The 72,089-nt window shown below is 38.7% G+C and overlaps 1 long non-coding RNA gene across 1 annotated transcript; it reads right to left on the bottom strand.

The window, feature by feature from the left end:
* Positions 1–31,586: 31,586 nt before the first annotated feature.
* On the bottom strand, positions 31,587–49,085 carry LOC137361649 (uncharacterized). The gene is made up of 4 exons (XR_010972316.1): positions 49,004–49,085; positions 43,568–43,716; positions 35,461–35,558; positions 31,587–31,675 (listed from the first exon to the last, which is right to left on the bottom strand). It is a non-coding gene; the product is annotated as an uncharacterized lncRNA (long non-coding RNA).
* Between the last annotated feature and the right edge of the window lie 23,004 nt (positions 49,086–72,089).

The following is a 72,089-nucleotide window of genomic DNA, read 5'->3' on the forward strand; positions in this document are numbered from 1 at the left end:
GTCAGAAGCTTTTTCCCAGGGTGGAAGAGTCAGTTACTAGGGGACATAGGTTTAAGATGTGAGGGCAAAGTTTAGAGGGGATGTGCGAGGCAAGTTATTTACACAGAGGGTGGTGAGTGCCTGGAACGTGTTGCCGGGGGAGGTGGTGGAAGCAGGTACGATAGCGACGTTTAAGAGGCATCTTGACAAATACATGAATAGGATGGGAATAGAGGGATACGGTCCACGGAAGTGAAGAAGGTTTTAGTTTAAACAGAGATCAAGATCGGCGCAGGCTTGGAAGGCCGAATGGCCCGTTTCTGTGCTGTACAGTTCTTTGTTGTTTGTTTTGGACAAGAGATGCAGGAGGAATATGTGGAAACTTCTTTTACACAGCGGGTGTTAATGATCTGGAACTCACTGATCACAAGTGTGGTGGAAGCAGAGACAATCAATGATTTCAAGAGAGAGTTCATGGACACTTGACACAGTGGCGCAGTGGTTAGCACCGCAGCCTCACAGCTCCAGCAACCCGGGTTCAATTCTGGGTACTGCCTGTGTGGAGTTTGCAAGTTCTCCCTGTGTCAGTGTGGGTTTCCTCCGGGTGCTCCGGTTTCCTCCCACATACCAAAGACTTGCAGGTTGGTAGGTAAATTGGCCATTGTAAATTGCCACGAGTATAGGTAGGTGGTAGGGAAATATAGGGACAGGTGGGGATGTTTGGTAGGAATATGGGATTAGTGCAGGATTAGTATAAATGGGTGGTTGATGGTCGGCACAGACTTGGTGGGCCGAAGGGCCTGTTTCAGTGCTGTATCTCTAAACTAAACTAAATGAATTTACTACAGTGATTTAGAGGGGGAGTGGGACTGACTGGATTGCTCCATGGAGAGCCAGTATGGACTCGATGGGACAAATGGCCTCCTTCTGTTTCATAAATGACTCTATCACTCTCTGTGAATCTATGTTTGATATGTCTCATCCTCCTGCCTGGAAAGATCCAGATACATACAATTTCAATGAAACTGTGACCTTAACAGCCACTGACAACTCCGTCCTCACCCTGCTGTGAGGCTCCAGGTCGTGTTACAGGAGGTGACACAGCTCTGTGACCATCTCCTTATTGAATCAGAGTCACTTCACACACTGCTCCTGGGTTAGGTTCCGGTAGGAATAGTGCTCTTGGAAAACCCGGGGTGGGTAGCGTAGAGCCCCCTCCTCCTCCCTCTTTACAGAGCTTCCCCTGGATGCCTGGTCCTTTTAAATAACACTGGAGGGGGTTCCTCGTGCTGCTGAATGTATGTTCAGCTGTGAGTGACTAATACAGACGGTCAGTGGACATGCACAGACCAAGTTTCAAAGATGTATATCAAGGCTGCTGGAATGGCTGATAGACACCATACTCAGGCCCCTCTTCACACTACCTGCACATGCTTGGTGAACCAGGGCTAGACCCCTGCCCAGCATGGAGCACTGGAAGTGACTGGCAGCTCTGCTGTTAACATTTTATGGATCCAAGCTTTTATGGCGTTGGGCCTAGTGGTGCTCGACAGCTGAAAAGCATGGCTAGGGGTAGATACAGCGAGAACGACCAAAGGATTGTATGTATTAGGAGCAGAAGTAGGCCATTCAGCCCATTTATTAAGATCATGGCTGATATGTTTGTGTTTCCATCTACCCCTGATAACCTTTGATTCTCTTGCCTAACAAGAATCCATCTACCACAACCTTAAAATTATTCAATGAACCCGCCTTCACCACCTTCAGAGGCAGAATGTTCCAAAGTCACCTGACCCTCTGAGAGAGAAAAATAAATCTCCTCATCTCTGCCCAAAAAGTGCGACCCTTAATTTTCAAACCGTGCCTTTTCAAGCAGTTATTTAAAAGGGGAAATGGAGAAATGACTTTCAGGCAAAAGACTTGTAGGAATGTAGGAATGTGTAGGGGAATGGGACTAATTGGAAGGGTGAGGCCATGGAGAGATTCAAACACAAGAATGAGAATATTAAACTTAAGGTGCTGCCAGCGTGGCAAAAAGGCAGGGCTGAAAGGAGTTTCTTAAAGGATAAAAGCGAGGTGGAGAGGTGGAGCTGTAAAGGGAGGATATTCCAGAGCTGGGGCCGAGGCAACTGAAGGTGTGGCCACCAATGGTGGAGTAATTAAAATCAGGGATGCACAAGAGGCCAGAATTAGAGGAGCAGAGATATCTCGCAGGACTGTGGGGCTGGAGGAGACTTCAGAGTTAGTAGGGAGCAAGGCCATGAAGGGATTTGAAAACATGGTTGAGAATTTTAAAATCAAGACTGACTGCTTGACTGTGAACTGATGTAGGTCAGTGATTGGGGAATGGGACTTGTTTTGAGTTAAAACACAGGCAGCAGAGATTTAAATGACCTCAAGTTTACAGATAGTAGAATGTGGTAGAATGAATAGGAACAGTCTAGTCTACAGGTAATGAAAGAATGTGTGAGAGCTTCAGCAGCAGATGAGTTGAGAAAGGGGTGAAGTCGGGAAATGTTATTGAGGTGGAAGTAGGTGGTCATAGTGATGGCACGAATATAAGGTTGGAAGCTCATTTTGTGGTCGAATGTCACAGAATCACAGAATTGTTACAGCACAGAAGGTGGCCATTCAGTCCATCGTGTCTGCACTAGCTCTCTAAAAGAGCAATTCATCTAGTGTCGCTCCCTTGCCTTCTCCCTGTAACTCTGTACAATCTTCCTTTTCAGACAGCTATCCAATTTCTTCCTGAATGCCTCGATTGAATCTGCCTCCACCACACTCTCAGGCAGTGCATTCCAGACCTTAACCACTCGCTGTGTGAAAAAGTTTTCCTCATGTCAACTTCTGCTTCTTTTATCAATTACCTTCATTCTTTGCCTTCTCGTTGTCGATCCTTTCAGGAATGGGAACAGTTTTCCCTATCCACTCTGTCCAGACAGCTCATAATTTTGAATAGTTTTTCCAAATCTCCTCTCAGCCTTCTCTTCTCTAAGGAAAATGTTCCAACTTCTCCAGTCTATCTTCATAACTGATATTCTTCATCCCTGGAACCATTCTTCTGAATGTCTTTTCACACTCTCCAATGTCTTCACGTTCTCTGAAGTGTGGCGCCCAGAACTAGACGTAATACTGCAGCTGAGGCTGAACTAGTGTCTTATACAAGTTCAAAATAACCTCCTTGCTCTTGTATTCCATGCCGCTGTTAATAAAGCCCAGGATTCTGTATGCTTTATTAACCGCTCTCTCTGAACCTGTTCTGCTACCTTCAATGACCTACGCACATATGCACCCAGGTCCCTCTCCTCCTGCACCGCCTTTAGAATTGTACCCTTTATTCTGTATTGTCTCTCCATGTTCTTCCTACCAAGATGAATCACTTCACATTTCTCCACATTGAACTTCATCTGCCACCTGTCTGCCCATTCAACCAGCTTGTCTATGTCTTTTTGAAGTTATACACTATCCTCCTTTCAGTTCACAATGCTTCCAAGTTTCGTATTATTTGCAAAATTTAAAAATGTTCCCTGTACACCAAGGTCTAGGTCATTAATATATATCAGGAAGAGAAAGAGTCCCAACACTGATTCCTGGGGAACTCCACTACAAATCTTAAATAAAAACAAAAAGTGCTGGAAATACTCTGCAGGTCTGGCAGCATCTGGGGAGAGAGAAAAGCAGAGGTAATGTTTCACGTCTGTGACGGTTCATCAGAACTGCCAAGGTTAGAAATGTAATAGTTTTTAATTAAATAAAGCAGGGGTGGGGAAAAAGAGAACTAAAGGGGTGTTGATGGAACAGAGGGTCTGAGAGATTTACTGACGTGGAGGTCATGGAGCGAAGGCAAAGAGAGTGTGCTTGTGGTGTGGTGAAAGACAAAGCGTTAGTGCAGAGAGGGTGTTAAATGATAGAATAATGAACAGCCCTAGCTAAAAGCACCAACATAAAAAATCCCAGTTTAAGACTGGGACATGGTAAAAAAACTGATCAAACATTTAACAATAAAATGGGCCAGTCATGCTCTGAAATTATCGAACTCAATATTCAGTCCGGAAGTCTGTAGAGTGCCTAATCGGACAACGAGGTGCTGTTCCTCGAGCTGGCGTTGATGTTCACTGGAACACCACAGCAGGTCAAACACAGATTGGGTGAGCGCTTTGTGGAACACCTCCGCTCAGTCCCAAAGCATGATCCCGAGCTTCCACTCGCTTGTCATTTCAACACCCTCCATCCCCACCACTGCTCTAATGCCCACATTTATGTCCTCGTGTTTACAGCCCCACACCTGCTTTACTTGCTTAAAACCTATTACATTTCTAACCTTTTCCAGTTCTGATGAAAAATCACAAACCTGGAACATTAACTCTGCTTCTCTCTCCATACATACTTCCTGACCTGCTGAGTATTTCCAGCACGTGCTGTTTTTATTAACTCTGCTTCTCTCTCCACAGATGCTGCCAGACTTGCTGAGTATTTCCAGTACTTTTTGTTTTTATTTCAGATTTCCAGCATCGGCAGCATTTTGTTTTGATTCCACTACAAACACTTCTCCAGCCCGAAAAGCATCCATTAATCACTTCTCTCTGTTCCCTGTCAGTCAACCAATTTAGTTTCATGTTGCTACTGTCCTTTCTATTTGATGAGCCATAACTTTGCTCACAAGTCTGTTGTGTGACACTTTATCAAATGTCTTTTGGAATTCCATTTACACCGCATTAACAACATTGCCCTCATCAAGCTTCCTTTATACCTCTTCAAATAACTCCAGCAAGTTTGTTAAACACCATTTTCAGTGAACAAATCCATGCTGATTTTCCTTAATTAACCCACATTTGTGCATCTGCCTATTACTGTTGTCCCAAACATGACACTAAGGTTGTAAACAGACTGTCTGAATCTCAGACTGTTACCAGGGAGAGAGATGGAAGTAAAAGCAAGGGAACAGAGTTGGAGTGGGGCAGTAAAAACAATAGTTTCAGTCTTCCTAATATTTAATTGGAGGAAATTTCTGCTCATCCAGTACTGGATGTCAGATAATCAGTCTGATAATTTAACAACAGTGGAGGAATGGAGCGAGATGGTGGTGAGGTAAACTTGATGGAGTTCGTTGATAAAACAATGGAGATGGTTGATGAGGGTGGTGTGATTGAAGTTATATATATGGACTTTCACAAGGTGTTTGTTCAAGTGGAATTCAATAGACAGATTAGGAAAACTGAACCCATGGATTAATGGGACAGTGACTGTGTGGATATAACATTAGCTAATGAACAGTAAACAGAGAGAAGTGGTGAATGGTTGTTGTGCAGACTGGATGGGAGTATACAGTGGTGTTCCCCAGGGCTTGGTATTAGGACCACTGCTCTTTTTGCTCTTGGAAAACCCGGGTTGGGTAGGACAGAGCCTTCTCCTCCTCCCTCTTTACAGAGCTTCCCCTCTCTGCAGCCTCTGCTCCATTTGTTGGTCATGTTACAGGCCCAGAGACACTGTAACTACAGTCCCCATACCTCATCCAGAGTTGGGTCACCAAATCCTCTGTCCTCCCTGAATGTGTGCAGCAGCTCACAACACAACCTCCAGAAAACCATCCACAGCACCTCCACTAATTTTACAATAGCAGAAGTAAGTCAAAAGCCCCTCACCTGTAGGTTGGATGCCTGGTCTTTTTCAATAACAGTGGAGGGTTGCTGAATGTACGTGCAGCTCAGAGTGACTAACACAGGTGGACATGTGGACATGCACAGACCAAGTTTCAAAGACGTACATCAAAGCTACCGGAATGGCTGATTGGCACCATATTCAGACCCCTCCTCACACTACAGAGACACAAACGTTACACCCAAACTAGCACCACGGTCAGCCTGGGTGTCCTGTACAATGTGCTGGATGTGACCGGCTGTGCAGCTCACACCATTTTATGGATCCTAATTTCCACAGCACAAGTGGAGCAGGAGAGATGAAATGTGTGGGCAGGGAGAGAGACAGAAGGAAAGCAAGTCACTTTAAAAAGGGAATTAGAAGGAGACTTTAAGATGAACAAGTTTCAGGAATATTGGAAATGGACAGGGGATTGAGATACTCAGAGGGGTGAGGGCATGAGGGATTTGATCATACGAGTGAGAATATTCAAATTGAGGTTTTACTGGACATAGGAACATGGGACGCAGGAGCACGTTTAGGCCATTCGGCCCTTTGAGCCTGCTCCACCATTCGATAAGATCATGGCTTAATATGGCTGAACTCTTATTGTTGTACTGTATCCCATAGTTCCAGTCTCCTCCACAAGAGGAAACAAGTCCACTATCAAGTCCGCTCAGGATATTCCATGTTTCACTCAGATCACCTCTTATTATTTCATAATCCAATAGCACAACCTGTTCAACCTTTTTTCATAAAATAAACCCTTCAATCGCTCAATGAATCAAGTGAACTTTGTCTTACCGGCTTCTAACGCAATTGTATCATGTTTATCAAATAAAAAGACCCAAAACTGTACACAGTACACCTGATGAGTTCTCACTAAAGCCCTGCACAGCTGCAGTAAAACGTCCCCACTTTTATACATGATTCCCTTTGCAATAAACACTAACATTCCATTTGCCTTCCTAATCACTTGCTGTCCATGTATACTAACTCTTTCTGATTCATGTACCAGGACACTCAGATCCCACTGTACCACCGAGTTCTGCATTCTCTCGACATTTAAATAGTATATTGCTTTTCTAGTCTTCCTGCCAAAGTAGACAAGGTCACATTTTATCACATTATACCCCATCTGCCAAATTTTTGCCAATCTCACTTAACCTATTTATATGCATTTGTAAACTCTTTGCCTCCTCTTGACGACTTATTTTCCTTCCCATCTTGCTGTCATCGGCACATTTAGCTACCACACATCCTGTCCCTGCACCCAGGTCATTGATATGGATTGTAAATAGTTGATGCCCCAGCACTGATTCCTGTAGTTACTGATTTCCCACGCAGAAAAGACCCATTTATCCCTAGTCTCTGTTTCCTGTTAGCTATCCGATCCTTTATCCATGCCAATATGTAACCCCCTATACGTGCCTTTTGGAAATCCACGTACACCACATCTACAGGTGCCCCTTTATCCACCTTGCTTGTAACTTCCTCAAAGAGCTCTAATAAATAATTTACATATGATTTCCCTTTCACAAAACCATGTTGATTCTGTCTGGTCCCATAATGATTTTCTAGGTATGCTGTTATAACCTCCTTATTCATGGATTCCAGCAACTCCCTCTGACAAATATTAGGCTAACTGCCCTATAGGTTCCTGTTTTCTGTCTCCCTCCTTTGTTGAATAAATGTGTTACATTTTCTCCTTTCCAATCCGCTGGGATCCATCCAGAATCTAAGGAATTTTGGAAGATTATAATCAATGCCTCCACTATCTCTGCAGCCACATACTTTAAGGCCCTTGGATGCAGGCCATCTGATCCTGGGGACTTGTCATACGAGCATACAAACATACGAATTAGGAGCAGGAGTAAGCCACTTGGCCCCTCGAGCCTGCTCCGCCATTCAATAACTTCATGGCTGATCTGATTGTAACCTCAATCCACATTCCCGCCTTCCCCCAATAACCAATCACCCACTTGCTTATCAAGAATCTATCTACCTCTGCTTTAAAAATATTCAAAGACTCTGTTTCCACTGCCTTTTGAGGAAACGAGTTTCAAAGACTCACGACCCACTGAAAAAAAAAGTTCTCCTCATTTCTGTCTTAAATGGGCGACCCCTTACTTTTCAACAGTGGCCCATAGTTCTGGATTCTCCCACAAGGGGAAACATCCTTTCCACATCCACCCTGTCAAGAACCCTCAGTATCATATATGTTTCAATCAAGTCGCCTCTTGCTCTTCTAAACTCCAGTGGATACAAGCCTAGCCTTTCCGACCTTTTCTCATAAGACAACCTGCCCATTCAAGGAATTGGTCTGGACAACCTTCTCTGAATGCTTCCAATACATTTACATCCTTCCTTAAATAAGGAAACCAATACTTTACACAGTACTACATATATTGTCTCACCAATGTCCTGTATAACTGTAGCATAACCTCCCTACTTTTATGTTCAATTCCCATTCCAATAAATGATATCATTCTATTAGCTTTCCTAATTACTTGCTGAAACTGCATACTAACCTTTTGTTATTCATGCACTAGGGCACCCTGATCGCTCTGCATCTCAGAGCTCTGCAATCTCTCACGATAGAAATATGCTTCTTTTCTACCTGCCAAAACGGACAGTTTCACATTTTCCCACATTATACTCCATTTATCAGATCTTTTCCCACTTACTTAACCGATCTATATCCCTTTGCAGCCTCCTTATGTCTTATTCACAAGTTACCTTCCTGTCTATCGTTGTGTCATCAGCAAATTTAGCAACCATACCTTCAATCCCTTCATCCAAGTCATTTATATAAATTGTAAAAAGTTGAGACCCCAGCACATCTTTCCAAGCAGAAAATGGCCCATTTATGCCTACTCTCCGTTTCCTGTTAGCTAGTCAATCCTCTATCCATGCCAATATTATTCTCCCTGCACCATGAGCTTTTATTTTGTGCAATAACCTTTGACGTGGCACCTTATTAATGGCCTTCTGAAAATCTAAGTACATTACATCCATCAATTGCCCCTTATCCACAGCACATGTTACTTCTTCAAAGACCTGCAATAAATTGTTTAAACATGATTTTCCTTTCACAAACTCATGTTGATTCTGCCGGATTACCTTGATCTTTTTAAATGCCCTGCTACATCATCTTTAATAATAGATTCTAACATTTTACCTAAGAGAGATGTTAAACTAACTGGCCTGTCGTTTCCTGCTTTCTGTCTCCCTTACTTTTTGAATAAAGGAGTTACATTCACTATATTCAATCTAACAGAACCTTCCCCGAATCTAGAGAATTTTGGAAAATTAAAACTAATGCATCAACTATCTCACTCGCCACTATCTTTTAACACCCTACAATCAAGTCCATCGGGACCTGGGAACTTGTCAGCCCGCAGCTCCATCTACTTGCTCAGTACCACTTCCCTGGTTATTGGAATTTTCTTGAGTTCCTCCCTCCCTTCCATTTCCTGGCTTATTGCTAATACTGGGATGTTACTTGTGTTCTCTATAGTGAAGACTGAAGCAAAATTCATGTTCAATTCACCTGTTATCTCCTTATTATTCATTATTAATTCCCCAGACTCACATTCTATAGGACCAACGCTCACGTTGTTAACTCTTCTTTAAATATTTGGAACCTCTGACTATCTGTCTTTTTCATTTCTTGCCTGTTTTCTCTCGTATTCTAATTTTTACCTCCTTATTAATCTTTAACTGTTCTTTGCTGCTGTTTATAATCTGCCCAATCTTCTGACCTGCCACTGATTTTTGCATAATTATATGCTTTTTCTTTAGTTTAATACGATCTTTAACAATTTCAGTTCACCAAGGATGGCGGGTCCTGTCAGACTTTAGGTGTAATAGCTTTCCAAGTACCTTTTCCCTGGTGAGGGTGATTATTTGAAGTTCCTATCTCCCTTTTTGCCTCTTGATTTAGTATCTTTGGAAGGTTTTCTAAGTTTTCTAAAGTGAAAACAGACACAGAATATCTGTTCAACCCCTCCTCCATGTCCTTGTTTCTTATGATTAATTCCCCAAACTCACTCTCTAGAAGACTAACACTAACTTTAGTTACTCTTTTCCTTTTTAAATACTTGTAGAAACTCTTACTCTCTGTTTATATTGCAAGGTAGCTTTCTTCCACACTATACTTTTACACTCTTATTTTCTTTTGTCATTCGTTGCTGGTTCTTAAAATCTGTCCAATCTTCTCACCTACCACTAATATTTGCAGAAATGTACAGTGTTTCTTTCAATTTAATATTGTCCTTTAACTTCCCTATTTAATCACGTATGATGCAACCTCCTCCAAGAGGCTTTCTTTCTCACTGAGATATATCTTTGCTGAGAGTTTTTAAGCATCTCCTTAAAAGTCAGCCACTGCATCTGTACTGTTCTAACTTTTACTCTAGTTTCCCAGTTTACTTTAGTTGAATATGCCTTCATATCCTTATAATTACCTTAATTTGGGTAAAGAAACACAGTCTTAGACCACAGTTTTCCCTTCAATCTGAACGTTGAAATTCTATCATGTTATGATCATTGTCGCCTAGAAGCTCCTTTACCATGAGGTTCTTGATTAATACTGTCTCACTGCACATTATCAGTTCCAGAACAGTCTGCTCCCGGTTGACTCTAGAACGTGTTGCTCGAAGGAATTTTCTCGAATAAACTCTATCAACTAATTTTCCAGGCTACCTTTGCCAATCTGATTTGCCCAATCTACGTGTAGATTAACGTGACCCATGATTATTGTGGCACCTTTCTTACACACCCCATTTATTTCTTCCATTATACTTTATTCTACAGAAACCAATGTAGGTCACTGAGCACAGGGATGTTGGGTAAATGAGACTTTGTGCGATTTTGGATATGGATAGCAGAGTTTTGGATAGACTGTTGTTTATGGCAGTTTCTAACAGGGATGGTAACCAGGACAGCATTGGTATAGTAGATTTGACAAAGGCACAGATCAGAGTTTATGCAGCAAATGGGCTTACATGGAGGACGATATTATGGAGATGTTCGTTCTTAAGAACAGTAAAACAGTTAATCATAGAAGTAATAGCTGGATAGAGAGACTTACCAGGGACACCAATAGCAGCGAGGATGGGATAATAAATGCATTGAGTCATCTTCAGTGCGAAATAGATCCGATCTGCTAATGTCATCCAAGAATAACCCGCAGTAACATAGCCAAACCAAAAGGATAAACTCCTGCCCATTGTTGCAACATTCCAATTTATTGTTCTCAGATTCTGACCCACGGTTGTAACATTCCAATTTATTGTTCTCAGATTCTGACCCACGGTTGTAACATTCCAATCTATTGTTCTCAGATTCTCATCTATCCTCTCCCTCGCTCTCGCTGGAGCTGCTTTTCCCTGTTACTGCCGGCGGTGATGCTGCTGCTGACACTCTGGGATAACACATTGAAAGCAGCCTCTTATCAATAGAAGCGGGAAGCCCTCCAGTGACACAATTAAGGTCCATAGAGAACGACATTAATTACAGTCACTGAACAAACAGGTTCAATTAACCCCTTTCAATCCAACACCTTTTGTACCACAATAAAGTAGAGTATTTACCCGGTCTGGATGGGATGCATAAGACTTGCTGAGAGAAGGAATGGTGGAAACAGCAGAGGCACTGGCCAGAATCTTCCAATCCTCCTTGGATATGGGAGTGGCGACAAGGGACTGGAGGGTTGTATGTATCACACTGAGCCATATATGGAGATATTGGGTCAGATGACCAACAGTTTGGTGAAAGAGGTAGGTTTAAGGAGTATCTTAAATAAGGAAAGTGAGTGGCGAGGCAGAGAGGCAGAGAGGTGGAGCTCTGTAGGGAGAGTATTCCAGAGCTTGGCACCTAAACAACTGAAGGTGCAGCCTCCAATGGTGGAGTAATTCAAATCAGGTACACACAAGAGGCCAGAAAGAGAGGAATGCAGATATCTTTAAGGGTTGTGGGGTTGGAGGATATTACATATATAGGATGGAGGGCGATGCCATGGAGGGAAAACAAGGTGGAGAATTTTAAAATAAAGACATTGCTTAATCAGCAGTCAATGTCTGTCAGTGATAGGTGAACAGGGAGTTAGGACATGGGCAGCAGAATTTGTGGAGCACCTCAAGTTTACAGAGAGTAGATGTGGGAGATCAGCCAGGAGTGAGTTGGAATAATCACATTGAGAGGTGATGAGGCATGAATGAGGTTTCAGCAGCAGATGGGCTGAGACAGGGTGAAGTCGGGCGATGTCACTGAGGTGAAAATATGTGGTTGTAATGATATCCTGAAAATGAGGTTAAATCTCATTTAGTGGTCAAATATGACACCAAGTTTGCAAACAAACTGTCTGAATCTTAGACTGTTACCAGGGAGAGGCATGGGATCAATAGCAAGGGAACAGACTTGGAGTGGGGAGTCAAAACAATGGCTTCAGTCTTCCCAATATTTAATTGGAGGAAATTTCTGCTCATGCAGTACTGGGTGTCGGATAATCAGTCTGATAATTTAACAACAGTGAAGGAGTGGAGAGAGGTGGTGGTGAGGTAAACTTGATGGAGTTCTGTGATAAAACAATGGAGAGGGTTGATGAGGGTGGTGTGATTGAAGTTATATATATATGGACTTTCAAAAGGTGTTTGATCAAGTGACCTTCAATAGACAGCCTAGGAAAACTGAACCCTATGGATTAAAGGTACAGTGACTGTGTGAATATAGCCTTCACTAAGGAACAGTAAACAGAGAGAAGTGGTGAAAGGTTGCTGTTCAGACTAGATGTGAGTATACAGTGGTTTTCCCCAGGGCTCGGTATTAGGCCCAATGCTCTTTTTGCACTTGGAAAACCCAGGGTGGGTAGGGCAGTGCCCCTTCCTCCTCATTCTGTACAAAGCTTTCCCGATTTGCAGACTCTGCTCCATTTGTTGATCATGTTACAGACACAGAGACACTGTAACTACCGTCCCCATACCTCGTCCAGAGTTGGGTCACCAAATCCTCTGTCGTCCCTGAATGTCTGCAGTAGCTCACAACACAACCTCCAGAAAACCATCTGCAGCACCTCCACTAACTTTACAATAGCAGAAGTAAGTCAAAACCCCCTCACCTGCAAGTTGGATGCCTGGTCCTTTTAAATAACACTAGAATGGGTTCCGTGTGTTGCTGAATGTATGTTCAGCTGAGAGTGACTAACACAGGCGGTCAGTGGACATGCACAGACCAAGTTTCAAAGACGTACATCAAAGCTGCTGGAATGGCTGATTGACACCAGATTCAGACCCTCCTCACACTACAGACACACACACGTTATACCCACACTAGCACCCCGGTCAGCCTCGGTGTCCTGTGCAATGTGCTGGATGTGACCGACAGTGCAGCTCACACTATTTTATGAATCCAAACTTCCACAGCACCAGGAATATTGGAAATTCACAGAGTATTGGGATAATCAGACGGATGAGGCCATGGAGGGATTTGATCACAGGAGGGAGAATAATAAAAATGAGGCGTTACTGGACCAAGAGCCAATGTAGGTCAGTGAGCACAGGGATGTTGGGTGAACAGAATCTTGTGTAAATTAGAAGATGGCAGCAGTGTTTTGGATGACCACAAGGTTGCAGTTAGTAGAATGTGGGAGACCAGCCAGGAGTGTGTTAGAATAGTCAAGTCTCGAGGTAACAAAGGTATGGATGAGGGTTTCAGCAGCAGATGAGCTGAGCTCTATCTCTATCTCTCTCTTTCTCTCCCTCTACTTCTCTCTTTGTCGCCCTCACTTGCTCCGTCCCGCACTCAGAATCTTATATGTTTCGAACAGGCCGCCTCTTACTCATCCAAGCGCCAGTGAATATAAGCCTCGCCTGTCCGACCTTTCCTAATATGACGGCCCGCCCATATTAGTCCAGTAAACATTCTCTAAACTGCTTCCAACGCATTTACATCCTTCCTTAAATAAGAAGACAGCATGCACACAGCATGCCAGAAATGGTTTCAACAATGCCCTCCCTACTTCTGTATTCAATTCCGCTCACAATAAGTGATAACATTATATTAACTTTCCTAATTACTTGTTGAACCTGCAGAGTAACCTTATGTAATTCATGCACCAGGAGATCCAGATCCCTCTGCATCTCAGAGCTCTGCAATCGCTCACCATTCAGACAATATGCTTTTTTTATTATTCCTGCCATATGGACAATTTCATATTTTCCCACATTATACTCCATTTGCCAGATCTTTGCCCTCTCACTCAACCTATCTATGTCCCTTTGTAGCCTCCTTATGTCCTCTTCACAACGTTGTGTCATTAACAGATTTATTCAACAGACCTTCGGTCCCTTCATCCAAGTCATTTATTAAAATTGCAAAACTTTGAGGCCCCTGCACTGATCCCTGTGGCACACCACTCGTTACAACCTGTCAACCAGAAAATGACCCATTGATGCCTACTCCCTATTTGCCTTTTAGCTAGCCAATTTTCTATCCAAGCCAATATGTTACCCTGTATAACATGAGCTTTTATTTTCCGCAATAACTCTTGATGTGGCACCATATCGAATGTATTCTGGTAATCTATGTACATGCATCCACCGGTTCCCTGTTATCCACCTCATATGTTACTTCTTCAGAGAACTTCAGTAAATTGGTTAAACATGATTTCCCTTTCACAAAACCATGTTGACTCTGTCTGATCACTTTGATTTTTTCCACGTGCCCTGCTATAACATCTTTAATAATAGCTTCTAACATCCGATCCATAGCCAGAAAGCCTTTCTCACCTGTCACGGGTCGTATGTCTACTATGTCTATATAGATTTTAGAGAACATAGAACAAAGAACAGTACAGCACAGTACAGGCTCTTCAGCCCACGATGCAGTGCCGAAGCTTTAACCTACACCAAGATCAAACTAACTACCTACCCTTCATTCTGCTGTTGTAGGGTATTCCCAAGCACAGAGGCACCTGCAGTAAATATCATACTGTTCAAATGTTATTTGAGTAAGTAGATTAATATAATCCTAGTGAATATATATATATATATATATATATATACATATATACTCTCATATATAAGTTGAAAGTATAGCTACATATTGTGTAACAATATGGAGTATTGACCCGAGGCATTGTGGGACAAGTTACTTAGCTTGCAGTTTGAGCCTGGTACAGCACAGCACAGACACCGAGGGAGCCCCTCTTATCAATGTAACTGCAGACAGCACAGCACCCTCAGGAATGCAGGCCCAATTACAAGTGACAATTGGAAGTCTCAAGGATAATTGATGGGGCCTGAGATGATCAATGGTGATCAGGGGGCTTGCACGAGCTGATCACATAGCCACATGATGCCTAATGAGTAATCTAATTGGTAATATGTGTAATGTATGGAATCAATAACCGTTATGATTGGACCATGTCCAGCCGGGATGGGCTGAGTAACTGTATATCTGTTGTGGATTTTCCTTTTTTCGGTGGAGAGGCATCTGGACAGCCCAGTGACCTGCTCCCTGCCGGTGTAATAAACTGTTTGACATTGGTGCAGACCTGAGTGCCGAGTGATTCTTCTAGATTCATTCCCACTAGCAATTGGCGTAGTCGGCAGGATCAGGTGTAAGTCAGCTCTTCTATAACCCCGAAGGGCCCAAGGGTGGGGTTGGCAGAAACCTGATCCCGAACTTGAGAACAGGATTCGGCGGTCGCTTGATGCCATCAGGAATACCGGGTGAGTATCCCGGTGCCGGGTGGTGTTTCGTGACCAACGAATGCCAAGTTTGTGAACAGGATCTGAACAATGGTCAAACGGTGGTAGGTAGTTCGTTAAGAGACGTAGGCACTGTCAAGGAGGGTTTGGAATATATGTATGCGTATATATATCATAAGCTTGTTGTATGACTTGTGACCCGACAGATAGCCAGGAGACGGTTTACTACAAGTTGTGCTAGGTTAAAAGCTGACCTCTGAGAGTAGATTCTAACGGTTCTACATAAGGATGGCCAGTGAAAAAAGATGACGCTCGAGTGGGGACTGGACGGGTCCATTAGCTGCCAGCTGGCAGTGAAAAAAAAAGGAAAAAAGGTATTCACTAAGTTTATGGCAGAGGACTATGTTTTAGAGTTAAAACAAGTTACTGTATCTTTGATTCGAATGTGTGATTGTTGGAAGCGTCCATGAATGAATTGAATGTCTGGGATGTGCAGCTTGTGTTCTGTGAAACCTGTATTCTGTAGAACTGACTGTCGTTAACTCTTTGTTGTCTGACTTTAATGTTGAAAGCATGAGTCTATTAAGTTGTTTGGAATTGAACGAGTGTGAAAAGTGATTGTTGAGGGTGTTCATTCCGATTTAAGATTGTGCACCCAGGAATGGGATATAAACTTGAATTATATTTTAGGTTAAAATTTTATTTTGATTTTAAAAGTTAGTTTTGCAACTGTGAAAAGGCAATGAACAATTTTCTAAAAGATAAGCTTCAGCCTTGAAGGTCTGAAGATGTTTGGCAGAAATCCGATTTGAAGTTTACAACTCCTGCTTGAATTGGAGTTCCAGTTTAAAATCTGTTCCAGTTTTTTTTTTGGAGTTTAAATTAAAGACACGTTTTACTGACTGTTTTAAGTAGCAAATGTCAGGAATTGGATATTGGTTTTAAGGGAGAGAAGGATAAGCAAAGGAGATAATGGGAAAGATTTAAGTTTGTGTAAGGAGCTGGTGTTAAATCTTTTGTTGTAAGAATGTTAAATAACTTTTTCTTTAGTTTTTGGTTTTATTACAGACATTTGAAAAGGCGCCTGAAGAACAAGAAAAAGGACGTAATTTTTTTAAAAAGCACGTGCTATTCTGTTCTGTGTGCAGTTAATAAGTATTATAAGTTAATAAGTTTGAATTAAATTAATACTGTTAAGGGTAATTAACCTGTTAAATTGAAAACAAAAAACTGGAAATGTCATTTGCAACCACAATGAACTTTCAAGTTTAGCATGTCGAGTTTTGGGGGAGTCTTAATTTCCGGACATAGGACTCACTCATATAACATGGGCAGTTTTGATTTTTAAATATTTATTGCAGTCAATTGGAATTTGGAATCATCTTTGTTTTATTTAAAAAATCATTGGATTAGAAACCTCTTACAAAAGATGCTAAAAGTTTGGAAACAATTCGAGTTTGATCTAAAATGCTGTCTTTCCTGATGGAGATGGTTTCCTTCGAAGTTGATAATGTTACTAAAGATTTTGTTGTTTGAAAATCCTAAGGATACCAAAAAACATTGAAAAGGGAGTTTAGTTCCTTTCCATTAAAACAAAAGGGTTACGTTAAGCGGCGCAGCGGAGAATGCTTTGCTCCGCCCCCTTGGAGACAAGCAAGATATTAACCTTGCTGCAACAATCTTTAGCAGTTTGGCGTGACATTCGACAACTCCTCCTGGTATTAATGCATGCAATGTACACTCGGGCTAGAGCTCTGCACAGCATGAGGCAGTGTGCTGGCCATGCCGGAAGTGGCTGATAGCTCAGCTCATACATTTTATGGATCTAAACTTTCTTAGTGTGGGCAACAGTGGTGTTGTAAGAACTGAAAATCAACACCACGGAGTGATAGAGAGGGAAGGAAATTCACTTTGAAAGGAGACATGGAATTAGACTTGATTGTAAAAGATTTGCAGGAATATGGGAATATGGGATCTCGATGTAGTGGCCATTTCGGAGACATGGGTAGAGCAGGGACAGGAAGTGAATGTTGCAGGTTCCGGGATTTCGATGTTTCAGAAAGAACAGAGAAGATGGTAAAAGTGGGGGGGGGGGTGGCATTTTTAATCAAGGAGAGTATTACGGCGGCAGAAAGGACGTTTGAGGACTCATCTACTGAGGTAGTATGGGCCGAGTTTAGAAACAGGAGAGGAGAGGTCAACCAGTTGGGAGTTTTCTATAGACCTCCGAATAGTTTCAGAGATGTAGAGGAAAGGATAGCGAAGATGATTCTCGACACGAGCGAGAGTAACAGGGTAGTTGTTATGGGGGACTTTAACTTTCCAAATATTGACTGGAAATACTATCGTTCGAGTACTTTAGATGGGTCAGTTTTTGTCCAGTGTGTGCAGGAAGGTTTTCTGACACAGTATGTAGACAGGCCAACCAGGGGCGATGCCACATTGCATTTGGTACTAGGTAATGAACCCGGCCAGGTGTTAGATTTAGATGTAGGTGAGCACTTTGGTGATAGTGATCACAATTCGGTTAGGTTTACCTTAGCGATGGGCAGGGACAGGTATATACCGCAGGGCAAGAATTATAGCTGGGGGAAAGGAAATTATGATGCGATTAGGCAAGATTTAGTCTGCGTAGGATGGGGAAGAAAACTGCAGGGGATGGGAACAATCGCAATGTGGAGCTTATTCAAGGAGCAGCTACTGTGTGTCCTTGATACGTATGCACCTGTCAGGCAGGGAGGAAGTTGTCGAGCGAGGGAGCCGTGGTTTACTAAAGAAGTTGAAGCGCTTGTCAAGAGGAAGAAGAAGGCTTATGTTAGGATGAGACGTGAAGGCTAGCCAGGAATGATCTAAAGGGATGGCTCAGAAGAGCGAGGAGAGGACACGAGAAGTCATTGGCGGATAGGATCAAGGAAAACCCTAAGGCATTCTATAGGTATATCAGGAATAAAAGAATGACTCGAGTTAGATTAGGGCCAATCAAGGATAGTAGTGGGAAGTTGTGTGTGGAATCAGAGGAGATAGGGGAAGTGTTAAATGAATAGTTTTCGTCAGTATTTACAGTAGAGAAAGAAAATGTTGTCGAGGAGAATACTGAGATACAGACTACTATGCTAGATGGGATTGAGGTTCACAAGGAGGAGGTGTTAGCAATTTTAGAAAGTGTGAAAATAGATAAGTCCCCTGGGACAGATGGGATTTATTTTAGGATTCTCTGGGAAGCCAGGGAGGAGATTGCAGAGCCTTTGCCCTTGATCTTTATGTCGTCATTGTAGACAGGAATAGTGCCGGAAGACTGGAGGATAGCAAATGGTGTCCCCTTGTTCAAGAAGGGGAGTAGAGACAGCCCTGGTAATAATAGACCTGCGAGCCTTACTTCGGTTGTGGGTAAAATGTTGGAAAAGGTTATAAGAGATAGGATTTATAATCATCTTGAAAAGAATAAGTTCATTCGCGATAGTCAGCACGGTTTTGTGAAGGGTAGGTCGTGCCTCACAAACCTTATTGAGTTTTTTGAGAAGGTGACCAAACAGGTGGATGAAGGTAAAGCCGTGGATGTGGTGTATATGGATTTCAGTAAGGCGTTTGATAAGGTTCCCCACGGTAGGCTATTGCAGAAATACGGAAGTATGGGATTGAAGGTGATTTAGTACTTTGGATCAGAAATTGGCTAGCTGAAAGAAGACAGAGGGTGGTGGTTGATGGCAAATATTCATCCTGGAGCTTAGTTTCTAGTGGTGTACCACAAGGATCTGTTTTGGGGCCACTGCTGTTTGTCATTTTTATAAATGACCTGGATGAGGGTGTAGAAGGGTGGGTTAGTAAATTTGCGGATGACACGAAGGTCGGTGGAGTTGTGGATAGTGCCGAAGGATGTTGTAGGTTACAGAGGGACATAGATAGGCTGCAGAGCTGGGCTGAGAGATGGCAAATGGAGTTTAATGCGGAAACTTGTGAGGTGATTCACTTTGCAAGGAGTAACAGGAATGCAGAGTACTGGGCTAATGGGAAGATTCTTGGTAGTGTAGATGAGCAGAGAGATCTTGGTGTCCAGGTACATAAATCCCTGAAAGTTGCCACCCAGGTTAATAGGGCTGTTAAGAAGGCATATGGTGTGTTAGCTTTTATTAGTAGGGGGATCGAGTTTCGGAGCCAAGAGGTCATGCTGCAGCTTTACAAAACTCTGGTGAGACCGCACCTGGAGTATTGCGTGCAGTTCTGGTCACCGCATTATAGGAAGGATGTGGAAGCTTTGGAAAGGGTGCAGAGGAGATTTACTAGGATGTTGCCTGGTATGGAGGGAAGGTCTTACGAGGAAAGGCTGAGGGACTTGAGGTTGTTTTCGTTGGAGAGAAGGAGGAGGAGAGGTGACTTAATAGAGACATATAAGATAATCAGAGGGTTAGATAGGGTGGATAGTGAGAGTCTTTTTCCTCGGATGGTGATGGCAAACACGAGGGGACGTAACTTTAAGTTGAGGGGTGATAGATCGAGGACGGATGTCAGAGGTAGTTTCTTTACTCAGAGAGTAGTAGGGGCGTGGAACGCCCTGCCTGCAACAGTAGTAGACTCGCCAACATTAAGGGCATTTAAGTGGTCATTGGATAGACATATGGATGAAAATGGAATAGTTTAGGTCAGATGGTTTTACAGATCGGCGCAACATCGAGGGCCGAAGGGCCTGTACTGCGCTGTACTGTTCTCTGAGAGGGGAATTGGGACTAATTGGAAGGGTGAGACCATGGAGGGATTCAAACAAAAGAATGAGAAGATTAAAATTAAGGTGCTGCCAGACCGGGAGCCAATGTAGATTAGTGAGCACAGGTGTGATGGGTGATCGTGATTTGGTGTGAGTTAGAACACAGGCAGCAGAGTTCTGGATGGGTTGTGGTTTATGGAGGTTTATAACTGGGAACGTGACCAGGATAGAATTGCAATAGTCAAGTGCGGATTTAACAAAGGCACAGATGAGGATTTATGCAGCAGATAGAGTGAGGCAGAGGTGGAGACGGGTGATATTTCAGAGGTGGTAGTAGGCAGGGTTGTTGATGGAGAGAATATGGAGATGAATTCAGCTTAGGTTTAAATAGAACACAGTGGCTGTCAACAGTCTGTTTCAGCCTCATAAATTGTCCAGGGAGGGGTATGTGTTTCACAGATAGGAGATGGAGTTTGTGATGGATACCAATGGCACTGGCTTCAGTCTTCCAAAAAATTAATTTACAGAACATTTTGATTCATCGTTAGCCGCGGGTGACGTACCAGAAGACTGTACGATAGCTAATGTTGTGCCTTTATTTAAGAAGGGCAGCAGGGATAAACCAGGGAACTACAAGCCTTACATCAGTGGTGGGAAAGTTATTGGAAGGGATTCTGAGAGACAGGATTTATATGCATTTGGAAAGGCAAAGTATGATTAGGGATAGTCAGCATGGCTTCGTGTGTGGGAAATCATGTCTCGAATTTGATTGAGTTTTTTGAGGAGGTGACAAAGATGATTGACGAGGGCAGGCCGATGGATGTTGTCGACATGAACTTTAGCAACACCTTTGACAAGGTCCCGCATGGTTGGTTGGTCCATAAGGTTAGAACACATGGGATCCAGAGTGAGCTGGCCAACTGGATACAAAATTGACTTAGTGACAGAAGGAAGAGACTGGTAGTGGAGTGTTGTTTTTCAGATTGGAGGCCGGTGACCAGTGGTGTGCCGCAGGGATCGGTGCTGGGCACTCCGTTGTTTGTCATATATATTAATGACTTGGATGTGATAGTAAGGGGCATGATTAGTAAGTTTGCAGATGACACCAAAATTGGTGGTATAGTGGACAGTGAAGAAGGTTGTCTAAGGTTACAACAGGAGAAAGATCAACTGGGGAGGTGGTCAAGGGATTTGAAAATGGAATATAATGCAGACAAGTGTGAAGTGATGCATTTTGGGAGGTCAAACAAGGGCAGGATATATACAGTGAATGGCAGGGCCCTGGGGAGTGTTACTGAGCAGAGAGACCTTGGGGTGCAAGGACATAGTTCCCTGAAAGTGGCAACACAGGTAGACAGGGTGGTGAAGAAGGTGTATGGCATGCTTGCCTTCATCGGCCGAGGCATTGAGTACAAGAGTTGGGACGTCACGTTACAGTTGTCCATTACGTTGGTTAGGCCGCACTTGGAGTACTGTGCGCAGTTCTGGTCGCCGCACTACTGGAAAGATGTGATTAAGCTAGAGAGGGTTCAGAAATGACTCACAAGGATGTTGCCTTGTTTGGAGGGCTTGAGTTAATGATAGAGATTGGATAGGCTGGGTCTGTTTTCCCTGGAACGAAGAAGGCTGAGAGGGGAAATGGTCGAGGTATATAAAATTATGAGAGGCATAGATAGGGTAGATAGCCATAGTCTGTTTCCCATGGTAGGGGTGACTAAAATTACATATATTTAAGGTGAGAGGGAGGAGGTTTAAAGGGGCGCAAAGGGGTAAATTTTTCACACAAAGAATATCTCGAATGAGCTGCCTGAGGACGTGGTGGAGGCAGGACCAGTAGCAACATTTAAGAGGCATTTGGACAGGTACTTGAACGAGCAAGGCGTAGAGGGATATGGCATTAACTCAGGCAGGTGGGATTAGTATGCATAGGCATTATGGTCGGCATGGACGCGGTGGGCCGAAGGGCCTGTTTCTATGCTGTACGACTGTATGACTCTATCACAGTATTTCAGTGAATCAGTGTTTACAGATCTCCGAGTGGAAAATAGAGACAGCAGCAACAGCAAAGATGAGAGAGTTAATTACAAGAACTGTAATAACATTAGCAATGGTTTGACAGTTAATAGCTGGAGATAGAGATTCACCAGGAATAACAACAGCAGCAAGGAGGGAAGAGTCAATGGCAAGAACAGTAGTATAGGTAAAAATGGATTAGAGAATTAAATCTTTATAGAGTGACTTACCAGGGCACCAACAATAGCGAGGTTGTAAACGTAAATATATTGAATTATCTCAAGTGGATATAGGATTCGAATGGACAAAAAACGACAAGCAGCAAGGATATAGTAAGACAAGCCATGTCTCGTAAATGTCAACAACAACCTATATTTACATAATGCCTTTAATGTAATAGAACATCACAAGGTGCTTTGCAGGAGCATTATAAAGGAAAGTATGACACGTGAAACAACAGGAGATTATGAGGTCAGATGACCAACAGATTGGTCATAGAGGAAGGTTTTCTGGGAGGAACGTGAGGTGGAGAGGCAGTGACAGCTGGTGGAATTTAATTAATACATTCAATTAATAAATAAAATAAAATCTGGAATTGAAAGCTGAACTCAGTAATGTTGCATGAAACTATAATTGATTTTTATAACAATCTATCTGATTCACTAATGTCTTTTAGGGAAGGAGATCTGCCATCCTTACCTAATCTGGTCTACATGTAACTCAATGTGATTCACTGTTAACTGTCCTCTGCAATAGCCTAGCAAGTCACTCAGTTGTTAAGGATAATTATGAATGGAAAACAAAGAGGCAGGAATTGTATTCCAGAGTTTTTCATAGGGGTCGTTAACTAGTCAAGGACATAACTCTGGACACAGGTCTTTGTGTCGATATTCCTGGGAATGAAAATGTGAAGCCTCATATCCACATATCTAAACAATTGTTGTTTATAAATTGTGATTTTTTGATTGGTTACTCTGTGGTTCGAACATGATAATGACAGGAAGTAACGGTACAGCACTCAAAGCTCAAATTGAGCACCAATGACTCTACGAGATTGAGTAGGAATACTACGAGTTAACAATTATACAAAATATCCATTCGCAATGCAACTGTTAGCAATACACTCATTAGTCACAAACATGTTACAAGGATTTGTGCTATTCGTTCAGTAACTGACCAAGCTCCTCGACCTTATCACTGAATCACCATTTACAATAATCTTTACACCTTTCATACCAAGGTGGGCTGGATGTTAAATTGATAAGATCACACTGCCCTATTAAAATCCACCGTAAGCTACAGTTGTCCAATGAGATGTCTAATTCTTTGTTCAAACTGTGATACAAGAGACTGCCTTGATGGTGAGCACGTGTTTACATTTCCTTCAGTAATTTCATTACCACTTGTGGATGTTACAGATGCCCCGGGACTGATATCAGTAAAACCAATAGCAGCTTTCCTTCCTGATTACATACATATTTTAAACCACAGGACAATGAAAGAATCCAAATCCCTTGCATTCCTGATGTCTTACAAACTGTTTCTTAGAGAATTTCTAGTTTATTCTCATTTCTAAGAAGACAGACACTGGCATCATCAATCAATGACAGTTTGTGTCACTCTCGTAGTCTTTCAAGACAGTTTGTAAAACTTAGACCAGCTGAATTAGCATTTTAAAACATATTCAGTCACGCCAATCTCTTTTCTTTGTGTTTCCAGACAACATGTCCAACATGGGGTGGCGCAGTGGTTCGCACCGCAGCCTCACAGCTCCTGGGGCTCCTGTTCGATTCTGGGTACTGCCTGTGCGGAGTTTGCAAGTTCTCCCTGTGTCTGTGTGGGCTTTCGCTGGGTGCTCTGGTTTCCTCCCACATCCAAAGACATGCAGGTGATAGGTAAATTGGCCATTGTAAATTGCCCCTAGTGTAGCGAGGTGATAGGGAATATGGGATTACTGTAGGGTTAGTATAAATGGGTGGTTGTTGGTCGGCACAGACGCGGTGGGCCGAAGGGCCTGTTTCGGTGCTGTATCTCTACATAAAGATAAAATAAAAAAGTAAAATACATGTCTGCAGGGTTTTGTGTATGCAAAACCTTTGTGAAGTTCTAAATTGGCATCAAAGTGAAATAGAACTTTGAAGTAGGTCTCTTAATTAGTTTTGATGTGATATGTATGACCGTTCTGTTTATTTTTCAAACATCACTCAGACTAAAAGTGTTTTCTTCCACGAGTAACTCTATTAATCTGTAAAGCAGCTTGTAGCTGTTAACAGGTTACTTTATCTCAGTTACACCCTTTTGGCCTGCACAATGCATGCTGGTCAGGTCCAGTCAGTTTTCGGTACACCTGTAAAAAAGCAAAGGGCAACTCAAGGGCAATTTGGGATGGGGACCGAATGCTGGCCTTCTCAGTGATACTCACATGCCCTGAATAGAATACAATAATATGATAATATAAGATTCCACCCATCCAATCCAGGATAAAAATCATTCTCACCTGTCACAGGTCAGACAGCAGAGATCATGCCATTCCATCTATCCAATCGAGGATAACAAACCATTCTCACCTGTCACAGGTCAGATGCCTACACTATCTGTTCTGATTTTGTTTTGTATTTGAACTGTCAATCCGCAATAAACTGCTTGTGTCTCCTTGACCTACTTTTGGATGATCTGTGACACATGATCTGATCTTACAGAGGTCTAGGAGAGGGATCACAGAGATTGGGTTCAGAGGCCTGGTTTACTTGGGTTTGTGAGAAATTATAATCTCAGTTGGGCATGAGTGATCATCACTGGGACCGAGTAGGAAACTGTGAGACAGAGAGAGAGGGAGAGAGTTTATACTCGGTGAAATGTGTGTGATCATTGCTAACAGCGAGGATGGAACCTTGAGAGAACTTGGAAGAAATAAAGTCAGATGCATAATGTTGTTGGTATATCACAGGGAATAGTCGATCAGTTTCCTGACAGAGAAAAACAGTCGCACCTGGAATAACTGACTTCCTAAGAATTTTGGAGAAGTCCAGTGTGGTTTACGATTTCATCCTCAGGAGAATTTATGAGAACATCCAGAAATGCAACTTTTAGCTAAAATAAAGTGCTGGGATAAGTTGGACAATGGGGATCATCTGTGCACATCACAGTTAAATAAAACAAACACAACCAATTGAAGGAACAGATAGATAGGTTACAGAAGGAAATTGAAGTTTGTCAGGAGAATAGTTGCATCCTGTACAATCAGTTACTCTGGGAACAGGAGGCATTGACACTGTACATTAGATGTAGAGAAAATTAGAACAAATCCTGGACCAAAACGAGTTACCGTCAGGAAATACCAGAATTAGTGAAGGGTTAGAAGCTGTGAAGAGGGGCTTTGAGGGAATTATACCAGTGTTAAAGCTCTGCCCCACCCCCGAAACTGAACCACAGGGAGGTGACGGTGGAGTAGCAATGCCACTGGACTAGTGGCCCAGACGCCCAGGCTAATGCTCTGGGGACATGGGTTCAAGTCCCACCACGGCAGATGGTGAAATTTGAATTCAATTAATAAAATTCTGAAATTAAAATATCTATTCTAATGGTGACCATGAAAACATTGTCAATTGTTGTCAAAATTCATCTGGTTCACTCATGTCCCTTATGGAAGAAAATCTGCCATCCTAATCTGGTCTGGCCTACATGTGACTCAAGACCCACAGCAATGTGGTTGTTTATGAAATGGAGGAGTAAGCTGCTCGGTTGTAGAAAAGCCAAATAAAGCAATGAAACTGGATGGACCACCTGGTATCGACCTAGGCACCAAAAACGACAAAGGCAAACTCAGCCCTGTCGACCCTGCAAAGTCTTCCTTGGTAACATCTGGAGGCTTGTGCAAAAATTGGCAGAACTGTCGCATAGACTTGTCAAGTTGCAGAAAACAAATTCATCCTCACCGAATTATATCTTATAATGTCCCAGACACAAGCATTCCCATTCCAAGGTATGTCTACACCCCAGAAACAGGACAGACCCTTGATTCAGGACCCCATGAAGTCTCATGGCATCAGGTCAAACATGGGGAAGGAAACCTCCTGCTGATATCGAACTACCGCCCTCCCTCAGCTGATGAGTCATTACTCCTCCATGTTGAACACCATTTGGAGGAAGTACTAAGGGTAGCAGGGACACTGAATGTACTCTGGGTAAGGGAATTTAATATCCATCACCAAGAGTGACTCGGTAGCATCACTACTGACTGAGTTGGCAGAGTCCTAAAGGATGCGGCTGCTAGACTGAGTCTGGAGCAGGCGGTGAGGTAACCAACCAGAGTGAAAAATATATTTGACCTCGTCCTCACCAATCTGCCTGTCATTGAAGTTATATATATGGACTTTCAAAAGGTGTTTCATGAAGTCACATTCAATAGACAGGTTAGGAAAACTGAACACTGTGGATTAAAGGGACAGTGACAGTTTGGATATAACATTGTCTAATGCACAGTAAACAGAGAGAAATGGTGAAAGGTTGTTGTTCAGACTCGATGGGAGTATGCAGTGGTGTTCCCCAGGGCTCGGTATTAGGACCACTGCTCTTTTGTGCTTGGAGAACCCGGGCTGGGTAGGGAAGAGACCCCTCCTCCTCCCTCTTTACAGAGCTTCCCCTCTCTGCAGCCTCTGCTCCATTTGTTGCAGAGACACAGTAACTACAGTCCCCATACCTGGTCCAGTGTTGGGTCACCAAATCCTCTGTCCTCCCTGAATGCCTGCAGCAGCTCACAACACAACCTCCAGAAAATCATCCACAGCACCTCCCCCAACTTTATACTAGCAGAAGTAAGTCAAAAGCCCTTCACCTGTAAGTTGGATGCCTGGTCCTTTGAAATAAAATTGGAGGGAGTTCCTCGTGCTGCTGAATGCATGTTCAGCTGACAGTGACTAACACAGGCGGTCAGTGGACATGTCCAGGTCAAGTTTCAAAGACGTACGTCACAGTTGTGGGAATGGCTGATGAACAGCATATTCAGACCCCTCCTCACACTACAGACACACACACGTTACACCCACGCTATCACCCCGGCCAGCCTGGGTGTCCTGTACAATGTACTGGATGTGACTGGCAGTGCAGCTCACACCATTTTCTGGATCCAAACTTCCACAGCACCAGTGGAGCTGGAGAGATGAAATGTGTGGTCAGGGAGAGAAACAGAGGGAAAGAAACTCAGTTTAAAAAGGGAATTATAAAAAGACTTTAAGATGAACAAGTTTCAGGAATACTGGAAATGGACAGGGTATTGGGATAATCAGAGGGGTGAGGACATGAAGGGATTTGATCACAAGAGTGAGAATATTAAAATTGAGGTGTTGGACGTAGGAAGATAGAACTGAGGAGCAGGAGGAGGCCATTAGACCCGTTGAGCCTGCTCCACCATTCGAATAAGGGCATGACTGATCTGTTATTTTAAAACTTTATCCCCTTGTTCCAGTCTCCCCCACAATTGAAACATCCTCCCGGTATCCACTCTATCAAGTCCCCTCAGGATCTGATAAGCTTCAAAAAGACACATCTCATTTTTCTAAACTCCAAACCGTTAAAAAAATATCTTCATAATATAAGCCCTTCATTCAGGGAATGAGTCAAGTTAACTTTTGCTGACCTGCTTCTTATGCAATAATTTCATTTTGATCAAATAAGGAGACCAAAACTGTACACAATATTCCAGATGTGGTCTCACCAAGGCCCTGCACAGCTGCAGTAAAACTTCCCCACTTTGATATTCGATTCCCTTTGCAATAAACGTTAACATTCCGTTTGCCTTCCGAATCACTTGCTGTCCCTGTATACTAACTCTTTCAGATTCATGTACCCGGACACCCAGATCCCTCTGTACCACCGAGTTCTTCAATCTCTCTACATTTAAATAGTATACTGCTTTTCTATTCTTCCGGCCAAAGTGAACAAGTTCACATCTTACCACATTATATTCCATCCGCCAAAGTTTTGCGACCTCACTTAACCTATTTGTATCCCTTTGCAAACTCTTTACCTCATCTTGACCACGTACTTTCCGTCCCATCTTGATGTCGTCAGCACATTTATCTACCATACTTACCTTAGGACCCTTGGACGCAGGCCATCTGGTCCTGGGGACTGGACTGGACAGACAAATATACAAGGTAGGAGCTGGAGTAGGTCACTCGGGCCCTCGAGCCTGCTACGCCATTAAATAAGATCATGGCTGATCTGATTGTACCCTCGACTGCACAATTCCAGCTTCTCCCACTAACCTTCCACCTCCTTGCTTATCAACAATCTATCTACCTCTGATTTAAAAATATTCAAAGACTCTGCTTCCACCGCCTTTTGAGGAAAAGTGTTCCAAAGATTCACGGCCCTCAGAAAAAAAATCTCCTCATCTCTGTCTTAAATGGGCGACCCTTATTTTTAAACAGTGACCCCGAATTCTAGATTCTCCAACAAGAAGAAACATCATTTCCGCATCCACCCTGTCAAGACCCCTCAGGATCTTTTATGTGTCAATCAAGTCACCTCTTACTCTTCTAAACTCCAGCAGGTACAACCCTGGCCTGCCCACCCTTTCTTCATATGACAACTCGCCCATGCCAGGTATTAGTCTCGCAAACCTTCCCTGAACTGCTTCCAACGCATTTACATCCTTCCCTAACTAAGGAGATCAATACAATAGTCGGTCCTCCAGATGTGGTCTCACCAATTACCTGTATAACTGTAGCAAGACCTCCTTACTTTTGTATTCAATTCCCCTTGCAATAAATGGTAACATTCTATTAGCTTTCCTAATTACGTGCTGTACCTGCATACTAACCTTTTTTGTTTATGCACTAGGACACCCGGATCCCTGTGCATCTCAGAGTTCTGCAATCTCACCATTTATATAATACACTTCTTTTTTATTCTTCCTGCCAAAATGGGAAATTTCACGATTCCCACATGATACTCCGTTTTCCAGATCTTTGCCCACTCACATAACCTATCTATATCCCTTTGTAGCCTCCTTATATCCTCTTCACAACTTACCTTCCGACCTCTCTTTGGTTCATCAGCAAATTTAGCAACCATACCTTCAGTCCCTTCATCCAAGTTATTTATATAAATTATAAAACGTTGTGTCACCAGCATTGATCCCTGTGGCACACCACTCATTACATCTTACCAACCAGAAAATGACCCATTTATGCCTACTCTCTATTTCCTGTTAGCTAGCCAATCTTCTATCTATGACAATATACTACTCCCTACACCATGATATTTTCTTTTTCACAATAACCTTTGATGTGGCACTCTATCAAATTCCTTCTGGAAATCTAAGTATAGTACATCCACCAGTTCCCCATTATCCACAGCACATGTTACTTCTTCAAAGAACTCCAATAAATTGGTTAAACATGATTTCCCCTTTCAGAAAACCATGTTGATTCTGCCTGATTACCTTGACTTTTTCTAAATGCTCTGTTACATATTTAATAATAGCTTCTAACATTGTTCCTAAGAGAGATGTTAAGCTAACTGGCCTGTAGTTTCCTGCTTTCTGTCTCTCTCCCTTTTTGAATAAAGGAGTTCGTTATTTACCAATCGAATTAAACCTTCTCTGAATCTAGGGTTTTTTGAAAAATCAAAACCAGCGCATCAATTATCTCACTAGTCACTCTTCAGGATCGGGGGACTGTCATTCCGCAGCTCCAACAATTTGCTCAGTATCACTTCCCTGGTGATTGTAATTTTCTTGGGTTTCTCCCTCCCTCCCTTCCATTTCCTGAATTACAGCTAATACTGGGATGTTACTTGCATCCTCAATAGTGACGATTAATGCAAAATATCTGCTCAATTCATCTGCTATCTCCTTATTTTCCATTATTAATTTCGCAGACTCACTTTCTGTAGGACTAATGTTCACATTGTTAACTCTTTTCTTCTTTAAATATCTATAGAGACTCTTCCTATCTGTCTTTATATTTCTAGCCAGCTTTCCCTCGTACTCTAATGTTTCCTTCCTTATCAATATCTAGTTGTTCTTTGCTGCTTTTTATATTCTGTCTAATCTTCTGCCCTGCCACCCATCTTTGCACTGCTAAATGCTTTATCTTTAAGTTTGATACTATCTTTAGCTGTTTTCGTTATCCACGGATGGTGGGTCCTATCAGCCTTTAGGTGTGATAGTTTTCCCAGTATCCTCTTTTCTCTGGTCATAGTGATTGTTTTAAGTTCCTCACTTCCTTTTGCCTCTTGATTTAGGTATATTTGGAAGGTTTGCTATGTCTTCTACAATGAAAACAGACAGAAAATAGCTGTTCAACACCTCCACCATGTCCTTGTTTCTCATTATTAATTCTGCAAACTCACTTTCTAGAGGATTAACACTAATTTTAGTTTCTATTTCCCTATTTAAATACTTGTATAAACTCTTATCCTCTATTTTTAGATTACTAGTTGGCTTTCTCCCACACTCTACCTTTCCCTCTTTTTTAACATTGATTGCTGGTTCTTAAAATCTGTCCAATCTTCTCACCCACCAACAATCTTTGCAGATTTGTCATGTTTCTTTCAATTCAATATTATCCTTAACTTCATTATTTTGCCGCGTATGATACAACCTTCTGCAAGAGCCTTTCTTTCTCATTGAGATACATTTTTGCTGAGAGTTATTAAGTATCTCCTTAAAAATCTGCCACTGCATCTCTCCTGTACTACCTTTTAACCTAGTTTCCAAGTTCACTTTTGCCACCTATGCCTTCATATCCTTATAATTACCTTTATTTAGGTTTTTTTTTAAAACTAGTCTTAGACCCACAGTTTTCCCTTCAGTCTGAACATTGAAATGCTATCATGTTATGATAATTGTTGTCTAAAGACTCCTTTTTTAGGAGGTTCTTCATTAATCCTGTCTCATTGAACATTACCAGTTCTAGAATAGTTTCCTCTCTGGTTGACTGCAGAACGTGCTGCTCTAAGGAACTGTCCTGAATACACTCAATGTGATAATTCTTTAGGCTACCTTTGCCAATCTGATTTGCCCAATCTACATGCAGATTAAAGTCACCCATAATTATTGTGGTACCCTTCTTCCACACCCCATTTATTTCTTTTTGTATACTATCCTACAAAAAACAATGTAGGTCACTGAGCTCAGGGATGTTGCGTGAATGAGATTTAGTGTGAATTAGGATATGGACAGCAGAGTTTTGTACAGACTGTGGTTTATGGTGGTTTGTAACAGGGAGAGTAACCAGGACAGCATTGGTATAGTAGATTTGACAAAGACACAGACCAGAGTTTATGCAGCAAATGGGCTCACATGGAGGACGATATTTTGAATGTGGTCGTTGTTAAGAACAGTAAAACAGTTAATCATGGTTTCTAGAATTAATAGCTGGATAGAGAGACTTACCAGGGACACCAACAATAGCGAGGATGGGATAATAAATGTGTTGAATCAGCAGCAGTGCCCAGTGGATCCGATGCGCCAATGTTATCCAATAATAATCCGCAGTAAGATAATCAAACCAATGGGATAATCTCCTGTCCATTGTTGTAACATTCCAATCTATTCTGAGATTCTGATCTATCCTCTCCATTTCGCTAGAGCTGCTGATCCCTGTTAGTGCCGGGGGTGATTCTCCTGCAGACATGATGGAAGAACACATTAAAAGGAGTCCTGTATTAATAGAAGAAGGAAACCCTCCAGTGACGCAATTAGTGTCCATGGATTACATTAATTACAGTCACTGAACAAACAGGTTCAATCCAACCCTTTTTGTACCACAATAAAGCAGAACATTTACATGGTCTGCATGGGAGGTATGAGAGTTGTTGAGGGAAGGAAAGGTGCAAATAACAGAGGCACTGGCCAGGAGCTTCCAATACTTCTTGGATATTGGAGTGATGACAGGAGACTGGATGGTTGTAAATGTTAGACATTGTTTAAAAAAAGGAGATATGGACTAAGCCCTGTATTTACTGACCAGTCAGTTTAACGTCCCTGGTGGGGAAATTTCAACCATCAACCAGGATACAGATACCTGCTGTTTTGAAAAACAAGGGTTTATAAATGTCAACTACCATGAACATGTTAAAGACATAATTGTATCTAACAAGCTTGAAGGATTTATTTGATGGAGTAATATAGGGGATTGATGAGGGTTGTACAGCTGGTGTTATGTATATAAACTTTCAGAAGGTGTTTGATCAAGAGCGATTTAATCGACTTCTTCGGAAAACTGAACCCAATGATCAAAGTGGCAGTGGTTGTGTGAACATCCAATTGGCTAAGGCACAGAAAATAGATTGTTTTTCAGGCTGGGGTGAGTATACAGAGCTGTTCCAAAGCCATCAATAACAACAACAACATATATTTATATATGAACACACGAAGTAGGAGCAGGAGTAGGCCACTCGGCCCTTCGAGCCTGCTCCACCATTCAATAAGTTCCTGGCTGAACTGATTATTTCACATTTCCATCTACCCCCGGTAACCTTTCACTCCCTTGCTGATCAAAAATCTATCCAGTTCTGCATTTAAAAATTTCAAATTCTCTGCTTCCACTGCCTTTTGAGGAAGAGAATTCCAAAGACTCTCGACCCTTTGAGATGAAACAATGTCTCCTCATCTCTGTCTTAAATGGGTGACCCCTTATTCTTAAACAGGTGCACCTTCCCCCCCTCTGTCACCTAATGATCTGTACCTAGCAAAGGACTCAGTTATATCCCCTTACACTCCCACCTCAATTAAATTCACGCTCGGCATGCCGTTGATCTCTTTTCCATCGTCATTACCTCCTGCCTCACTTCCTTGACCAGGAGTCCTACACCCACCCCGACTAGTGGACCCACTCACCCAGCTCAAGTATTTTGCCTCCACCTGGACCCCTCCCTCTGGCCTCTTACCCACTTTAGATCGTTTCATTGAGAAATGTCGGTGAAACATCAGCCATCACAATTTCTCTGCTCCCCTCACTCACTCTAGTCTGTCCCCCTCTGAACTTGCTGCACTCCGTTCTCTCAAGTCTAATCCCGACATTGTGATCAAACCTGCAGACAAGGATGGTGCTGTTGTTGTCCGGCGTACCGACTGCTACCTTGCAGAGGCTCAGCATCAACTCTCAGACACTTCTTCCTACTTCCCTCTCGACCATGAACCCACCAGCGAACATCAAGCTGCTGTCCACAGGACTGTAACTGACCTCATCTCCTCTGGAGATCTTCCCGCTACAGCTTCCAACCTCACAGTCCCACAACCACGGGCAACCCACTTCTACCTCCTTCCTAAAATCCACAAACAGGACAATCCCAGCAGACTCATTGTTTCAGCCTGTTCCTGCCCCACTTGAACTTATTACTTCCTATCTTGAGTCGATTTTTTCTCCCCTCGTCCAGTTTCTTTCCACCTACATCCGCGACTCTTCGGACGCACTACGTCATTTTGACAATTTCCAGTTCCTCTTCATGATGGACGTCCAATGTATCTGCACCTTCCATCCCCCACCAGGACGGTCTTAGGGTTCTCTGCTTCTTCCTTGAACAGAGGCCCATCCAGTCCCCATCCACTACCACCCTCCTCCGCCAGGCTGAAATTGTTCACACATTGATCAACTTCTCCTTCAACTCCACTCATTTTGTACAGCCATAGAGTTATACAGACTATAGACAGACCCTTCGGCCCATCATATCCATGCTGGCCATCAAGCACCTATCCATTCTAATCACATTTTCTGGCACTTGGCCCATAGCCTTGTATGCTATGGTATTTCAAGTGCTTCTCCAAATACTTTTTAAATGTTATGAGGGTTCCTGCCTCTACCATCCCTTCAGGCAGTGTGGTCCAGATTCCAACCACCCTCTGGGTGAATTTGTTTTACTCAATTCCCCTCTAAATCTCCTGCCCCTTCCTGTAAATCTCTACCCCCTGGCTATTGACACTTGCGCCAAGGGGGAAAAAAAAAGTTTCTTCCTATCTATGCACCTCATAATTTTTTATACTTCTATCAGCTCCCCCCTCAGATTTAGTCACCCCATGATGCCTATCTATACTAATTCCACCTGCCTGCATTAATTCCATATCTTACTATGCCTTGCTCATTCAAGTACCTGTCCAGATGCCTCTTAACTGTCGCTACTGTTCCTGCCTCCACCACCTCCTCAGGCAGCTCATTCCAGATACCCACTATTCTTTGTGTGAAAAATTTACCCCTTTGATCCCCTTTAAACCTCGTCCCTCTCACCTTAATTCTATGCCGTCTAGATTTAGTCGCCCCCACCATGGAAGCAGACTCTGGCCAACTACTTTATCTATGCCTCTCAGAATTTTATATACCTCTAACATGTCCCCTCTCAGCCTCCTTCGCTCCAGGGAAAACAGACCCAGCCTATCCAATCTCTATCTATAACTCAAGCCCTCCAAACAAGGCAACATCCTTGTGAATCATTTCTGAACCCTCTCTAGCTTCATCACATCTTTACTGTAGTGCAGCGACCAGAACTGCACACAGTACTCCAAATGCGGCCCAACCAACGTTATGTATAACTGTAACATAACGTCCCAACTCTTGTACTCAATGCCTCGACCGATGAAGGCAAGCCAAATGGCTTCTTCACCACGCTGTCTACCTGTGTTGCCACTTCCAAGGAACTACGTACTTGCAAACCAAGATGCACCCAAAACTGATATGTGGCAAGTCGCATTCATGCTGCAAAAGTGCCAGGACACGAACATTTCCAATAAGAGAGAATCTAACCATCTCCCCTTGACAGTCAATGGCGTTATCATCACTGAATCCTCTACTATCAACATTCTAGGGGTTATTATTGAACAGAAGCTGAATTGCAGCTACAACAGGTCAGAGGCTAGGAATCCTGAGGCGAGTAACTCATTTCCTGACTCCCCAAAGCCTTTCCACCATCTATAAGGCACAAATCAGGAGTGCGATGGAATACTCCCCACTTGCCTGGATGGGTGAAGCTCCAACAGCATTCCAGGAACTCAACACCATCCAGGACAAAGCAGCCCTGCTTGATTGATTGATTGTAGTTGGCGTGTCATTGACTCCCTCCAGCACCAGCACACAGGGGCAGCAGTGTGTACCATCTACAAGATGCACTGCAGCAACGCACCAAGGCTCCTTAAACAGTACCTTCCAAACCCGCGACCTCTACCACAAAGAAGGACAAGGGCAGTGATGCATGGGAACATCACCACTGCAAGTTCCCCTCCAAGTCACACATCATCCGGACTTGGAACTATATCGCTGTTCCTTCACTCTCACTGGGTCAAAATCCTGGAAATCCCTTCCTAACAGCACTGTGGGTGTACCTGCACCAGTTGGATCAAGAAGGCAGCTCACCACCACCTTCTCAAGAGCAATTAGCGATGGGCAATGAATGCTGGCCCAGGCAGCGGCGCCCACTTACCATGAAATAATAAGAAGGTAATAGTAGTTCCTTCTGGCTGGACGACTGTGGAGAGGTGTGGGAGGAAGACACCAACATTGTAACAGGCTCCAGTACGTCTGTGAAAGACAAGGAGGGATAGTTTGTCTTTGTAACAGTCACACAGCATGTCATTTTTAACAATCTTATCTGCATGCCCTGCCATAGAATTATTCACATGCATCCAAACTTCTGCTGCACCCCCATTAAAATTACACCCTTTATTTTCCATTGCCTCTCCTGTCCATCCTATGAAAAATGTATCATTTTGCGTTTCTGTTAATGTTTATCTACCATGTGTACGTCCATTCCATCAGTCTGTCTATATCCACTTGATGTCTGTCAATATCATCCTCATTGTGCAATACACTTCCAGGTTTTGTGGCAAGTGTAAAATTTACAATTGTGCTATTTACAGGGCGGCACAGTGGCGCAGTGGTTGGCACCGCAGCCTCACAGCTCCAGCAACCCGGGTTCAATTCTAGGTATTGCCTGTGTGGAGTTTGCAAGTTCTCCCTGTGTCTGCGTGGGTTTCCTCCGTGTGCTCTGGTTTCCTCCCACATGCCAAAGACTTGCAGGTTGATAGGTATATTGGCCATTAGCAATTGCCCCTAGTATAGGTAGGTGGTAGGGAAATATAGGGACAGGTGGGGATGTGGTCGGAATATGGGATTAGTGTAGGATTAGTATAAATGGGTGGTTGATGGTCGGCACAGACTCGGTGGGCCGAAGGGCCTGTTTCAGTGCTGTATCTCTAATCTACACTCAAGTCCAAGTGGCTAAAATAGATCATGAAAAGTTACAGACCTAGTAACGACCCCTGGGGGAAACTTCCTCCAGTTCTAACAACAACCTTTCACCCCCTCTCTCTGCTTCCTGTCATGCAGACAACTTTGTCCCTTTTATTCCATGGGCTTTATCTTTATCGACAAGCCTGTTAAGTGACACTTCATCAAATGCTGTTTGGAAGTAATAGGGAACAAAGAAATGGCAGAACAATTAAATACATACTTTGGTTCTTTCTTCTCAAATGAGGACACAAATCAGTATTAATAGGGAAATGGTGTTGGGTAAATTGATGGGATTGAAGGCTGATAAATCCCCAGGGCCTGATAATCTACATTCCAAAGTACTTAAGCAAGTTCTTTCTTTTTCTTTTGGGCCTCCTTATCTCGAGAGACAATGGATACGCGCCTGGAGGTGGTCAGTGGTTTGTGAAGCAGCGCCTGGAGTGGCTATAAAGGCCAATTCTGGAGTGACAGGCTCTTCCACAGGTGCTGCAGAGAAATTTGTTTGTTGGGGCTGTTGCACAGTTGGCTCTCCCCTTGCGCCTCTGTCTTTTTTCCTGCCAACTACTAAGTCTCTTCGACTCGCCACAATTTAGCCCTGTCTTTATGGCTGCCCGCCAGCTCTGGCGAATGCTGGCAACTGACTCCCACGACTTGTGATCAATGTCACACGATTTCATGTCGCGTTTGCAGACGTCTTTATAACGGAGACATGGACGGCCGGTGGGTCTGATCACTTAAGCAAGTGACTCCAGAAATAGTAGATGCATTGCTGGTCAGTCTTCAAAATTCTATCCTGGAACAGTTACAATGGATTGGAGGGTAGACAATGTAACCTCACTATTTTAAAAAAAGAGGTAAAGAGACAACAGTGAATTATAGAGGGGTTATCCTGACATCAGTAGTGGGGAAAATGCTAGAGTCCATTATAAAATATGTAATAACAGAGCACTTGGGAAACAGTGACAGGATCGGACACAGTCAGCATGGATTTAGGAAAGGGAAATCATGCTTGGCAAATCTACTGGAATTTTTGAGGATGTAACTAATAGAATAGATAAGAGGGAACGAGTGGATGTGTTGTATTTGGATTTTAATAAGGCTTTCAATAAGGTCCCACACAGGAGATTAGCGTGCAAAGGTTAAATCCCATGGGATTGGGGGTATGGTACTGACATGGATAGAGAACTAGTTGGCAGACAGGAAACAAACAGTAAGAGCAAATGTAATATATCCAAGTTTGCAGATGACACAAAGCTGGGTGGGAGGGTGAGCTGTGAGGAGGATGCAGAGAAGCTCCAGTGTGATGTGGACAGGTTGAGTGAGTGGGAAATACATGGTAGATGCAGTATCATGTGGATAAATGTGAAGTTATCCACTTTGGTGTCAAAAACAGAAAGGCAGATTGTCTGAACGACGATAACTTTGGAGAGGGGGAGGTGCAGTGAGACCTGGGTGTCCTTGTGCACCAGTTGCTGAAAGTAAACATGCAGGTTCAGCAGGCAGTTAAGGAGGAAAATGGTATTCGAATTCGAATTAGAATTAGAATATTACAGCGCAGTACAGGCCCTTCGGCCCTCGATGTTGCGCCGATCATCTGACCTACACTATTCCATTTACATCCATATGTCTATCCAATGACCACTTAAATGCCCTTAAAGTTGGCGAGTCTACTACTGTTGCAGGCAGGGCGTTCCACGCCCCTACTACTCTCTGCGTAAAGAAACTACCTCTGACATCTGTCCTATATCTTTCACCCCTCAACTTAAAGCTATGTCCCCTCGTGTTTGCCATCCTCATCCGAGGAAAAGACTCTCACTATCCACCCTATCTAACCCTCTGATTATCTTGTATGTCTCTATTAAGTCACCTCTCCTCCTCCTTCTCTCTAACGAAAACAACCCCAAGTCCCTCAGCCTTTCCTCGTAAGATCTTCCTTCCATACCAGGCAACATCCTAGTAAATCTCCTCTGCACCCTCTCCAAAGCCTCGACATCCTTCCTATAATGCGGTGACCAGAACTGCACGCAATACTCCAGGTGCGGCCTCACCAGAGTTTTGTACAGCTGCATCATGACCCCGTGGCTCTGAAACTCGATCCCCCTACTATTAAAGGCTAACACACCATATGCCTTCTTAACAGCCCTATTAACCTGGGTAGCAACTTTCAGGGATTTATGTACCTGGATACCAAGATCTCTCTGCTCATCTACACTACCAAGAATCTTCCCATTAGCCCAGTACTCTGCATTGCTGTTACTCCTTCCAAAGTGAATCACCTCACACTTCTCCGCATTAAACTCCATTTGCCATCTCTCAGCCCAGCTCTGCAGCCTATCTATGTCCCTCTGTACCCTACAACACCCTTCGACACTATCCACAAATCCACCGACCTTCGTGTCATCCGCAAATTTACTAACCCACCCTTCTGCACCCTCATCCAGGTCGTTTATAAAAATGACAAACAGCAGTGGCCCCAAAACAGAACCTTGCGGTACACCACTAGTAACTAAACTCCAGGATGAACATTTGCCATCAACCACCACCCTCTGTCTTCTTTCAGCTAGCCAATTTCTGATCCAAAGCTCTAAATCACCTTCAACCCCATACTTGCGTATTTTCTGCAATAGCCTACCGTGGGGATCCTTATCAAACGCCTTACTGAAATCCATATACACCACATCCACGGCTTTACCCTCATCCACCTGTTTGGTCACCTTCTCGAAAAACTCAATATGGTTTGTGAGGCACGACCTACCTTTCACAAAACCGTGCTGACTATCGCAAATGAACTTATTCTTTTCAAGATGATTATAAATCCTGTCTCTTATAACCTTTTCCAACATTTTACCCACAACCGAAGTAAGGCTCACAGGTCTATAATTACCAGGGCTGTCTCTACTCCCCTTCTTGAACAAGGGGACAACATTTGCTATCCTCCAGTCCTCCGGCACTACTCCTGTCGACAATGACGACTTGAAGATCAACAACAACGGCTCTGCAATCTCCTCCCTGGCTTCCCAGAGAATCCTAGGATAAATCCCATCTGGCCCAGGGGACTTATCTATTTTCACTCTTTCCAAAATTGCTAACACCTCCTCCTTGTGAATCTCAATCCCATCTAGCCTAGTAGGCTGTATCTCAGTAATCTCCTCGGCAACATTTTCTTTCTCTACTGTAAATACTGACGAAAAATATTCATTTAACGCTTCCCCTATCTCCTCTGATTCCGCACACAACTTCCCACTACTATCCTTGATTGGCCCTGTTCTAACTCTTATCATTCGTTTATTCCTGATATACCTATAGAAAGCCTTAGGGTTTTCTTTGATCCTATCCGCCAATGACTTCTCGTGGCCTCTCCTTGCTCTTCTTAGCCCTCCCTTTAGATCCTTCCTGGCTAGCTTGTAACTCTCAAGCGCCCTAACTGAGCCTTCACGTCTCATCCTAACATAAGCCGCCCTCTGCCTCTTGACAAGCGCTTCAACTTCTTGAGTAAACCACGGCTCCCTTGCTCGACAACTTCCTCCCTGCCTGACAGGTACATACTTATCAAGGACACGCATTAGCTGCTCCTTGAATAAGCTCCACATTTCGTTTGTGCCCATCCCCTGCAGTTTCCTTCCCCATCCTACACATCCTAAATCTTGCCTAATCGCGTCATAATTTCCTTTCCCCCAGCTATAATTCTTGCCCTGCGGTACATACCTGTCCCTGCCCATCGCTAAGGTAAACCTAACCGAATTGTGATCACTATCGCCAAAGTGCTCACCTACATCTAAATCGAACACCTGGCCGGGTTCATTACCCAGTACCAAATCCAATGTGGCATCGCCCCTGGTTGGCCTGTCCACATACTGTGTCAGAAAACCCTCCTGCACACACTGGACAAAAACAGACCCATCTAAAGTACTCGAACTATAGTATTTCCAGTCAATATTTGGAAAGTTAAAGTCCCCCATAACCACTACCCTGTTACTCTCGCTCCTGTCGAGAATCATCTTCGCTATCCTTTCCTCTACATCTCTGGAACTATTCTGAGGTCTATAGAAAACTCCCAACAGGGTGACCTCTCCTCTCCTGTTTCTAACCTCGGCCCATACTACCTCAGTAGACGAGTCCTCAAACGTCCTTTCTGCCGCTGTAATACTTTCCTTGATTAACAATGCCACACCCCCCCCCTCTTTTACCCTCTTCTCTGTTCTTTCTGAAACATCTAAATCCCGGAACCTGCAACATCCATTCCTGCCCCTGCTCTACCCATGTCTCCGAAATGGCCACAACATCAGGATCCCAGCTACCAACCCATGCTGCAAGCTCACCCACCTTATTCCGGATGCTCCTGGCGTTGAAGTAGACACACTTTAAACCAAGTTCTTGCTTGCCAGTGCCCTCTTGCGTCCCTGTAACCTTATCCCCTACCTCACTACTCTCAACAGCCTGTACACTGGCACTGCAATTTAGGTTCCCATTCCCCTGCTGATTTAGTTTAAACCCCCCCGAAGAGCACTAACAAATCTCCCCCCCAGGATATTGGTACCCCTCTGGTTCAGGTGAAGACCATCCTGTTTGTAGAGGTCCCACCTACCCCAGAAAGAGCCCCAATTATCCAGGAAACCAAAACCCTCCCTCCTACACCATCCCTGCAGCCACGTGTTCAACTCCTCTCTCTCCCTATTCCTCTCTTCGCTAGCACGTGGCACAGGCAACAACCCAGAGATAACAACTCTGGTTGTTCTCGCTCTCAGCTTCCACCCTAGCTCCCTGAATTTCTGCCTTAAATCCCCATCTCTCTTCCTACCTATGTCGTTGGTGCCTATGTGGACCACGACTTGGGGGTGCTCCCCCTCCCCATTAAGGATCCCAAAAACACGATCGGAGACATCACGTACCCTGGCACCTGGGAGGCAACACACCAACCGTGAGTCTCTCTCGTTCCCACAGAACCTCCTATCTGTTCCCCTAACTATGGAGTCCCCAATGACTAATGCTCTGCTCCTCTTCCCTTTTCCCTTCTGAGCAACAGGGACAGACTCTGTGCCAGAGACCTGTACCCCATTGCTTACCCCTGGTAAGTCGTCCCCCCCAACAGTATCCAAAACGGTATACCTGTTGTTGAGGGAAACGGCCACAGGGGATCCCTGCACTGCCTGCTGGTTCCCTTTCCTTCCCCTGACGGTAACCCATCTACCTACTTCTTTTACCTGAGGTGTGACTGCCTCCCTATAACTCCTGTCAATAATCCCCTCCGCCTCCCGAATGATCCGAAGTTCATCCAGCTCCAGCTCCAGTTCCCTAACACGGTCTGCGAGGAGCTGGAGTTGGGTGCACTTCCCACAGATGCAGTCAGCAGGGACACTCTTGGCGACCCCTACCTCCCACATTCTGCAGGAGGAACATACAACTGCCTTTACCTCCATTCCCACTATTCTAGATTCCCAATAAATCTACTGAAAAACCAAACAAAAAAAAAAAGTCAAAACTTGTTCGCTTAGCAATCCGACGGACTGAAGTTTTAAATAAAAAGCTTACCTTATCAACACCCTAGAGTCCTTTTTTTTTGGTTAGAGGAGGAGGGTGGGTGGGAGACACTACACGTGTAGTGTCTCGGGTACTGCCACTGCCCAAATAAATAGTTTTCCCCTACCCAGCAGTCCCCGGTCCTCCGAAACAAAAAAGGGATTAACTTGTAACTTACTGAAATTGACCGCTCAGCTGAAAGTCCGCTCCGCACCCCGTTCTATCAAGGCTGCTCCTCGCAAAAGACAAAGATTTTAAAACTGCCCAAATAAATAGTTTTCCCCTACCCAGCAGTCCCCGGTCCTCCGAAACAAAAAAGGGATTAACTTGTAACTTACTGAAATTGACCGCTCAGCTGAAAGTCCGCTCCGCACCCCGTTCTATCAAGGCTGCTCCTCGCAAAAGACAAAGATTTTAAAACTGCCCAAATAAATAGTTTTCCCCTACCCAGCAGTCCCCGGTCCTCCGAAACAAAAAAGGGATTAACTTGTAACTTACTGAAATTGACCGCTCAGCTGAAAGTCCGCTCCGCACCCCGTTCTATCAAGGCTGCTCCTCGCAAAAGACAAAGATTTTAAAACTGCCCAAATAAATAGTTTTCCCCTACCCAGCAGTCCCCGGTCCTCCGAAACAAAAAAGGGATTAACTTGTAACTTACTGAAATTGACCGCTCAGCTGAAAGTCCGCTCCGCACCCCGTTCTATCAAGGCTGCTCCTCGCAAAAGACAAAGATTTTAAAACTGCCCAAATAAATAGTTTTCCCCTACCCAGCAGTCCCCGGTCCTCCGAAACAAAAAAGGGATTAACTTGTAACTTACTGAAATTGACCGCTCAGCTGAAAGTCCGCTCCGCACCCCGTTCTATCAAGGCTGCTCCTCGCAAAAGACAAAGATTTTAAAACTGCCCAAATAAATAGTTTTCCCCTACCCAGCAGTCCCCGGTCCTCCGAAACAAAAAAGGGATTAACTTGTAACTCACTGAAATTGACCGCTCAGCTGAAAGTCCGCTCCGCACCCCGTTCTATCAAGGCTGCTCCTCGCAAAAGACAAAGATTTTAAAACTGCCCAAATAAATAGTTTTCCCCTACCCAGCAGTCCCCGGTCCTCCGGAACAAAAAAGGGATTAACTTGTAACTTACTGAAATTGACCGCTCAGCTGAAAGTCCGCTCCGCACCCCGTTCTATCAAGGCTGCTCCTCGCAAAAGACAAAGATTTTAAAACTGCCCAAATAAATAGTTTTCCCCTACCCAGCAGTCCCCGGGTATGTTGGCCTTCATAGCGAGAGGATTGAAATACAGGAGAAAGGGTGTCTTGCTGCATTGAAACAAGGCTTTGGTGAGGCTAAATTCATCCACATTTGTCCCAGTCAGTTAATTTTGTTTTGGATTATTGTTTTAAAAGCTTTCCCAGCACCGTGGTTTAACTGGCTGTCCTCTATTTGCTGGGCTTGTCCTTACACTCTTTTTAGGACAATGGTGTAACATTTACAATTCTCCAGTCCTTTGGCACCATCCCTGTGTGTAAGGAAAACTATGGTTCGTTCCTTCACAATTTCCACTCTTATTTCCCACAGCAACCAGGATTCTTTTTGTATTAACATCTTGAAGTGCAGCACGCCTTTCTAATACCTCCTGCCAAGAAAACATGCTATGCTGAATGAGAATTTTTAATTCACTGGTTGGAAACCAACATTAAACTTTGAAATTGGACAGCTGGAATCCTGCATTTAACATTTAAAAAGCTGGTAGTCAAGATGGCCACCACAATTTGCATTGAAATACCTCACATTCCAGGACATCGAAGTGGAGATGTATGTCTTCAAAGCTCCCACCCACGACAATGTTTTGAACAATTGAGTAGATTATCTGGGATCACCCTCATTAGCAAGACATTCAAAGCCATCTTGCAGCATTTACTCGCGGAGACGTACCTGCAGGAGAAACATTTACAATATAATTTGAGAGAGACTTGGGATTCTTAGACTTTGAAACTCATTAAAGGAAGAAAGGTACTGATAGACCATGTGACAGCCTCCCTCCCCCCTACCCCAGTCTATGTAAACTTGTAACTTTTTGTTACACACAGCAGACAAGCTTTGCAAGCTAACCCATGCAAGACCCTGGTTGGGCTGTCTTACGCTCTCTTTCTCTCCCCAGGTAACATTGTAAATGTTGTAATCTGTCTGTGACTGCAGAACATCCAAGTCCACCATTGCTACAGAGACCGAGGAAGAAAGCCACTGAGCATTACTGTCTCCAAGAAACCCCTGAACCAGGCGGACCAGCTGCATGTCCACTTCTACCAGGCAGAGACTTTGGAACCATGAATTCAGTCAGAGGAAAAATGAATTACAAGACCCCACAAACTGTACATTAGTTTTATTTCTTCTGGACTCTAATCCAACCCAAACTATTCTCCATCACTCTGTAACCTATTTGTGTGTCCGTGTGATTCGTGTGTGTGTGTGTGTGTGTGTGTGTGTGTGTGTGTGTGTGTGTGTGTGTGTGTGTGTGTGTGTGTGTGTGTGTGTGTGTGTGTGTGTGTGTGTGTGTGTGTGTGTATGAAAGTTGAAGCAGAGTTTACTATTTTACTTCAATCGGTATTTGATTTTCAGTACAATAAAATAACCTCTTTCTTGTTTAAACGAAAGAAAACCTGCCTGATTGATTCTTTTATGATCCTAGCACTTGAAGTATTAAACACTCACTGAATTGGTAAACACATGCACTATTTAAAAAGGAATAAAGCCTGTGGCATCGAACAAGGAGAGCGACAAGACGGGAGCCTTTCGACCCCTCCTCACCTGAAGTGTAACATAAATTTGGGGCTCGCATCTGGGATCAAAAACCAAAGACAGTTGGGAAATTGGGAATGGGGAACCAAATGGTTCCCTAGCAAAACTTCAAAAACTTCAATAAAGTTTTAATGGGTTTTTCACTGCTGGAGTATTAAAATGTCCACATTTGAGGCAGTACCTTCCTAACCCAGAGTGAAGTAACTTGGGGCAGGTTAAATGCCCTATTCGTTGAAGAGTTGAGGATTGTACAAAATACAGTATAGCACAGGAACAGGCGATTCGGCCCTCCAACCCTGCGCCGATCTTGATGCCTGCCTAAACTAAAACCTTCTGCACTTCCAGGGACCATATCCCTCCATTCCCATCCCATTCATGTATTTGTCAAGATGCCTCTTAAACGTCGCTATCGTACCTGCTTCCACCACCTCCCCCGGCAGCAAGTTCCAGACACTCACCACCCTCTGTGTAAAGAACTTGCCTCGCACATCCCCTCTAAACTTTGCCCCACTCACCTTAAACCTATGTCCCCTAGTAACTGACTCTTCCACCCTGGGAAAAAGCTTCTGACTATCCACTCTGTCCATGCCACTCATAACTTTGAAAACATCTATCATGTCGCCCCTCCACCTCCGTCGTTCCAGTGAAAACAATCCGAGTTTATCCAACCTCTCTTCATAGCTAATGCCCTCCAGACCAGGCAACATCCTGGTAAACCTCATCTGTACCCTCTCCAAAGCCTCCACGTCCTTCTGGTAGTGTGGCGACCAGAATTGCACGCAATATTGTAAGTGTGGCCTAACTACATTTCTGTACAGAACTGAGCAGTAAGGGATTACTATCCATCCAAAAGCTAGGAAAGCCGAAATCCTAAACCATGTGCCAACCATTTTGCACGTGAACCTGAAAAATATAACAGGATTAGAGTTGGAGGTCAATCATCTGAGCTCCAGGACATCACTGCAGGAGTTCCTCAGGGTAGTGTCCTTGGCCCAACCGTCTTCAGCTGCTTCATCAATGACCTTCCTTCAATCATAAGGTCAGAAGTGGGGATGTTCGCTGATTATTGCACAATGTTCAGCACCATTGGTGACTCCTCAAATACTGAAGCAGTCCGTGTAGAAAACAAGCAACACTAGGACAATATCCAGGCTTGAGCTGCTAAGTGGCAAGTAACATTCGCGCCACACAAGTGCTGGGCAATGATCATCTCCAACAAGAGAGAATCTAACCATCTCCCCTTGACATACATTTGCATTACCATCACTGAATCCCCCACTATCAACATCCTGGGGTTACCACGGACCAGCAACTGAACTCCTTCTTTGGCCTCCTTGTCTCTGAGACAATGGATAAGTGCCTGGAGGTGGTCAGTGGTTTGTGAAACAACGCCTGGAATGGCTATAAAGGCCAATTCTAGAGTGACAAACTCTTCCACAGGTGCAGCAGATAAAATTGGTTGTCGGTGCTGTTACATAGTTGGCCCTCTCCTTGCACTTCTGTCTTTTTTCCTGCCAACTGCTAAGTCTCTTCGACTCACCACACTTTAGCCGCGCCTTTATGGCTGCCCACCAGCTCTGGCGATCGCTGGCAACTGACTCCCACGACCTGTGATCAATGTCACAGGACGTCATGTCGCGTTTGCAGACGTCTTTAAAGTGGAGACATGAACGGCCGGTGGGTCTGGTACCAGTGACGAGTTTGCTGCACAATGTGTCCTTGGGAATCCTGCCATCTTCCATGTGGGTCACAGGGCCAAGCCATCTCAGGCGCCGCTGGCTTAGTATATGCTGGGGATGTTGGCCGCCTCGAGGACTTCTGTGGTGGAGATACGGTCCTGCCACCTGATGCCAAGGATTCTCCGGAGGCAGTGAAGATGGAATGAATTGAGACGTCGCTCTTGACAGACATACATTGTCCAGGTCTCGCTGCCATAGAGCAAGGTACTGACGACACAGGCCTGATACACTTGGACTTTTGTGTTCCGTGTCAGTGCGCCATTTTCCCACACTCTCTTGGCCAGTCTGGACATAGCAGTGGATGCCTTTCCCATGCGCTTGTTTAATTCTGCATCGAGAGACAGGTTACTGGTGATAGTTGAGCCTAGTTAGGTGAACTCTTGAACCACTTCCAGAGTATGGTCGCCGATATTGATGGATGGAGCATTTCTGACGTCCTGTCCCATTATATTCGTTTTCTTGAGGCTGATGATTGGGCCAAATTCATTGCAGACAGCTGCAAACCTGTCGATGAGTCTCTGCAGACACTCTTCAGTATAAGATGTTAATGCAGCGTCTTCAGGAAAGAGGAGTTCCCTGATGAGGACTTTTCGGACTTTGGACTTCGCTCTAAGACGGGCAAGGTTTAACAACCTGCCCCCTGATCTTGTGTGGAGGAAAATTCCTTCTTCTGAAGACTTGAACGCATGTGAGAGCAGCAGGGAGAAGAAAATCCCAAACAGTGTAGGTGCGAGAACACAGCCTTGTTTCACGCCATTCAGGAAAGTAAAGGGTTCTAATGAGGCCCCGCTATGCTGAATTTTACCTTTCATATTGTCATGGAACGAGGTGATGATACTTAGTAGCTTTGGTGGGCATCCAATCTTTTCTAATAGTCTGAAGAGACCACGTCTGCTGACGAGGTCAAAGGCTTTGGTGAGATCAATGAAAACACCGTAGAGGGGCATCTGTTGTTCACGGCATTCCTGCTGTAGCTGGCGAAGGGAGAATAGCATGTTAATGTTGGATCTCTTTGCTGGAAAGCCACACTGTGCCTCAGGATAGACACGCTCAGCCAGCATCTGGAGCCTGTTTAAGGCGACACGAGCGAAGACGTTCCCCACTATGCTCAGCAAGGAGATTCCACGGTAGTTGCTGCTGTCACCGTGGTCACATTTGTTCTTTTAGAGGGTGATGATATTGGCATCGCGCACGTCCTGTGGGACTGCTACCTCATCTCAGCAGAGGCAAAGCAGTTCGTAGAGTGCTGAAAGTATAGCAGTCTTGGCAGTCTTGATGATTTCAGGGGTAATTCCGTCCTTCCCAGGGGCTTTTCCGCTGGCTAGAGAATCAATGGCATCACTGATTCCGATTTTGTTGGCTGTACGTCCAGCTCAACCATGACTGGCAGAGACTGGGCTGCATTGAAGGCAGTCTCAGTGACAACATTCTCCCTGGAGTACAGTTCTAGGTAGTGCTACACCCAGCGGTCCATTTGCTTGTGGAGTAACCATATAAATACAGTGGTGACAAGAACAGGTCAGAGGCTTGGAGTTCTGCAGCGAGTAACTCACCTCCTGACTCTCCAAAGCCTGTCCACCATCTACAAGGCACAAGTCAGGAGTGTGATGGAATACTCTCCACTTGCCTGGATGTGTGCAGCTCCAACAACATTCAAGAAGCTCGACACCATCCAGGACAAAGCAACGCTCCAGATTGTCACACCCCATCTACAAACATTTACTCCCTCCACCATAAATGCACAGAGGCAGCAGTGTGTACCATCTACAAGATTCACTGCAGCAACGCACCAAGGCTCCTTAGACAGCACCTTCCAACCCGCGATCTCCACCACCTAGAAGGACAGGGCAGCAAATTCATAGGAACAGTACCATCTGCAAGTTCCCCTCCAAGTCACACACCATCCTGACTTAGAACTATATCGCTGTTCCTTCACTGTCGCTGGATCAAAATCCTGGAACTCCCTTCCTGACAGCACTGTGGGTGTACCTACCCGACATGGACTGCAGCGGTTCAAGAAGACAGATCACCAACTACTTCTCCAGGGCAATTACAGATGGGTAATAAATGCTGGCCTAGCCAGCGTCGCCCACATCTCATGAACGAATAAAGTAAAGCAGCCATGAGCAAGAAGGGAGAGGTGGAAACACAACGGGTCCTCCTTAGGCCAGAGCAGACAATGCTGAGAACAGGAGTGACGCCCAAAAGCCTGTGTGTTTCCACTGTAACAATCACCTCCGAGCTGACTGCTGGACGTTACAGTGAAAATCTGTCGGATTAATCAGGATACACCAGACCAGTTCAGGAAATGGGGCCCTGATGGGAAACACAGAAGACCAGGCTGTGACTTTAACTGTGGCAGTAAGACCCAGTATGCCCAACACAGAGAGTGCTGGAAAATTTAAGAAAATCCCTGCGAGATAGCAGGATTTTGTATCCTAAGGAAAAGTGACCAAATACCCCTCGAATGCAGCAAGTAAGCCCAAAGCCATACTTGGGATAAAGGGGCCACCCATTCCCTCCTGCTGGGAAAATGCATGAACTCTCCCCCAGAGAGGGCATCGAACGCTCAAGTATTAGTCAACAGTATTGGGGAAGGTAAATGCCCAGGACTCCATATCGAATATACCTAGAGTGCAGCTTTGTTTCAGGACTGGTAACCCTGGGGATTGTCCCTAATTTACCTGTAGACAGGGTGGTCCTGTTCCTGGGTAATGATCTGGTCAGGGTGAAGGTGCTAGCTTCTCCAGTGGTTTTCAAGAGACTGAAATAGATGAGATAGACAGAGCAGTTACAGGAGAAGGCCACTGACATTTTTCCTGCCTTTGTGTTGTGATGGTCCATGGTCAAACAAGCTCCATCAGAGGAGGATGAACTGACACTGCAGACTGATGACCCTCCTATCTAGTTATCTGAAACCTTCTTTGGGAATTCAGAGGACAAAAAGGATGTGTTAAACAGATCTTCCTTGGTCGAGGCTGAGCAAGCTGACCCAATGTTTAAAAAGTTAGCAAAGACAGTCTAAAGTTAAACAGAAGCAGAGGGAGTTCCAGAGTGTGACTATTTAAAGAATGAGGTGACGATGAGGAAGTGGAGACCTCCTTAGAGACCTGCGGATGAAGAGTGGACAGTGGTTCACCAGATAGTGGTTCTGCCCAGGTACCATAAGGAAATACAGAGAATAACCCAGGAATTCCAATGGCTGGACATGTCGGCATCAGAAAAACCCAAGCCTGCATAAGACAGCAGTTTGACTGGCCACAACTCGACAAAGATGTGGTGGAGTTCTGTAAAACTGTTCACATGTGCCAGGTTGTGGGGAAGCCCCAACTTGCTATAAAAAGTGTACCCCTAATTCCCAAACCAGCTTTTGGGGAACTCTTGTGGATTAGGGATGACATGTAACGTCAAAATTAAGTGGGATATTTTAGACACTGTTTTAGTTATCATGTCCAATTTAACAATTAAATAGATAATACACTGTGTATTAGTGATGACATCTAATTTAACAATTAACTGGAATATTATCACCTGTGTATTAGTGATGATATCTAATTTAACAATTAACTGGAATATTATCACCTGTGTATTAGTGATGATATCTAATTTAACAATTAACTGGAATATTATCACCTGTGTATTAGTGATGACATCTAATTTAACAATTAACTGGAATATTATCACCTGTGTATTAGTGATGAAATCTAATTTAACAATTAACTGGAATATTATCACCTGTGTATTAGTGATGATATCTAATTTAACAATTAACTGGAATATTATCACCTGTGTATTAGTGATGATATCTAATTTAACAATTAACTGGAATATTATCACCTGTGTATTAGTGATGATATCTAATTTAACAATTAACTGGAATATTATCACCTGTGTATTAGTGATGATATCTAATTTAACAATGAACTGGAATATTATCCCCTGTGTATTAGTGATGACATCTAATTTAACAATTAACTGGAATATTATCACCTGTGTATTAGTGATGACATCTAATTTAACAATTAACTGGAATATTATCACCTGTGTATTAGTGATGACATCTAATTTAACAATTAACTGGAATATTATCATCTGTGTATTAGTGATGACATCTAATTTAACAATTAACTGGAATATTATCACCTGTGTATTAGTGATGACATCTAATTTAACAATTAACTGGAATATTATCACCTGTGTATTAGTGATGACATCTAATTTAACAATTAACTGGAATATTATCACCTGTGTATTAGTGATGACATCTAATTTAACAATTAACTGGAATATTATCACCTGTGTATTAGTGATGATATCTAATTTAACAATTAACTGGAATATTATCACCTGTGTATTAGTGATGATATCTAATTTAACAATTAACTGGAATATTATCACCTGTGTATTAGTGATGACATCTAATTTAACAATTAACTGGAATATTATCACCTGTGTATTAGTGATGACATCTAATTTAACAATTAACTGGAATATTATCACCTGTGTATTAGTGATGACATCTAATTTAACAATTAACTGGAATATTATCACCTGTGTATTAGTGATGACATCTAATTTAACAATTAACTGGAATATTATCACCTGTGTATTAGTGATGACATCTAATTTAACAATTAACTGGAATATTATCACCTGTGTATTAGTGATGACATCTAATTTAACAATTAACTGGAATATTATCCCCTGTGTATTAGTGATGACATCTAATTTAACAATTAACTGGAATATTATCCCCTGTGTATTAGTGATGACATCTAATTTAACAATTAACTGGAATATTATCCCCTGTGTATTAGTGATGACATCTAATTTAACAATTAACTGGAATATTATCCCCTGTGTATTAGTGATGACATCTAATTTAACAATTAACTGGAATATTATCACCTGTGTATTAGTGATGACATCTAATTTAACAATTAACTGGAATATTATCACCTGTGTATTAGTGATGATATCTAATTTAACAATTAACTGGAATATTATCACCTGTGTATTAGTGATGACATCTAATTTAACAATTAACTGGAATATTATCCCCTGTGTATTAGTGATGACATCTAATTTAACAATTAACTGGAATATTATCCCCTGTGTATTAGTGATGACATCTAATTTAACAATTAACTGGAATATTATCCCCTGTGTATTAGTGATGATATCTAATTTAACAATTAACTGGAATATTATCCCCTGTGTATTAGTGATGACATCTAATTTAACAATTAACTGGAATATTATCACCTGTGTATTAGTGATGACATCTAATTTAACAATTAACTGGAATATTATCACCTGTGTATTAGTGATGATATCTAATTTAACAATTAACTGGAATATTATCACCTGTGTATTAGTGATGACATCTAATTTAACAATTAACTGGAATATTATCACCTGTGTATTAGTGATGATATCTAATTTAACAATTAACTGGAATATTATCACCTGTGTATTAGTGATGACATCTAATTTAACAATTAACTGGAATATTATCACCTGTGTATTAGTGATGACATCTAATTTAACAATTAACTGGAATATTATCACCTGTGTATTAGTGATGATATCTAATTTAACAATTAACTGGAATATTATCACCTGTGTATTAGTGATGATATCTAATTTAACAATTAACTGGAATATTATCACCTGTGTATTAGTGATGATATCTAATTTAACAATTAACTGGAATATTATCACCTGTGTATTAGTGATGATATCTAATTTAACAATTAACCGGAATATTATCACCTGTGTATTAGTGATGATATCTAATTTAACAATTAACCGGAATATTATCACCTGTGTATTAGTGATGATATCTAATTTAACAATTAACTGGAATATTATCACCTGTGTATTAGTGATGATATCTAATTTAACAATTAACTGGAATATTATCACCTGTGTATTAGTGATGATATCTAATTTAACAATTAACTGGAATATTATCACCTTTGTATTAGTGATGACATCTAATTTAACAATTAACTGGAATATTATCCCCTGTGTATTAGTGATGATATCTAATTTAACAATTAACTGGAATATTATCACCTGTGTATTAGTGATGATATCTAATTTAACAATTAACTGGAATATTATCACCTGTGTATTAGTGATGACATCTAATTTAACAATTTACTGGAATATTATCACCTGTGTATTAGTGACGATATCTAATTTAACAATTAACTGGAATATTATCACCTGTGTATTAGTGACGACATCTAATTTAACAATTAACTGGAATATTATCACCTGTGTATTAGTGACGACATCTAATTTAACAATTAACTGGAATATTATCACCTGTGCATTAGTGACGATATCTAATTTAACAATTAACTGGAATATTATCACCTGTGTATTAGTGATGACATCTAATTTAACAATTAACTGGAATATTATCACCTGTGTATTAGTGATGATATCTAATTTAACAATTAACTGGAATATTATCACCAGTGTATTAGTGATGATATCTAATTTAACAATTAACTGGAATATTATCACCTGTGTATTAGTGATGATATCTAATTTAACAATTAACTGGAATATTATCACCTGTGTATTAGCGATGACATCTAATTTAACAATTAACTGGAATATTATCCCCTGTGTATTAGTGATGATATCTAATTTAACAATTAACTGGAATATTATCACCTGTGTATTAGTGATGATATCTAATTTAACAATTAACTGGAATATTATCACCTGTGTATTAGTGATGATATCTAATTTAACAATTAACTGGAATATTATCACCTGTGTATTAGTGATGATATCTAATTTAACAATTAACTGGAATATTATCCCCTGTGTATTAGTGATGACATCTAATTTAACAATTAACTGGAATATTATCACCTGTGTATTAGTGATGATATCTAATTTAACAATTAACTGGAATATTATCACCTGTGTATTAGTGATGATATCTAATTTAACAATTAACTGGAATATTATCACCTGTGTATTAGTGATGATATCTAATTTAACAATTAACTGGAATATTATCACCTGTGTATTAGTGATGATATCTAATTTAACAATTAACTGGAATATTATCACCTGTGTATTAGTGATGATATCTAATTTAACAATTAACTGGAATATTATCACCTGTGTATTAGTGATGATATCTAATTTAACAATTAACTGGAATATTATCACCTGTGTATTAGTGATGATATCTAATTTAACAATTAACTGGAATATTATCCCCTGTGTATTAGTGATGATATCTAATTTAACAATTAACTGGAATATTATCCCCTGTGTATTAGTGATGACATCTAATTTAACAATTAACTGGAATATTATCACCTGTGTATTAGTGATGATATCTAATTTAACAATTAACTGGAATATTATCACCTGTGTATTAGTGATGATATCTAATTTAACAATTAACTGGAATATTATCCCCTGTGTATTAGTGATGACATCTAATTTAACAATTAACTGGAATATTATCACCTGTGTATTAGTGATGATATCTAATTTAACAATTAACTGGAATATTATCACCTGTGTATTAGTGATGATATCTAATTTAACAATTAACTGGAATATTATCACCTGTGTATTAGTGATGATATCTAATTTAACAATTAACTGGAATATTATCACCTGTGTATTAGTGATGATATCTAATTTAACAATTAACTGGAATATTATCACCTGTGTATTAGTGATGATATCTAATTTAACAATTAACTGGAATATTATCACCTGTGTATTAGTGATGATATCTAATTTAACAATTAACTGGAATATTATCACCTGTGTATTAGTGATGATATCTAATTTAACAATTAACTGGAATATTATCACCTGTGTATTAGTGATGATATCTAATTTAACAATTAACTGGAATATTATCACCTGTGTATTAGTGATGATATCTAATTTAACAATTAACTGGAATATTATCACCTGTGTATTAGTGATGATATCTAATTTAACAATTAACTGGAATATTATCACCTGTGTATTAGTGATGATATCTAATTTAACAATTAACTGGAATATTATCACCTGTGTATTAGTGATGATATCTAATTTAACAATTAACTGGAATATTATCACCTGTGTATTAGTGATGATATCTAATTTAACAATTAACTGGAATATTATCACCTGTGTATTAGTGATGACATCTAATTTAACAATTAACTGGAATATTATCACCTGTGTATTAGTGATGACATCTAATTTAACAATTAACTGGAATATTATCACCTGTGTATTAGTGATGACATCTAATTTAACATTTAACTGGAATATTATCACCTGTGTATTAGTGATGATATCTAATTTAACAATTAACTGGAATATTATCACCTGTGTATTAGTGATGATATCTAATTTAACAATTAACTGGAATATTATCACCTGTGTATTAGTGATGATATCTAATTTAACAATTAACTGGAATATTATCCCCTGTGTATTAGTGATGATATCTAATTTAACAATTAACTGGAATATTATCACCTGTGTATTAGTGATGATATCTAATTTAACAATTAACTGGAATATTATCCCCTGTGTATTAGTGATGATATCTAATTTAACAATTAACTGGAATATTATCACCTGTGTATTAGTGATGATATCTAATTTAACAATTAACTGGAATATTATCACCTGTGTATTAGTGATGATATCTAATTTAACAATTAACTGGAATATTATCACCTGTGTATTAGTGATGATATCTAATTTAACAATTAACTGGAATATTATCACCTGTGTATTAGTGATGATATCTAATTTAACAATTAACTGGAATATTATCACCTGTGTATTAGTGATGATATCTAATTTAACAATTAACTGGAATATTATCACCTGTGTATTAGTGATGATATCTAATTTAACAATTAAATGGAATATTATCACCTGTGTATTAGTGATGATATCTAATTTAACAATTAACTGGAATATTATCACCTGTGTATTAGTGATGATATCTAATTTAACAATTAAATGGAATATTATCACCTGTGTATTAGTGATGATATCTAATTTAACAATTAACTGGAATATTATCACCTGTGCATTAGTGATGACATCTAATTTAACAATTAACTGGAATATTATCACCTGTGTATTAGTGATGACATCTAATTTAACAATTAACTGGAATATTATCCCCTGTGTATCAGTGATGATATCTAATTTAACAATTAACTGGAATATTATCACCTGTGTATCAGTGATGATATCTAATTTAACAATTAACTGGAATATTATCACCTGTGTATTAGTGATGATATCTAATTTAACAATTAACTGGAATATTATCACCTGTGTATTAGTGATGATATCTAATTTAACAATTAACTGGAATATTATCACCTGTGTATTAGTGATGATATCTAATTTAACAATTAACTGGAATATTATCACCTGTGTATTAGTGATGATATCTAATCTAACAATTAACTGGAATATTATCACCTGTGTATTAGTGATGACATCTAATCTAACAATTAACTGGAATATTATCCCCTGTGTATTAGTGATGATATCTAATTTAACAATTAACTGGAATATTATCACCTGTGTATTAGTGATGATATCTAATTTAACAATTAACTGGAATATTATCACCTGTGTATTAGTGATGATATCTAATTTAACAATTAACTGGAATATTATCACCTGTGTATTAGTGATGATATCTAATTTAACAATTAACTGGAATATTATCACCTGTGTATTAGTGATGATATCTAATTTAACAATTAACTGGAATATTATCACCTGTGTATTAGTGATGATATCTAATTTAACAATTAACTGGAATATTATCACCTGTGTATTAGTGATGATATCTAATTTAACAATTAACTGGAATATTATCACCTGTGTATTAGTGATGATATCTAATTTAACAATTAACTGGAATATTATCACCTGTGTATTAGTGATGATATCTAATTTAACAATTAACTGGAATATTATCACCTGTGTATTAGTGATGATATCTAATTTAACAATTAACTGGAATATTATCACCTGTGTATTAGTGATGATATCTAATTTAACAATTAACTGGAATATTATCACCTGTGTATTAGTGATGATATCTAATTTAACAATTAACTGGAATATTATCACCTGTGTATTAGTGATGATATCTAATTTAACAATTACATGGAATATTATCACCTGTGTATTAGTGATGATATCTAATTTAACAATTAACTGGAATATTATCACCTGTGCATTAGTGATGACATCTAATTTAACAATTAACTGGAATATTATCACCTGTGTATTAGTGATGATATCTAATTTAACAATTAACTGGAATATTATCCACTGTGTATCAGTGATGATATCTAATTTAACAATTAACTGGAATATTATCACCTGTGTATTAGTGATGATATCTAATTTAACAATTAACTGGAATATTATCACCTGTGTATTAGTGATGATATCTAATCTAACAATTAACTGGAATATTATCACCTGTGTATTAGTGATGACATCTAATTTAACAATTAACTGGAATATTATCCCCTGTGTATTAGTGATGATATCTAATTTAACAATTAACTGGAATATTATCACCTGTGTATTAGTGATGATATCTAATTTAACAATTAACTGGAATATTATCACCTGTGTATTAGTGATGATATCTAATTTAACAATTAACTGGAATATTATCACCTGTGTATTAGTGATGATATCTAATTTAACAATTAACTGGAATATTATCACCTGTGTATTAGTGATGATATCTAATTTAACAATTAACTGGAATATTATCACCTGTGTATTAGTGATGACATCTAATTTAACAATTAACTGGAATATTATCACCTGTGTATTAGTGATGACATCTAATTTAACAATTAACTGAAATATTATCACCTGTGTATTAGTGATGACATCTAATTTAACAATTAACTGGAATATTATCACCTGTGTATTAGTGATGATATCTAATTTAACAATTAACTGGAATATTATCACCTGTGTATTAGTGATGATATCTAATTTAACAATTAACTGGAATATTATCACCTGTGTATCAGTGATGATATCTAATTTAACAATTAACTGGAATATTATCACCTGTGTATCAGTGATGACATCTAATTTAACAATTAACTGGAATATTATCCCCTGTGTATCAGTGATGATATCTAATTTAACAATTAACTGGAATATTATCCCCTGTGTATTAGTGATGATATATAATTTAACAATTAACTGGAATATTATCCCCTGTGTATTAGTGATGATATCTAATTTAACTATTAACTGGAATATTATCCCCTGTGTATTAGTGATGATATCTAATTTAACAATTAACTGGAATATTATCACCTGTGTATCAGTGATGATATCTAATTTAACAATTAACTGGAATATTATCACCTGTGTATCAGTGATGATATCTAATTTAACAATTAACTGGAATATTATCACCTGTGTATCAGTGATGATATCTAATTTAACAATTAACTGGAATATTATCACCTGTGTATTAGTGATGATATCTAATTTAACAATTAACTGGAATATTATCACCTGTGTATTAGTGATGATATCTAATTTAACAATTAACTGGAATATTATCACCTGTGTATTAGTGATGATATCTAATTTAACAATTAACTGGAATATTATCACCTGTGTATTAGTGATGATATCTAATTTAACAATTAACTGGAATATTATCACCTGTGTATTAGTGATGACATCTAATTTAACAATTAACTGGAATATTATCACCTGTGTATTAGTGATGACATCTAATTTAAGAATTAACTGGAATATTATCACCTGTGTATTAGTGATGACATCTAATTTAACAATTAACTGGAATATTATCACCTGTGTATTAGTGATGATATCTAATTTAACAATTAACTGGAATATTATCCCCTGTGTATTAGTGATGATATCTAATTTAACAATTAACTGGAATATTATCCCCTGTGTATTAGTGATGATATCTAATTTAACAATTAACTGGAATATTATCCCCTGTGTATTAGTGATGATATCTAATTTAACAATTAACTGGAATATTATCCCCTGTGTATTAGTGATGATATCTAATTTAACAATTAACTGGAATATTATCCCCTGTGTATTAGTGATGATATCTAATTTAACAATTAACTGGAATATTATCCCCTGTGTATTAGTGATGATATCTAATTTAACAATTAACTGGAATATTATCACCTGTGTATTAGTGATGACATCTAATTTAACAATTAACTGGAATATTATCACCTGTGTATTAGTGATGATATCTAATTTAACAATTAACTGGAATATTATCACCTGTGTATCAGTGATGATATCTAATTTAACAATTAACTGGAATATTATCACCTGTGTATCAGTGATGATATCTAATTTAACAATTAACTGGAATATTATCACCTGTGTATTAGTGATGACATCTAATTTAACAATTAACTGCAATATTATCACCTGTGTATTAGTGATGACATCTAATTTAACAATTAACTGCAATATTATCACCTGTGTATTAGTGATGACATCTAATTTAACAATTAACTGGAATATTATCACCTCTGTATTAGTGATGATATCTAATTTAACAATTAACTGGAATATTATCACCTGTGTATTAGTGATGACATCTAATTTAACAATTAACTGGAATATTATCACCTGTGTATGCGTGATGACATCTAATTTAACAATTAACTGGAATATTATCACCTGTGTATTAGTGATGACATCTAATTTAACAATTAACTGGAATATTATCACCTGTGTATTAGTGATGACATCTAATTTAACAATTAACTGGAATATTATCACCTGTGTATTAGTGATGACATCTAATTTAACAATTAACTGGAATATTATCACCTGTGTATTAGTGATGACATCTAATTTAACAATTAACTGGAATATTATCACCTGTGTATTAGTGATGACATCTAATTTTAGAATTAACTGGAATATTATCACCTGTGTATTAGTGATGACATCTAATTTAACAATTAACTGGAATATTATCACCTGTGTATTAGTGATGACATCTAATTTAACAATTAACTGGAATATTATCACCTGTGTATTAGTGATGACATCTAATTTAACAATTAACTGGAATATTATCACCTGTGTATTAGTGATGACATCTAATTTAACAATTAACTGGAATATTATCACCTGTGTATTAGCGATGACATCTAATTTAACAATTAACTGGAATATTATCACCTGTGTATTAGCGATGACATCTAATTTAACAATTAACTGGAATATTATCACCTGTGTATTAGTGATGACATCTAATTTAACAATTAACTGGAATATTATCACCTGTGTATTAGTGATGACATCTAATTTAACAATTAACTGGAATATTATCACCTGTGTATTAGTGATGACATCTAATTTAACAATTAACTGGAATATTATCACCTGTGTATTAGTGATGACATCTAATTTAACAATTAACTGGAATATTATCACCTGTGTATTAGTGATGACATCTAATTTAACAATTAACTGGAATATTATCACCTGTGTATTAGTGATGACATCTAATTTAACAATTAACTGGAATATTATCACCTGTGTATTAGTGATGACATCTAATTTAACAATTAACTGGAATATTATCACCTGTGTATTAGTGATGACATCTAATTTAACAATTAACTGGAATATTATCACCTGTGTATTAGTGATGATATCTAATTTAACAATTAACTGGAATATTATCACCTGTGTATTAGTGATGATATCTAATTTAACAATTAACTGGAATATTATCACCTGTGTATTAGTGATGATATCTAATTTAACAATTAACTGGAATATTATCCCCTGTGTATTAGTGATGATATCTAATTTAACAATTAACTGGAATATTATCCCCTGTGTATTAGTGATGATATCTAATTTAACAATTAACTGGAATATTATCCCCTGTGTATTAGTGATGATATCTAATTTAACAATTAACTGGAATATTATCCCCTGTGTATTAGTGATGATCTCTAATTTAACAATTAACTGGAATATTATCACCTGTGTATTAGTGATGATATCTAATTTAACAATTAACTGGAATATTATCACCTGTGTATTAGTGATGACATCTAATTTAACAATTAACTGGGATATTATCACCTGTGTATTAGTGATGACATCTAATTTAACAATTAACTGGAATATTATCACCTGTGTATTAGTGATGACATCTAATTTAACAATTAACTGGAATATTATCACCTGTGTATTAGTGATGATATCTAATTTAACAATTAACTGGAATATTATCACCTGTGTATTAGTGATGATATCTAATTTAACAATTAACTGGAATATTATCACCTGTGTATTAGTGATGACATCTAATTTAACAATTAACTGGAATATTATCCCCTGTGTATTAGTGATGACATCTAATTTAACAATTAACTGGAATATTATCACCTGTGTATTAGTGATGACATCTAATTTAACAATTAACTGGAATATTATCACCTGTGTATTAGTGATGACATCTAATTTAACAATTAACTGGAATATTATCACCTGTGTATTAGTGATGACATCTAATTTAACAATTAACTGGAATATTATCACCTGTGTATTAGTGATGATATCTAATTTAACAATTAACTGGAATATTATCACCTGTGTATTAGTGATGACATCTAATTTAACAATTAACTGGAATATTATCACCTGTGTATTAGTGATGACATCTAATTTAACAATTAACTGGAATATTATCACCTGTGTATTAGTGATGATATCTAATTTAACAATTAACTGGAATATTATCACCTGTGTATTAGTGATGACATCTAATTTAACAATTAACTGGAATATTATCACCTGTGTATTAGTGATGACATCTAATTTAACAATTAACTGGAATATTATCACCTGTGTATTAGTGATGATATCTAATTTAACAATTAACTGGAATATTATCCCCTTCGTATTAGTGATGATATCTAATTTAACAATTAACTGGAATATTATCACCTGCGTATTAGTGATGATATCTAATCTAACAATTAACTGGAATATTATCACCTGTGTATTAGTGATGATATCTAATTTAACAATTAACTGGAATATTATCACCTGTGTATCAGTGATGATATCTAATTTAACAATTAACTGGAATATTATCACCTGTGTATTAGTGATGATATCTAATTTAACAATTAACTGGAATATTATCACCTGCGTATTAGTGATGATATCTAATTTAACAATTAACTGGAATATTATCCCCTGCGTATTAGTGATGATATCTAATTTAACAATTAACTGGAATATTATCACCTGCGTATTAGTGATGATATCTAATTTAACAATTAACTGGAATATTATCACCTGTGTATTAGTGATGATATCTAATTTAACAATTAACTGGAATATTATCCCCTGTGTATTAGTGATGATATCTAATTTAACAATTAACTGGAATATTATCACCTGTGTATTAGTGATGACATCTAATTTAACAATTAACTGGAATATTATCACCTGTGTATTAGTGATGACATCTAATTTAACAATTAACTGGAATATTATCACCTGTGTATTAGTGATGATATCTAATTTAACAATTAACTGGAATATTATCACCTGTGTATTAGTGATGATATCTAATTTAACAATTAACTGGAATATTATCACCTGTGTATTAGTGATGACATCTAATTTAACAATTAACTGGAATATTATCACCTGTGTATTAGTGATGACATCAAATTTAACAATTAACTGGAATATTATCACCTGTGTATTAGTGATGACATCTAATTTAACAATTAACTGGAATATTATCACCTTTGTATTAGTGATGATATCTAATTTAACAATTAACTGGAATATTATCACCTGTGTATTAGTGATGACATCTAATTTAACAATTAACTGGAATATTATCACCTGTGTATTAGTGATGATATCTAATTTAACAATTAACTGGAATATTATCACCTGTGTATTAGTGATGATATCTAATTTAACAATTAACTGGAATATTATCACCTGTGTATTAGTGATGACATCTAATTTAACAATTAACTGGAATATCATCACCTGTGTATTAGTGATGACATCTAATTTAACAATTAACTGGAATATTATCCCCTGTGTATTAGTGATGACATCTAATTTAACAATTAACTGGAATATTATCCCCTGTGTATTAGTGATGATATCTAATTTAACAATTAACTGGAATATTATCACCTGTGTATTAGTGATGATATCTAATTTAACAATTAACTGGAATATTATCCCCTTCGTATTAGTGATGATATCTAATTTAACAATTAACTGGAATATTATCACCTGCGTATTAGTGATGATATCTAATCTAACAATTAACTGGAATATTATCACCTGTGTATTAGTGATGATATCTAATTTAACAATTAACTGGAATATTATCACCTGTGTATCAGTGATGATATCTAATTTAACAATTAACTGGAATATTATCACCTGTGTATTAGTGATGATATCTAATTTAACAATTAACTGGAATATTATCACCTGCGTATTAGTGATGATATCTAATTTAACAATTAACTGGAATATTATCCCCTGCGTATTAGTGATGATATCTAATTTAACAATTAACTGGAATATTATCACCTGCGTATTAGTGATGATATCTAATTTAACAATTAACTGGAATATTATCACCTGTGTATTAGTGATGATATCTAATTTAACAATTAACTGGAATATTATCCCCTGTGTATTAGTGATGATATCTAATTTAACAATTAACTGGAATATTATCACCTGTGTATTAGTGATGACATCTAATTTAACAATTAACTGGAATATTATCACCTGTGTATTAGTGATGACATCTAATTTAACAATTAACTGGAATATTATCACCTGTGTATTAGTGATGATATCTAATTTAACAATTAACTGGAATATTATCACCTGTGTATTAGTGATGATATCTAATTTAACAATTAACTGGAATATTATCACCTGTGTATTAGTGATGACATCTAATTTAACAATTAACTGGAATATTATCACCTGTGTATTAGTGATGACATCAAATTTAACAATTAACTGGAATATTATCACCTGTGTATTAGTGATGACATCTAATTTAACAATTAACTGGAATATTATCACCTTTGTATTAGTGATGATATCTAATTTAACAATTAACTGGAATATTATCACCTGTGTATTAGTGATGACATCTAATTTAACAATTAACTGGAATATTATCACCTGTGTATTAGTGATGATATCTAATTTAACAATTAACTGGAATATTATCACCTGTGTATTAGTGATGATATCTAATTTAACAATTAACTGGAATATTATCACCTGTGTATTAGTGATGACATCTAATTTAACAATTAACTGGAATATCATCACCTGTGTATTAGTGATGACATCTAATTTAACAATTAACTGGAATATTATCACCTGTGTATTAGTGATGACATCTAATTTAACCATTAACTGGAATATTATCACCTGTGTATTAGTGATGACATCTAATTTAACAATTAACTGGAATATTATCACCTGTGTATTAGTGATGACATCTAATTTAACCATTAACTGGAATATTATCACCTGTGTATTAGTGATGACATCTAATTTAACAATTAACTGGAATATTATCACCTGTGTATTAGTGATGACATCTAATTTAACAATTAACTGGAATATTATCACCTGTGTATTAGTGATGACATCTAATTTAACAATTAACTGGAATATTATCACCTGTGTATTAGTGATGACATCTAATTTAACCATTAACTGGAATATTATCACCTGTGTATTAGTGATGACATCTAATTTAACCATTAACTGGAATATTATCACCTGTGTATTAGTGATGACATCTAATTTAACAATTATCTGGAATATTATCACCTGTGTATTAGTGATGACATCTAATTTAACCATTAACTGGAATATTATCACCTGTGTATTAGTGATGACATCTAATTTAAAAATTAACTGGAATATTATCACCTGTGTATTAGTGATGATATCTAATTTAACAATTAACTGGAATATTATCACCTGTGTATTAGTGATGACATCTAATTTAACAATTAACTGGAATATTATCACCTGTGTATTAGTGATGATATCTAATTTAACAATTAACTGGAATATTATCACCTGTGTATTAGTGACGATATCTAATTTAACAATTAACTGGAATATTATCACCTGTGTATTAGTGATGACATCTAATTTAACAATTAACTGGAATATTATCACCTGTGTATTAGTGATGACATCTAATTTAACAATTAACTGGAATATTATCCCCTGTGTATTAGTGATGATATCTAATTTAACAATTAACTGGAATATTATCACCTGTGTATTAGTGATGATATCTAATTTAACAATTAACTGGAATATTATCACCTGTGTATTAGTGATGACATCTAATTTAACAATTAACTGGAATATTATCACCTGTGTATTAGTGATGACATCTAATTTAACAATTAACTGGAATATTATCACCTGTCATTAGTGATGACATCTAATTTAACAATTAACTGGAATATTATCACCTGTGTATTAGTGATGATATCTAATTTAACAATTAACTGGAATATTATCACCTGTGTATTAGTGATGATATCTAATTTAACAATTAACTGGAATATTATCCCCTGTGTATTAGTGATGACATCTAATTTAACAATTAACTGGAATATTATCACCTGTGTATTAGTGATGACATCTAATTTAACAATTAACTGGAATATTATCACCTGTGTAATAGTGATGACATCTAATTTAACAATTAACTGGAATATTATCCCCTGTGTATTAGTGATGACATCTAATTTAACAATTAACTGGAATATTATCCCCTGTGTATTAGTGATGATATCTAATTTAACAATTAACTGGAATATTATCCCCTGTGTATTAGTGATGACATCTAATTTAACAATTAACTGGAATATTATCACCTGTGTATTAGTGATGACATCTAATTTAACAATTAACTGGAATATTATCACCTGTGTATTAGTGATGACATCTAATTTAACAATTAACTGGAATATTATCACCTGTGTATTAGTGATGACATCTAATTTAACAATTAACTGGAATATTATCACCTGTGTATTAGTGATGACATCTAATTTAACAATTAACTGGAATATTATCACCTGTGTATTAGTGATGACATCTAATTTAACAATTAACTGGAATATTATCACCTGTGTATTAGTGATGATATCTAATTTAACAATTAACTGGAATATTATCACCTGTGTATTAGTGATGATATCTAATTTAACAATTAACTGGAATATTATCACCTGTGTATTAGTGATGATATCTAATTTAACAATTAACTGGAATATTATCACCTGTGTATTAGTGATGATATCTAATTTAACAATTAACTGGAATATTATCACCTGTGTATTAGTGATGATATCTAATTTAACAATTAACTGGAATATTATCACCTGTGTATTAGTGATGATATCTAATTTAACAATTAACTGGAATATTATCACCTGTGTATTAGTGATGATATCTAATTTAACAATTAACTGGAATATTATCACCTGTGTATTAGTGATGATATCTAATTTAACAATTAACTGGAATATTATCACCTGTGTATTAGTGATGATATCTAATTTAACAATTAACTGGAATATTATCCCCTGTGTATTAGTGATGATATCTAATTTAACAATTAACTGGAATATTATCACCTGTGTATTAGTGATGATATCTAATTTAACAATTAACTGGAATATTATCACCTGTGTATTAGTGATGACATCTAATTTAACAATTAACTGGAATATTATCACCTGTGTATTAGTGATGACATCTAATTTAACAATTAACTGGAATATTATCACCTGTGTATTAGTGATGACATCTAATTTAACAATTAACTGGAATATTATCCCCTGTGTATTAGTGATGACATCTAATTTAACAATTAACTGGAATATTATCACCTGTGTATTAGTGATGATATCTAATTTAACAATTAACTGGAATATTATCACCTGTGTATTAGTGATGACATCTAATTTAACAATTAACTGGAATATTATCACCTGTGTATTAGTGATGACATCTAATTTAAGAATTAACTGGAATATTATCACCTGTGTATTAGTGATGACATCTAATTTAAGAATTAACTGGAATATTATCACCTGTGTATTAGTGATGACATCTAATTTAACAATTAACTGGAATATTATCACCTGTGTATTAGTGATGACATCTAATTTAACAATTAACTGGAATATTATCACCTGTGTATTAGTGATGATATCTAATTTAACAATTAACTGGAATATTATCACCTGTGTATTAGTGATGACATCTAATTTAACAATTAACTGGAATATTATCACCTGTGTATTAGTGATGACATCTAATTTAACAATTAACTGGAATATTATCACCTGTGTATTAGTGATGATATCTAATTTAACAATTAACTGGAATATTATCACCTGTGTATTAGTGATGATATCTAATTTAACAATTAACTGGAATATTATCACCTGTGTATTAGTGATGATATCTAATTTAACAATTAACTGGAATATTATCACCTGTGTATTAGTGATGATATCTAATTTAACAATTAACTGGAATATTATCACCTGTGTATTAGTGATGACATCTAATTTAACAATTAACTGGAATATTATCACCTGTGTATTAGTGATGATATCTAATTTAACAATTAACTGGAATATTATCACCTGTGTATTAGTGATGATATCTAATTTAACAATTAACTGGAATATTATCACCTGTGTATTAGTGATGACATCTAATTTAACAATTAACTGGAATATTATCACCTGTGTATTAGTGATGACATCTAATTTAACAATTAACTGGAATATTATCACCTGTGTATTAGTGATGATATCTAATTTAACAATTAACTGGAATATTATCCCCTGTGTATTAGTGATGATATCTAATTTAACAATTAACTGGAATATTATCACCTGTGTATTAGTGATGATATCTAATTTAACAATTAACTGGAATATTATCACCTGTGTATTAGTGATGACATCTAATTTAACAATTAACTGGAATATTATCCCCTGTGTATTAGTGATGACATCTAATTTAACAATTAACTGGAATATTATCACCTGTGTATTAGTGATGATATCTAATTTAACAATTAACTGGAATATTATCACCTGTGTATTAGTGATGACATCTAATTTAACAATTAACTGGAATATTATCCCCTGTGTATTAGTGATGATATCTAATTTAACAATTAACTGGAATATTATCACCTGTGTATTAGTGATGATATCTAATTTAACAATTAACTGGAATATTATCCCCTGTGTATTAGTGATGATATCTAATTTAACAATTAACTGGAATATTATCACCTGTGTATTAGTGATGACATCTAATTTAACAATTAACTGGAATATTATCACCTGTGTATTAGTGATGACATCTAATTTAACTATTAACTGGAATATTATCACCTGTGTATTAGTGATGATATCTAATTTAACAATTAACTGGAATATTATCACCTGTGTATTAGTGATGATATCTAATTTAACAATTAACTGGAATATTATCACCTGTGTATTAGTGATGACATCTAATTTAACAATTAACTGGAATATTATCACCTGTGTATTAGTGATGACATCTAATTTAAAAATTAACAGGAATATTATCACCTGTGTATTAGTGATGACATCTAATTTAACAATTAACTGGAATATTATCACCTGTGTATTAGTGATGATATCTAATTTAACAATTAACTGGAATATTATCACCTGTGTATTAGTGATGATATCTAATTTAACAATTAACTGGAATATTATCACCTGTGTATTAGTGATGATATCTAATTTAACAATTAACTGGAATATTATCACCTGTGTATTCGTGATGATATCTAATTTAACAATTAACGGGAACATTATCACCTGTGTATTAGTGATGACATCTAATTTAACAATTAACTGGAATATTATCACCTGTGTATTAGTGATGACATCTAATTTAACAATTAACTGGAATATTATCACCTGTGTATTAGTGATGATATCTAATTTAACAATTAACTGGAATATTATCACCTGTGTATTAGTGATGATATCTAATTTAACAATTAACTGGAATATTATCACCTGTGTATTAGTGATGATATCTAATTTAACAATTAACTGGAATATTATCACCTGTGTATTAGTGATGACATCTAATTTAACAATTAACTGGAATATTATCCCCTGTGTATTAGTGATGACATCTAATTTAACAATTAACTGGAATATTATCACCTGTGTATTAGTGATGATATCTAATTTAACAATTAACTGGAATATTATCACCTGTGTATTAGTGATGATATCTAATTTAACAATTAACTGGAATATTATCACCTGTGTATTAGTGATGATATCTAATTTAACAATTAACTGGAATATTATCACCTGTGTATTAGTGATGACATCTAATTTAACAATTAACTGGAATATTATCACCTGTGTATTAGTGATGATATCTAATTTAACAATTAACTGGAATATTATCCCCTGTGTATCAGTGATGATATCTAATTTAACAATTAAACGGAATATTATCCCCTGTGTATCAGTGATGATATCTAATTTAACAATTAAACGGAATATTATCACCTGTGTATCAGTGATGATATCTAATTTAACAATTAACTGGAATATTATCACCTGTGTATTAGTGATGATATCTAATTTAACAATTAACTGGAATATTATCCCCTGTGTATCAGTGATGATATCTAATTTAACAATTAAACGGAATATTATCACCTGTGTATTAGTGATGATATCTAATTTAACAATTAACTGGAATATGATCCCCTGTGTATCAGTGATGATATCTAATTTAACAATTAAACGGAATATTATCACCTGTGTATTAGTGATGATATCTAATTTAACTATTAACTGGAATATTATCACCTGTGTATTAGTGATGATATCTAATTTAACAATTAACTGGAATATTATCACCTGTGTATTAGTGATGATATCTAATTTAACAATTAACTGGAATATTATCACCTGTGTATTAGTGATGACATCTAATTTAACAATTAACTGGAATATTATCACCTGTGTATTAGTGATGACATCTAATTTAACAATTAACTGGAATATTATCACCTGTGTATTAGTGATGACATCTAATTTAACAATTAACTGGAATATTATCACCTGTGTATTAGTGATGACATCTAATTTAACAATTAACTGGAATATTATCACCTGTGTATTAGTGATGACATCTAATTTAACAATTAACTGGAATATTATCACCTGTGTATTAGTGATGATATCTAATTTAGCAATTAACTGGAATATTATCACCTGTGTATTAGTGATGATATCTAATTTAACAATTAACTGGAATATTATCACCTGTGTATTAGTGATGATATCTAATTTAACAATTAACTGGAATATTATCCCCTGTGTATTAGTGATGATATCTAATTTAACAATTAACTGGAATATTATCCCCTGTGTAATAGTGATGATATCTAATTTAACAATTAACTGGAATATTATCACCTGTGTATTAGTGATGATATCTAATTTAACAATTAACTGGAATATTATCACCTGTGTATTAGTGATGACATCTAATTTAACAATTAACTGGAATATTATCACCTGTGTATTAGTGATGACATCTAATTTAACAATTAACTGGAATATTATCACCTGTGTATTAGTGATGACATCTAATTTAACAATTAACTGGAATATTATCACCTGTGTATTAGTGATGACATCTAATTTAACAATTAACTGGAATATTATCACCTGTGTATTAGTGATGATATCTAATTTAACAATTAACTGGAATATTATCACCTGTGTATTAGTGATGATATCTAATTTAACAATTAACTGGAATATTATCACCTGTGTATTAGTGATGACATCTAATTTAACAATTAACTGGAATATTATCACCTGTGTATTAGTGATGATATCTAATTTAACAATTAACTGGAATATTATCACCTGTGTATTAGTGATGATATCTAATTTAACAATTAACTGGAATATTATCACCTGTGTATTAGTGATGATATCTAATTTAACAATTAACTGGAATATTATCACCTGTGTATTAGTGATGATATCTAATTTAACAATTAACTGGAATATTATCACCTGTGTATTAGTGATGACATCTAATTTAACAATTAACTGGAATATTATCCCCTGTGTATTAGTGATGATATCTAATTTAACAATTAACTGGAATATTATCACCTGTGTATGAGTGATGATAATCTAATTTAACAATTAACTGGAATATTATCACCTGTGTATTAGTGATGACATCTAATTTAACAATTAACTGGAATATTATCACCTGTGTATTAGTGATGACATCTAATTTAACAATTAACTGGAATATTATCACCTGTGTATTAGTGATGATATCTAATTTAACAATTAACTGGAATATTATCACCTGTGTATTAGTGATGACATCTAATTTAACAATTAACTGGAATATTATCCCCTGTGTATTAGTGATGATATCTAATTTAACAATTAACTGGAATATTATCACCTGTGTATGAGTGATGATAATCTAATTTAACAATTAACTGGAATATTATCACCTGTGTATTAGTGATGACATCTAATTTAACAATTAACTGGAATATTATCCCCTGTGTATTAGTGATGATATCTAATTTAACAATTAACTGGAATATTATCACCTGTGTATTAGTGATGACATCTAATTTAACAATTAACTGGAATATTATCACCTGTGTATTAGTGATGACATCTAATTTAACAATTAACTGGAATATTATCACCTGTGTATTAGTGATGATATCTAATTTAGCAATTAACTGGAATATTATCACCTGTGTATTAGTGATGATATCTAATTTAACAATTAACTGGAATATTATCACCTGTGTATTAGTGATGATATCTAATTTAACAATTAACTGGAATATTATCCCCTGTGTATTAGTGATGATATCTAATTTAACAATTAACTGGAATATTATCCCCTGTGTAATAGTGATGATATCTAATTTAACAATTAACTGGAATATTATCACCTGTGTATTAGTGATGATATCTAATTTAACAATTAACTGGAATATTATCACCTGTGTATTAGTGATGACATCTAATTTAACAATTAACTGGAATATTATCACCTGTGTATTAGTGATGACATCTAATTTAACAATTAACTGGAATATTATCACCTGTGTATTAGTGATGACATCTAATTTAACAATTAACTGGAATATTATCACCTGTGTATTAGTGATGACATCTAATTTAACAATTAACTGGAATATTATCACCTGTGTATTAGTGATGATATCTAATTTAACAATTAACTGGAATATTATCACCTGTGTATTAGTGATGATATCTAATTTAACAATTAACTGGAATATTATCACCTGTGTATTAGTGATGACATCTAATTTAACAATTAACTGGAATATTATCCCCTGTGTATTAGTGATGACATCTAATTTAACAATTAACTGGAATATTATCACCTGTGTATTAGTGATGACATCTAATTTAACAATTAACTGGAATATTATCACCTGTGTATGAGTGATGATAATCTAATTTAACAATTAACTGGAATATTATCACC

This window comes from Heterodontus francisci, unplaced genomic scaffold, assembly GCF_036365525.1.
Source record: "Heterodontus francisci isolate sHetFra1 unplaced genomic scaffold, sHetFra1.hap1 HAP1_SCAFFOLD_735, whole genome shotgun sequence".
Taxonomy (NCBI): domain Eukaryota; kingdom Metazoa; phylum Chordata; class Chondrichthyes; order Heterodontiformes; family Heterodontidae; genus Heterodontus; species Heterodontus francisci.